Below are 61,014 nucleotides of genomic sequence, written 5' to 3' on the forward strand. Positions count from 1 at the left end.
CAGGGTCAGCCAGTTAGTGATATCAAAATACATCCTTAACACTGCTTGGAAAGGACTCCTCCAAAATACCAATTTTTTTTTTTTTTTTAAGGTGAGGAATGATTTAAAAATGGGATCAAGACCCTGGTGATGAACCTAGATGAATCTGCTGGTCATGATTCAGTAGTTGCAGCCCTTTGCTTAGCAGGCCCTTCCCTGGACATCTCACACTGGGTGTGTGTTCTCCCTCCAGTGGAGCTGGAGCTCCCAAAGCTCCCTTTTAGATCTCACTTTCCCAATGGCCCTGTGATATAGGGAGTTGGGGTGCTGTTGTGCCTGTTTTTTACACTGCTACAGCAGCAGAAGCCAAGTTATTTTCTAATCCACTACAAAAGATGCTTGCTTACTGATATCTATTCTGAAATCTAATGTGCTTTTCACCTAATGTGGGTACAGAGAGGTAGAGTGACTTTTCAAGCAGCTTTGGGAGCATTGGCAAGCCAGCTCTGTCTGACTGTAGGTTCTAGGCTGTATTTTCTCTCTCTGAATGGTGAGATCTGGCCTATTTTGCCCCCTCAGGAGGTAGAGGCTGGAGTACAGTGAAGAAACATACAGATGTGGGAAATAAAGAAGTTTGTGGCAGAAGGTGGTCTGGATGTGAGGCAGGACTATGGGATCAAGTTTCCAGGCAATGAGATGGAGATATAGAGAACAGATAATCTCTAAAGGGAGGCTCTGTTGCTCAAGATCAGACTACAGTGGACCTAAAGGGGCAGGATGTGTCACCCTAATTAGGTCTCTTGGCCTGTTAATTATCATAAAAACCTGCTTAGGAGTGAGATGAGAATCCACTCTGGTGTCTTGGTGGGTATTTGACTGGGAGAATGCTCAATTAGAATACTTGAAGACTGCTTATAGGGTAAAGGCTGGTCCTTCTGACTCTTGTGTAGGGTCAGGGACTCAGTCGTGCTGTGTTAGTAGAAGAAATGAAGCTTAGGAAGCATCACAGAAAAATTAAAGAGGCGAATCAAGATCAGGAACGTGATTTTTCCTTGGTTTTTCAGAGAAAGGTCAGGGCAGACAGAGCCCGCCCCCCCTCCCCCGCTTTTGACTAGGGTGGGGATACAACCACCAGTCTGTGCTTATTAGCATGAACTGTTGGTGCTATGGTGACTCAAAAAAGCTGGGTTGCTTGTCTCAAGTGCAGAGTGCTGTTGTCCCCCCAGCCCAGCAGGAACACACAGCCATTCCCCCTTTTCTAAGAATGTACAAGGGTACAGAAGGCCTGTGGGGCTCTCAGTCTATAACAAGGCCTAACTCGCCTACGAATTCATCGAGAATGGCCTGGATTTTTTTTTTTTTTTTTAATTCCACCAAAGTGTGGCAGTAGGGCCCAGGTCTCAAGGGGGTGGAAAAGAGGCCAGTGCTTTCCAGAACTTGGTGTTTTATAGTAGAGCTCCTTCACTTCTTATGGGTCAAAAATCATGGGGTAGCAGGGCCTTGTACTCTCTCTCCATTGTGAGCCCCAATTGAAAGAACTAGTATGCTTTGATGGCGCTTATTTCCCACCAGTCACTGTATTTAGGGATTAAATTTAATGGTCTCCTTTGGTGCCGCTGTACCTACCTCCTGACAGCTGGATATATGTACTTTGTGGCACTACTAATAAGGAGCCCCGTTGAGATTGTCTCCCACCTGCCTGTTAGCTCAGTGTTTGGCCACCTGTTTTGCACATTGAGCCCAGGCTGAGACCCCGGATCTCTGGGCACTGGTCCTGGCTCAGCAAGACCAAGGTTGCCTGTACTACTTCTGATACACAGCTTCTTACCTTTCCTGAGGTTATCCTTCTTTCCCCAGCCCTTAAGCCCTAGCAGGAGAGCAGGTCTCCTAAGCAGGACACAACCAGATGAAAGCCCATGGACAGAGGTGGTTGTTCATTCTGGGATGGCGTTTTTTAAAGACTAGGGGTGAAGTGGTTTATGCCAAGATAGTCTCTTGATTCGGGCAGAGGGGCGGAACTACAGTAAAAAGTCCCCAGGGCAGAGATAGGACCTACAGTAAATTGGAAAGGTATAAAACTGATGGAATGATTTTATTTATTTGTTTGTTGTAATTGGACACAATACCCCTAAAGTACCCTGGTCACTTGGTTTGTTGTACACAGAGAACACTGCCTAGCCTCTGGCTCTGAGTCCGTAGTTTTTGAACTGAATCACTGGTTCACCCTATTGCTTTTCAGAACCAGAAGAGAGCTCACTTGAGCAGATTCTGGCCCTTGTGTTCCCCAGCTGGTAGAGCCATATGATGGCTAAAGGACTGTCTGTCCTGCTCCTGGTGAGGTTAAGCAGTTTGCCTAAGGCTTTTATCAGTCCAGCTTCTGAGGCCATCTTAATGCATGAGTGATTGTGTGCAGGGCATTTGGCACAGGGTCTAGCAGACCTATGCTCCCGTTCCACAGCAGTTCTGGGTTTTGCTAGAACTTGCCTTTTAGACAACGAGGCTGGCCCCCGGGGGAGACTTGATCAAGCCAGTCCAGGGATAAGAACCCTTGTGTCCTGGAGGGCATGCTGCGGGTTCCAAGTTGGGAGCATCCACTGCATAGGGTGTCTGCCCTCTCCCTGTTGTTACTCAGGCATATAGATATGGTCAGTTTCTTAAAACATTGACTAGGCTCCACCCTCACCATGCCTCAGATTCCTGCCTAGAGTACATAGTGACTTGACAAACTGGGAGGGCTGGTTCGGGGCACATCAAGTGGTCATCATGTGTGTTTTCCACTTCTTCCACTTAAAATGGTGAGGATTAGCTGTCTCACTGAACTGTTATATGTGCCTAAGAAATGTTCTCAGCTCCCTCTCACTCCACCTCCAGCTTCTACAGCACGGCATCTGTACCTCCGGGGTGGTGCTGGGGTTGGCTCCATGACCAAGATCTATGGGGGACGTCAAAGAAATGGTGTCATGCCCAGCCACTTCAGCAGAGGCTCTAAGAGTGTGGCCCGCCGCGTCCTCCAAGCCCTGGAGGGACTGAAGATGGTAGAGAAGGACCAAGATGGGTAAGCAGAAAGGGAACCTGGGGGCCAGGTTATCAGTACCATAGGTCACATACACTGAAGCTGTCGGGTGCCTCCCACCTGCTCCTCTCACGGCCAGGCAGGGCATTCAACAGAAAAGCAAAACAGTGAGGGGGCCTCACCCCGACCTCTCTGGCTGACTTCCTCAGGCTCCAGGAAGGTAATTTAGCGACTGTCCGCTTTCATTAGCCTGCTCGTTAACTTTTCTGAATTGATTTTTCGGGGCTTTTGATCTAATGCTTGCACAAACAACACCCAGTCAGCTCCCGGGAGAGCTCGTGCTCCTACCCCCAGCTCCTTGGAATGCAACTGACTAGGGCCTGGGTGGGACTTGGCTGGAGCTGGTATGTGGTCCCTCTGCCAGGTACCTTCTTGGGAAGCCTGGCTTGTGGCCAAGAGGAGGGGGCTGAGAGCCTGTACTCAACAGGGAATGACTAAGATTCTTTTCTCCTTCAGGGGCCGCAAGCTGACACCTCAGGGACAGAGAGATCTGGACAGAATCGCTGGACAGGTAAGATGTGACTTTGTTCAGGGTGGGACCCTCAGTCACTCCCCCAGTTTCCAGAACCTGTTGTAGATGTGACTTATTTCCTTCCCTGAAGGGCATACCTCAGGAAGGGGCTGCCCAGGGGCAGAAAAAAGATCATTTCTGCTTAAGTTGATCAAAAATTTGGGTGTTGGGGTAGAGGGAGCCCAGGCCAAGGTGGTGTTTGGCCTCTATAGGGCACATCTGCCCCCACACACTGGTGGTTCCATTTCCCATATCTTGTGCTTACTTGGCAACAGGTGGGTTCAGCATGCTGGGTCAGGCCCCAGATCCTGGGTGGATGACACTCGGACAAAGTCCCTTCACCCCTATAATCTCCCTGTCATGGAATGACCCACTCTCACCAGCCTAAACTGGGGGTGAGGATTCCACAGGCTGCAGTACAGCAGGAGCCCCAGGTCCTAAGGGGTCCTGGCATGAGCTCTGTGTTGGTTCCTAATCATTGGCTCAGGCCTCCTAGAAGCCTTGAAATGTGTAGTCACTTAGTCAGGTGTCACAAAAGAATGAAAGGTGTCCGCCCTCTGGGAGTTGGAAGAGAGCCTGGTGCAAACATCTGTGCTGATGGTTAGCATTCCCCTCATGGGGCAGTGGGCAGAATTGGACTCATCCATTTGCTTGAGTCCCTGTAAAATGGGAAGATGACCTCAGTTATGAAGATTAAACGAGTACATTTGGCATCTAGAATTTAGTGTGCTTATTACTGCAGCCAGTGGAGTGCACAGTAGAGACCCCACCACTCATCTGAATTCTTAATCTTTTCCCACAGGTGGCAGCTGCCAACAAGAAGCATTAGAACAAAAGGATGCTGGGTTAATAAATTGCCTCATTCGTAATTCTGGTCTGGGTCTCTTGATTGACTGAAAGCACATTCCTAGGGACCAGGGGTCTCTGAATGGTTATGTTGAACAGTAGCTGGCAGAGCACTAGGCCAGTCTTCCCACTTCAAACACCTCCCTAACTGAACATTTTCCTGCAGTGAGTGAGGGGACTGTATCCCTCCCCCATGTCCTGTGTTTGCAATTCTCTGGAACAAGAAAACAAAGGGTGACTGGTTAAGCAGTGACAAATCTGATGCTGGGTTGCAGAGGTGACATCTGTTAGAATAGGGATGGTCCTAGAGCCCATGTGTCTTTCCTGGGAGGAAGTGAAGAGAGACCTGCAGAACTGGTGCTATTCTGCTGGGGGCTTTGCTGAGGACAGAACCCTTAGTAATTAGCCTCTGCACTATATTCCCAGCCCCTCCAGGGTCTCACCAAGTTACTTGGGTTGCATTCCTGCAGTTGCTGGGGTTACAGGTGCACACTGCTGCCCAAAGTGATTTTCCAGACTGGTACCTATTTATGGGCCTGCATGGGCAGGGTGGGCCTACTTGAGCCTCTGCTTTTCGTTTTAGGGTAGTGGCCTTGGGCCTATCCCCCTAACAAATCCAACCCTAGAGCCTTGGGAAGGAAGTGTTGATGGAGCCAACTACTAGAGCTTTGCACAGGGCTGGACCCATGAAGTTTACACCTGAAGAAATCCCTGTTACTTAGGTCCCTAGTGGGGCAATTAGGACCACCTGGTACCCAGCCCCCAAAATACTTAACCCAGATCCATTTGAAAGCAAAACCTGGAGTGGAGGGAGAGTTTTGACAGATGGGCAAGTTTTAAGTTGCAGCTATAGGCTGGGGATGTAGCTTAATGGTGGAGGATTTGCCTAGCATGAGCAAGATAGTTCCATCCCCAACACTGGGAGGGAAGAATCCATCTCTGCTCCAAATTTTGTGCACGTAACCCCATGCAATCCTCACTCCCGCTTACCCCTAAGGGATTCAGCAAGATAATCACATAAAGCATTTCTGGTAGACAATTGGCATTGCATTTAAGATGGACAACCTACAGCTCCCGCACCATGTGGGAGATGAAGCTGCCACCCCTCCCAGTTTGGAGGTTGTCAGTGCTGAAAGATTGGTACTGAATAAACAGTATGTACCACCAGTCACTTCAGAATATTTTGTACACCCAAGTGCTATGTACTGGAGGCAGGAAAAGTCACAGATAGGTAATTTGTGAGATGTCCCTATGGCTAGAGGGTGACAGAGCCATTTGAACCCAAACTACCAGCCCCGTCCTGCTACAGCACTATCAAAAAAAAAAAAAAAAAGCTGAGAAAATGAAGTACAAGAGTTTACACTCCCTGGCATGACCCCAGACCAATCAACATCCAGTTCTGGAATCTTGTTTTTTGTTTTTGTCCACCAAGGATGAAAACACTTCCCAGAGCTAATATAAGGACCCAATGCCAAGCATCTGGTCTGCATAGGGTGGGGCACCAGAAAGAGGTGCTAAGTAAACTGGACCATGTGCCTGAAATCCTGCAGCTTTGCCTATCCAACCGCTAGGGGGCAGCCAATGGCCTGGAAACAGCTTCTGAAAGACGCTGAAAAATGTGAATTCCTAGGGCTTCCAGCTCTGGACCCATGATTTTTCCTGGGAAGGCCTTAAAAGGAGGGACTGAGGCACAGAGGGGCTGACAACCTGCTATTCAGTGACGGCAGGGGTCCAACAGAACATCTGGGCCTCTGGAAGGAAGAGGGCAGGTCTCTAGAAACAGAGAAAAGAACTAACCTTGTCCTAGGAGCTGCCTTCATAATATTTGTGCACTTTCACAAACAGGAATTGTACCCATATTATAAGAGAAGACACTGAGGCTCAGATGACCAGTGAGTTGGCAGAACTGAGATGCAAGTCCCAGAATCCTGGATTCTGGAAGCCCATGCTCTTCTGTGGGTGACAGTTGCATTTTTAAAAAAATTATTAAATATGGGCTGGGGTTATGGCTCAATGGTAGAGCGCCTGCCTAGCATGTGTGAGGCACTGGGTTCGATTCTCAGCACTGCATATAAATGAATAAAATAAAGATCTATCAACAACTAAAAAATATATTTAAAAAAATTAAATACTTCAGGCATGCAAAGGAGTATCCATAACAACATAATAGCCACCCACACACCTACCACCCAGCTTAAGAGACAACACAAGGGGGTCTGGCAGTACAGGTCAGTGGTAGAGCACATGTCATGTGTACACAGGGCCCTGGGTTCACTCCCAGCACCACAGAAACAAACCAAAAATGAAACACAAGGAATAAGACCCAAACTGGCCAAGTCCTCTGTGTGCTCCAACCCCGTCCTCCTCTCTTCCCTGAGAAGTAACCCCTCTCAGAACCGGGCATTTGTCACCTTATGTGGGACTAAACCACCATTACAGGCTTGTATCCTAAAGTAGTACCCGGTGTTGTTTTGCCTTTTGAAAACAAGTCAACTGCATCGCACTAGATTTTTTTCTCATCCTCGAATTATTTGAGTGGCAGCCTATCGACGCTTCCCCTATTCTGTGGTATTTGGTTGGTTGACTGTCACCACCCGTGAATCCACTCTCCTGTAAATGACTTTTTGGATTGCTTCTAGATTTTTGCTAATAAAAATCTCCCTGCCATGATCTTTTCTCTTTTCAGCACTGGAGATTGAATCTGGGGTACTCTACCACTGACCACTGAGCTCCATCCGCAGCTCCCCACTTTTTTTTTTGGACAGGATCTTGCAAAGTTGCCCAGGCTGGCTTCCAACTTGTGATCCTCCTACCTTAGCCTCCAAAGTTGTGGGGATTACAAGTATGCATCACTGCACCCAGCATGAATTTTCTCTCTCTCTCTCTCTCTCTCTCTCTCTCTCTGTGTGTGTGTGTGTGTGTGTGTGTGTGTGTGTATGTGTGTACATGGGTCTCCTAATTGTTCACAGGTATCTCAACAACTCCCCCCTTCCCTACTCAAACCTCATTTCCCTGGCCAAGCATGATAGGCTCAAAAAAACCTGGGACAAAAAGGTGCCTTTGAATCCCTCAAGGTCACTCCTAGAGTGTATGACAACGGGAAAGTGATAACCTCCCTTCTCAGGACCTCAGTTTCCTCCTCTGTAAAGTGGCGAATGACCTATGTTGTCCCATGTGGGAAGACCCATGTAAAAGAACTCCAGTAAGAAAGCGAGGTGCTAAGCAACCGGTAAGACCCTGTCTCTAAATAAAACACAAAATAGGGCTGGGACGTGACTCAGTGACCGAGTGTCCCTGAATTCAATCCTGGTATTCCCCCGCCCCCCCCCCCCAAAAAAAAAGAACTCTAGTAAAGTGCTCATATGGTTCTAACTCCTGGGTGCTGAGCACAGCGTCTCATGTCACAATGTCAAGGAGATCCTCTGCTCCTCAACTTGTGGATTTACAGATGCCAAGGCCAAGGCTGGAGGTGCAATTTGGTGATAGAGCTCTTGCGTAGAATGAGCGAGGCCCTGGGTTTGATCTCTAGTACTGAAAAAAAAATAGCCAAGACTCAGAAGAGGGAAAATCCTCGTTCCCAACCCCGAGAAGTACGGAAACAAGCTCAGAGGGGAACAAGTTTTGCCCAAGGTCAAGGAGCAGACAGAAGCGGAGTTCAGAACCACCACACAGACTGCCAGCAGCCAGCACTCTGAACTCTGGCTCCCTCAAGCTTCTGTCCCCAGACCTCCCAGTGCTGAGCCAGGCCTGAACCAGTCTCTGCCCCCACCCAGCAGCCACGCCTCAGGGGAACTGCGGCCAGTGCAGGTGCAGAAAGTAGTTTCTCCCTGCTCTGGGGCAGCTGCTACCAGCCTGAAGCAAAGGGGCAGGGGCTGCCCCCAGGCCGGCAGTCAAGAGGCCTAGCAGCGAAGACCAGTGGAGCCCATCTCCGCGGCAGGGTAGGGCAGGAAGTGGGGCGGGGTTTGAAGTGGAATCTGGTACCCCAAACTGCTGCAGCACGAATCACCTACCAGTTGGGAGAAGATGCTTGGGGGTCTAGGAGTCCTTCCAGCTCTGCCTGCCACCATCTGCGGCCTCTTCTTGCTGTCCGCAGCCTGCCTAGGTATGTGGCCAAAGGGCAGGTGCTGTGTGAAGGGGTGAAGGAGGCCAGCGGGCGGGAGGACAGGCGCAGGTAGTGGGGGCAGGGAGGGGGCCGGTGGAGGGGGAGCTGGGGAAGACCCCTGCAGAAATCTCAGCTATTGGTTTGACCAATCGAAGCTGGGCCACGGTAAGGCTGGAGCCGCCATGGAAGGCTGGAGGAGGCTCGGGAAGTGGACTGGGCATCCACAGTCCCATGGAGGGAGGGAGGACCTAGAAGGCCCCCTCCCCCTGCTTGTCCCCACAAGTCAAAATGAGGAACTAAGGTGGCTCTTGATTGAACACCATAGTTGCAGGCAGGAAGGGGACTTGGGGGCGGCACTAAGAGCCAAAGGGGAGCAAACATTTTCTCCTCTACCCTAAATGAAAGTTGCCCTCTGTGTAGGCAGCCCCTTCTCAGTGAGGGGGGGCGGGGGGAGGGCAAGTGGGGTGGGAGGAGGGGAGGGCATGCCTCATCTCTAGTCCCTCCTTCCTCCCCTCCCCCACCCAAGGCCAGCTGGCAAGGGCTGTGAGAACACTGACTGAGGAGTTCAGAGAGGAAGGTCACTCTCCCCAGTGACCCTAGGAACAGGACTGGAGCTCACATCTGAGTCTGAAGCCTGTGACCATGAGGTTGCTCAGCCTCCTTCCCCAACTCATCTGTCTTCCCCACTTCCCACCTTCCTCCTCCTACCTCCAGATGATGGGGAGCTGGCCGAGTGGAGCGAACTGGGGAGTCTGAGAGCTGGGACTTCCGGAGGAGGCCAGAGTAGACACTACCGTGGCCACTGGGCCACCCCTGCCTCCCTCTGGGACACTTTTGTCTCCACCCTGGGATGCCCGCCTCCCAATCCTGGGCCCAGGGGAAGGGATAAACCCTCCCAGGCCCCCTAGGTTGACACTTTCAAGTTACAGAGAATTGGGGACAGGTCCAGGCTCACAAGCCAAGGCAGGCCTAGACTGTTTGCTGGGTGCCAGGCAGGGACAGGCCTAGGGAACTGGGAGTCTGAGCCCCAGAGCCACTGGAACAGCCCCAACCTTGCTGATGCTGGGCAACCCCCTTCGCTCCTCGGCCTCAGCCGCCCCCCACCACACATTCAGTAGAAGCCAGGACTACGGGTTCTGCCATGGGGTTACCCTGGGTGAAGTGCTGGGCGCAGGGCTGGCCTGAGGCTGCGGGTGGGAACATGCACCAGAAGGACTTGGGCTGCGCTGCTGTCTGCACTGACTCTGGGAGGAGCTGTCTAGGCAGGGACACTTTAGTCCTAGGAAATCAAACACTCAAAAGTCAGAATTTGAAGAGGCCAAAGCACAAAGTGGGTGAGCAGGGAGGGGCCGTGCTCCAGGGGCACTGGGGCTTCCCGGGGGCCTGCATCCCCACCCCTAGTCCCTGACTCAACCCACCTCTCTGCAGGCCCTGGATGCCAGGCCCTGTGGGTGCATGGGGGCCCACCATCTGTGACAGTGAGGATGGGGGACGAGGCCCGACTCCAGTGCAAGAACAATGCCACCAGGCCCAATGTCACCTGGTGGCTCCTCATCCAGGGTAACCACTCCTATCCGCCCCAGTTCCTGGGCTCAGGCCAAGGCTCCAAGGGCGAGTGGACCATTCCAAAAGTGAACAAGAGCCACAGGGGCTTGTACCAGTGCCGAGTGGAAGATAATGGAAAATCAATGTCTTCCTGCGGTACCTACCTGCGTATTCGAGGTGAGTAGCCTCGCCCTGTCCCCCACCACCTGGCTAGGACACCACTTTCCTCATCTGTGAAGTGGGGATAGAGCCAGTGCCTTTGTCATGGGCTTGGAACTGGATGAACACAGTGACTGATGTTTGCACCTGCGGTTCTGGGGCTCAGGGGTTCTGGGCCTGGCCGGGGGAGGGAGAGGACCAGGAAGGAACTGGGGGACAGGAGGTGCCAAGGCTCTAAGCAGCAACCCCTCCTCACAGAGCCACCCCCCAGACCCTTCCTGGACATGGGAGAGGGCACCAAGAACCGCATCATCACAGCCGAGGGCATCATCCTGCTGTTCTGTGCTGTGGTGCCGGGGACACTGCTGTTGTTCAGGGTGAGACCCCCAGGGTTCCGTCCCCCAAAGCTTGGGAGAATGAAAACATGCACCTCTCTGGGGAGATGGGGGTTAAATGAACTAACACAACAAGAGCATTTTAAGTGGTGTGGGCTAGAGGGTCCTTCTCATTGTTCCCCTTTCACTGTGTCCCCACTGTTCCTCCTTAGACAGATGCTCACTCACCCAGGGTCTCTCATCCTCCTGCCTGCACCCAGAAGTGCAGTCCCCTGCAGATGTAGCCCACAGCAAGGTACACAGGACTTGTGTCCTCACTCAGTCCTTGCCACTTCGTCTCTGCAGGCCACAGCACAACTATTATTATTCACTGTTATTGTTGTGGTTGTCAATCCTGAAGAATAATAATGCAGTGGAGACAGTCAAAAGGACACTAGCTTTGAACCCAGAGAGACCTGTCACATAGCTTATACATGGCCTTGGGCATGTCCCATACCCTTTCTGGAAAAATACCATTGGCATCCAGGAGGGTCTGAAAAAGTCTTCACCATCTCCTCCTACTCACTCCTCCTACCACCCACTCAAACCCCACAGAAGCGCTGGCAGAATGAAAGGTTTGGGGTGGACACCCAGGATGACTACGAAGATGAAAATCTTTATGAAGTAAGTGGACGGTGGGGACAGGGCAGGAATACGTATGTTGGGGGTCCTGCCAACATATCCCTGCAAGGGGTCCCTCCCTGGGGTTGACTGAAGGCAGGGATCCCAGGTGTCAGGGTACTGATGTCCCTGGCCTCATGGTGTCCCTCCAGGGCCTGAACATCGATGACTGCTCCATGTATGAGGACATCTCCAGGGGCCTCCAGGGTACCTACCAGGACGTGGGCAGCCTCCACATCGGAGATGTCCAACTGGAGAAGCCGTGACTCCTCCCTCTACACAGGAACCCTGCTAGACCTATCCTGCCTGCTACGAGCAGCCAACTCCAGCTTCTCTCCTGGAATGTTCTCTCCTCTTTCCTGGGAGCTTCCTGAGTCATCTTCCCCCTCCGAGTGTCCCACTCTTCCCTGGAGACTGCCCTCCCCACTAACCCAGCCCTCCCCTGTTGCCTTTCCCAGGCTCCCTCCCTAGCGGGTAATGAGCCCTTAATCGCTGCCTCTAGGGGAGCTGATTACAACAGCCTCGTTAGTGTCACCCCCTCCTCCCGGATCTGTCATGGCCACTTAGTGATAATAAATCCTTCCCAACTGCAGATCTTGGCAGGAGTCATGGATCTCACGAGGATGCACCCCCTCCTTCCTTGGGACCCAGGAGTCCAGGCCTAAGCCCCCTTCTCCTTCAGACCCAGTGTTCTGGGCCCAAGCCATGCCCTGCCCACTCCCTACACCTGGACCAGGTAGCCTGACCTGGCCACCCCCCTACCCCCAGAACAGGAAGTCTCCTGGCAAAGCCCCCACCCCAACAGAAGGACTGGTTTGGCCCCCTGTAGTGCCTCAGCCCTCCCTCTGTCCCCAAGCAAAGGGGGTAAATGGAAGGGGTATCATGGCCACCAAATTTTTTTTATTGCCTTTTTAAGCTCTGGAAAGAGTGGACTATACTGTGGGGCTTGTTCTGAAGGGAGGACATGGAAGAAACCCAGGGGGAAGTGATAGGCTGTGAAACCGAGTCACTGAAGTAAGGAGAGAGGCAGAGAGGTACAGAGGCAGTCAGGAGAGCCAGCGAGGGAAGAAGGGATGATTCGGACCCCGGGAATCCAAGGCACAGGCATAAGGAGGGGGCAAGAGAGACAGCAAGGAAGAGACAGAAGGAAAGACGGTCCACCGCAAACTGGACACGGAGAGGCTGGCCAGGGAGACTGTCAGAGAAAGCAAAGAAAATTGGGGGTAGGACACAGCGATGCAGAAAGATGAGAGAGGGGGAGAAGGGCTATAAGGGGAAGAGGGACAGAGGAGGAACAGTAGGGTCAATCAACAGGCCAGGGAGGGAAAGACCCCACAGGAGAGGGAGTGAGCGACTGGGACCAGGGGACAGGGACACAGAAGGCAGGACGCTCAGAGGGGCGAAGAAAGAGGAAGAGCAAGGGCACACGGAGACTGAGAGCAGGGGAGGCTGCCCTTGCCCCGGCGCGGGCCTCATCCCGGCCCCCGCCCGTGGGCGCGGCGAGGCGGGACCCGGCAGGAGGTGCGAGGACCGGGGAGTCCGCCGGCTGCGCGCGGACAGACAGACAGAGCCGGGAGGGCCGGGCGGGGCCGGGCGGAGCCGGTGCCGGGGGGGAAAGGAGGAGCCGGGCGGGCTGCGAGAAGGGGAAGGAAGCGGAGGTGCCGGGCGGGCGCGGGGCGCGGGCAGGAAGCGGGGAGGGGCAGCGGGGCGGGGGCCTCCGGAAAAACGCCCCAACTTCCTGCCCCGCCAGAGCCAGGAAGCAGGAGCCGGGACGCAGGGCCCGGGATCGCCGAGCCCGACCTCGGGCGCCCCGCCGGTCACCTCCCTGCGCGGACACCAGGTACACCGTCGCTGGCCCCGCCCGGCCTCCTCCCCTTGGCTGCCGGGGGAAGTGGGGCGGAGGAGGGAGGGGGCTGGGGCGCTCCGGCAGCGGAGGGGCCTCCTCCGAGCCCCCCGGAACCAGCGGCCGCCCTCCTGGGGCCTCAGTTTTTCCATCTGTCAAAGGGGACAAAGAGCGCACGAAGACTTGTCAAGTGCCCACTGGGTGGGGATGAAAGCCGTGAGCTGGGCTCAAGGCTCCCAACTGTTCAGGACCTAGGATCACACCCACTGTACCGGTGGGGAAACTGAGGCCCAGGGAACCGAACTGACTCGTGCCAGCGACACACTCTGTGAGACAGTGTGCAGTTGGGATTTGAATTCTAAGTTGCTTCCCGCTAAGCGCCGTCCTCCATCCCTGCACGCTCTAGGGCCACCTAAAAAGAAAAACAACAACAATAACGCCGCGGGCCGCTGTGAAGCTGAGAGTTGCAGAGCGCGTTTGAAAGCGTTTTCGGGAAGCTCCTCTTTGGGCCGTTAATTATACCCTGGGAGATGGGAGTAGGGGAAAGAGCTGGAAACTTCCCGCATTGTACAGATGGGAAGATTGAGACTTGGAAACAGTAATTGCATTTTCAGTGTTACCCTGATGTCAAAAGGAAAAGTATGCTCAAATCCAAGGTTTTAGCTCTCCAGCTCCCGCGGAAGGAGGTGGTGGGATTGCGGAGGGAATTGATGTATGAGCGTTGGGAATTCATCAAGTTCTCGTGCTGGGGAGGCAAATAAAGCGGGGACCCCCTGTGCAAGGTCGGGAGATTTAGGGACCAAGTGAGTCGGTAAATCTGGGATTGAGTTCTGGCCAGGAGTTGGAACCACCCTTACCTCCGGCCAGGGGGCGGGACCCGAGAGAGTGACAGGGGCAGTCGAGATACGGAAACGCCGGCCCTCCAAGGCAGGCCAGAGCGGCCCTGTCTGGCCAGCGTGGCGCAGCGGAAAGCTAGAGCGGCCGGCGGAGGAGTAGAGTCGCTGGGGCAGGAGCCTGATAGGAGCCTGGCTAGAGCGGTCGGCGGGAGGAGTGGAGGTGGGCGTAAAGTGGACTCTGGGGCGGCTAGAGCGACTCGGCGGCAGGGGTGGGGGAACCCGAAGTCCGCGCGCGGAGGCTTCGGTTTCGGCGGCTGCAGTGACTTCTTTTCCAACCCAAGCAGGTGAGGGACGCGGCTCCTGGTGGGCGTCAGGCTCTGTGCTTTCGACCCGGCATCCCCGGCTGTGTATACTTCTGAGTCCCTGTAGAATTTATGGCCCATGTAAACCCGCCACGTCCCATGTAAGATTTGGGGCTCAGGAAGACCCGCCACGTCCATATAGGTTACAAGATCTTACAGACCCTCCAGGTTCCACCTGGCCTCCCTTGAGGAGAGCCGGACTCTTGTAAACATGGGGTTCTGATAGGTCAATAACATCCCCTAGAATCCGGGGCCAAATAGATGCTGGGTCCCGAGGATCCATCACACACCCCTATAAGAATTCTTTAAGTCTCCATAAGTCTCGGAGACTGTCTGCTTTCCCTATGGAATCATAATCCATATGATCTCCAGATTCTTTAGATATGTCAATAGAATCTGGGGCTGAATAAATTCTAAGGGCCCCTTTGAGGTTCTTCAAGGCTCCCAAGGATTCTTGGAGAACCTAGATCATCTGCTCAATATCTTATATACCCTGAGCCCTGCCGAGAACCCAGGGGTCCATGTGTGCCACTTTCCTCTAGAATCCCCACCCCATGAACCTCCTCAACCAGTACTGATGACCAAAGCCTCCTGCACACAGTGCTCCCTCTGCTGGATCCCAGGCCTTGTCAATCTTCTGTAGATCACATTTTCCCTTGGACAGCTTCACCTATAATTCCCCAGCTTCTATGGGGACCCCCTCCCCTCCTATGCCCTAAACATTGAGCCCTCCCTCTCACCCCACTCCCAGTCCTGAGCCCCAGGTCAGGTCCAACCTGCACTCCTGCCCAGGCTGCAGCAGCTACATACCCCTGACTTTCCCAGGCATCTAAGAAAACTTAATGTGTATTAGCTTTGGTTCAGATTTTAGTTTCCTAAGGGTGTGATGGGGGATCCTCATGCTCTGAAGGACCACCGTCTATTAAATTCATCTACTCTGGAGTCAGACTGCCTGGTTCTGAATCTTGGCTCTGTCGTTTATGAGCTGTGCCTCAGTTTCCTCCTCTGTAAAATGGGGACGAGAATAATAGTGGTCAAAAAAATTAAATCAGAATATTGCTGGCCTCATGAGGTTATGGAGAGGATTCAGTGAGTAAGCATCGGTAATGCAGTGTGCTGTAATGGGCACTTACTAAGAGCACCATAAGTGTTAGCTATTGTTTCATATTATTATGATGAGGAATAAGGAGGTAATGCTTGTCAAGTGCATGACTTTAGGCCTGGCACTGAACATTGCTCAGATAATATGCCTTCCCTCCTTTGCTGCTTTTTTTTTTTTTTTTTTTCCACTGTGGATTTGGAACTCAGGGCCTCATTCATGCTAGGCAAGTGCCCTACCCCTTGAGCTACATCCTTTGTGACCTTCTTTGGGACCTTCTTTCCCTAGTTGAACTTCTCACCACTGAGTGAGATAAGCATGGATTCTGTATGAAATTGCAGGTGGTGGCCTAGTAAAGGCATCCCTGTGTCTCATGGGAATGCGACTAGCATAAGGTGCTTACTTTTGTGGGGTTTAACTGAATTAATACATGAGCAGTCCTTAGAGCAGTACCCAATATAAGTGCTAGGTGAGTTTAGCTCTCATGATAAATAATTACTGTTATTTTTCTGCCTTGGTTTGCAAATTTATTTATGTGAACATTTAACTGCTCAAATCTTGAAATTACCTAAGCTTGAATGGTAGACACACTTTTTATAAAAATGATGCCTGCTTGGGTAGACCCTAAAGGTGGTATTTGGACACCACCAAAAGCATCATTATTTAGTCATTGTAGCAAAATCTCAGCTACCATTTTATCAGGTGCCATGGAAGAGGGAAAAGGGTGGGTCTTGGGCAAGGGTGGGTCTCAGGTGGCTAGGATAATAAATAGCTTTGGGGTGTAAGAAGCTGCACCCCCACTCCCCCTGACATAGCTCCTTTGGCATTGTTCAAACTGTTTAGGGACACAGATCTTTGGAAGACTCAAGGAGAAGGGGACACAAATATGGGAGAGACATTGAGAGATGGAGAGAGATGAGACAGCAACTTGGGGCTTCAGAAACTGGCTGTGGAAGGACAGGCACACGGAGGGAGAGAGGCCAGGGAGAGAGGCCGGGAGGAGGAGGGTGGACAGGCAGAGACCAGGCAGGAGGAGACAGGACTGGAAGAGGAGAAAGAGCCCAGGAAGCAGAAGGAAGGACAGAGATGGGAGACAGATCCCAGGGAGACACAGTCAGGCCGAGCCCCGCAAGATAATGTAGAGGGAGACTCACACCTTGGGGGTGGGCTGTCAAGGGCCCCCTCCCTCGTTTTCTGGGACCAAATGCTGGGAAAAATAGTTGGTTCCTGAAAGAAAGAAGAACCTCTAGGTTGGGGACTCTGGGTCCCTGAGAAAGGAAGGTTCAGAGTTTTGTTTTCTTGTGTGGAGAGAGTTGGGGGTTGGGGGTTGCCATTGTGACTTCCTGTCACAGGAAGTGGGGCTGGTGGGTTCACAGGCAACATCCTGGCCTAGGCCTGTCACAGATCAGAGAAGAGCCCCCCACACCCCAGTCCTCTCCTTCCTACCTCCCCTCAACCTTCCCTTTAACTCCATTTGCCCAAAGGCCCTGCCTCCTTGGGGAGCCAACCCCCAGGCCTCTGGTCCCTCCTCTTTTAGGGACCAGTTTGCCAGCTCACACCCACAGTCCTTTTGTGGACCCAGGCTCCTAGGCCTCCAGCCTGTGCCCCCCCTCTGGTCCTTGGGCTCCCTGCCCCCTGGCTAGCCTCTGAAGAGCTCTTTGTCGCCACACAGAGGCCCCATTGAGCCGCCGAGGCCGGGATGGGGGGAGGCTGTTTACTCACCTTCACACCTGGGCCAGGAATCTCTGAGTAACCGCCCTGGGCCGCCTCTTCCCACCCCTAACCACAGCCCCTCCTCTCCCTGCCCCACAGAGCCTTGGAGATGGAAGACGTCGCCCGAGGGGTGGTGAGTGAAGAGAGCCTGGGAGGGTGTGGGGACTGGGGGGCTGCCATGTGGGAGCCCTGTGGGCTAAGCCGTGCCTCCCCTTCCACAGGCTCCAGGGCCCCCGCGGCCTGGCCTGGTGCCCGTCAGCATCATCGGGGCTGAGGATGAGGATTTCGAGAATGAGCTGGAGGCTGTGAGTGGGAGATGGAGTGGAAAATCTCCATCCCATCCTTAGTCGGTATCCCTTCCACCATAGGGCCGGTTCCCCCATCCTGGGCTGTGCCATCTGCCCTTCTCTTATTCTTCCTCTTCCTGATACCACTTTCCTCACCTCCCTGCGCCATCAGTGCCCCCATTCAGCACAGACTTCTTACTCTGGCCCCAATTTATCACTGCCCCCACCATGGAGTCCCATTCCTTCTCTCCTAATTTCAGTTCTTGTCACTCACCAATAGAACATCAAATCTCATTCATTCTCCACCCTTCTGCCCCTACTGTCACCATTCTGATGGAGACACATCTCTACCGCCAACTTCCTAGCATCTTCCTCCCCAGCTAGGATCCATTGAGAGGTGCCATGGACCTGGTGGGGCCACCAAGGCCTCTTCACCTCTCCCCATGGCACTTAGCGACCTTCTCTCCCATCCCCAGAGCTCAGAGGAGCAAAACAGCCAGTTCCAGAGCCTGGAGCAGGTGAAGAGGCGCCCGGCCCACCTCATGGCCTTCCTACAGCATGTGGCCCTGCAGTTTGAGCCAGGACCTCTGGTGAGGACACAACTGCAGAGGGAGGGGGGAGTGAGGTTGGGCAAGCCATGCCTGTCGGTGAGCTAGACCAGTGCAGGTGAGCCAGGAGGGCCTGGGAACCAGCCCCAGAGCGCACAGCACAGAATCTAGAACTAGCACCACAGCTGAGAGTTAGAACGCACACTGTGTGGTCTGGACTAGACTGGGGGGCCCCATAGAAACCTCAGTGGGCCATGAGCGCTGGCCTGGAGTGTACCTATGGCAGGCCGTGCATAGAGCCACAGAGAACCCTGTAGCCTGGCAGAGACCACGTCCTGCTGCTTGTCTTCCGGGACTGGAGCGGGGTCCCCCATCAGTGACAGCACCCTTCCCATGGCTGTTGAAGGAGGACCGAACTAGGCCTCTGCAGGTGTTACCAGTTACCATCGGGATTGGTACCTGGGAGAAAGCTGTTAGCCATCCCAGCCCAGATGACACTGCAGCCCCTGATCCTGAAATGAGGAAGCCACCACAAGTGCCCACTATATGGACAGGGCATAATCGTTAACCCAGAAACCTCTTGCGCCAGGCCGAAGATACCTGGGATTTGTGGATCCAGGACCATGCTTTCCAGTCTAGAAAACTCAGGAGGTGATTTTTGAAGGAAAAGCCACAGCACTGGCCAGTGGGAGTCTGTAGACAATGTCTCATGCCATGAAGACCAGAGCAGCCCAGTAGAGGCCGCCAGCTGGGAAACAGCCCCAGGCACACACGGTGTGGAAACACAGATGCTTCCTCCAGAAAACTGGGAGACAAAGAAATAGCAAGGAGGAAACCCTTTGGGGTGTAGAAGGAAGGGGACATCAAAGGCAAAGCCTGGGTGTTCTGATGCCAAAGCTTTAGAAACTGGCAGAAAATTGGGAAATTGCTAGTATCGTCCCTGTCTGCTTTCTCCAGAAAGTGGCGGCCCTTCCCCTAATGCTGTGGCCCTCCAACAGAGGTCCAGCCTAAGTCCTGGGGTTCTAGAACACAAGGATCCCTCCTAGACCTAAGCACAGGGATGGTGCCAACTGCCATATGTTTATGGATGTGGAAACTGAGAGCGAGAGAGGGCCAGGCTTGCCTGGAGTGACCGCAGATGGCCTCTGGCATTTTGAAATTTGTCCTCTTGTAGCCCTTCTCAGGCTGTACTTTAGGGGTGGAGGTAAGGAGAGTGGATGTAGATTCGTTGAAGTTGTTCAAAGAGTCTGCCCACAGTGGAGTAAGTCCTTAGCACACTTAAGGCCACGTCACTTGCCAGTTGAGAACTCCCCCGGGAGCCAGGATAGGTTGGACTCCCTGCTGCACTGCCAGAGTCATTCAACCCAGGGCTGGCACCCAGGCAACCTCAGGAGATGCTGAGTGAGCCCAACTCCTCTACCCATTTATTTATGAAGCCTTTGCTGTGCACAGGGCCATAGGAATCAGAACCCACCTACCACTGCTGTGTCCACAGACAGACTCTCAAGTTGCTCACAATAACTTCTAGACAATGGGGAGCAGTAGAGGCAGTCAGGCTTTCTGCACTGAGATCCCAGCTTTGCCACTTACTAGCTGTGTGACCTTGAGTAGGCGTCATAAACTCAGTTTTCCCATCTATGAAATGGGCGTAATAAATGCCAGGATCTGTAATGCACACTTAATCTCAGCTACTTGGGGCAGAGGCTAAGGCAGGAGGATTGCAAGTTGGAAACTAGTCTGGATAACCTGGTGAGACTCTGTCTCAAAATAAAATTATAAAAAAGTATTGGGAATATAACTCAGTGGTAGAGTATGTGCCTAGCATGCAAGAGTCCCTAGTTCAATCTTCAGTACTTCTAAAAAAAGGCAAAACAAAAAAATGGGGGTAATGATGATCCCTGTGATTGAACAGATAAATTCATGCACAACAAAGACTTAGAACCACCTCTGGTATACACTGAGCCCTCGGTATGACTAGAAGTAGTGGAGAAGAGACAGAACCACAAAGAATCATATGGGATAAAAAATTAGGAAGTACTCATGCTGATCACCCCCAGAGAGGCTAAGGGAGGCAAGGGTTTGGGGGGTAGAAATAGAGATCAGGGAGTGCTTCCCCAGGAGGTAGCATTAGAGCCCTTCAGTCGTTGGGTGCCTGGGGGCGGGGAAGCCCCTTAGGCTATCCAAAGTGGGGGTGTGGTTGGGCCTGGGAGGGAAGAAGTCACACTGTGTGCCCTCCCCAGCTCTGCTGCCTGCATGCCGACATGCAGGGCTCCCTGGGCCCCAAGGAGACCAAGAAGGCCTTCCTCGACTTCTGCCACAGCTTCTTAGATAAGACCGCGGTGAGAGTCACCTTCAAGCCACCCATCCCCACCCACTTGGCTCTGGAGAGCCTCCATGCACCTCCCTACCTCCACCCACTAAGGCAGCTTAAAGGGCAGCCTGGCCTGGGGTGACCGCCCCCTGCCCCCTCAGGCCCTCCCCAGCATCCTCCCTCGCACTCTTGTTCCTACCAGGCCTCCGGGGCTGCACCCCCTTCGCTCCCAGAGCTCCCCCTCACGCCAGTCTCTCCCCTGAGCAGGTCCTACGGGTGCCAGCCCCTTCCAGCGTCACCTTTGAACTTGGTAAGGAGAGAAGGAAGGTTTTAGGGTTGAGGGAGGGTCTGTGGCAGGGACAGTGCCTCCCAGGACACCTGGGGGGAGAGGTCACATTCATTCAACCCTTGATAGTGGCAGCCCAGGGAAGCTTGGCTGTCTGCAGGTGGGTGGGGACTGTGGTCTGAGGGAGTGGGGAGCCCTGGTCAGAGACTTGGCCCCCAGCCTGTGTGTGTCCCTACAGACCGCACACGGCCTGACCTCCTCTCTGAGGATGTCCAGCGGAGGTTCATGCAGGAGGTGGTGCAGAACCAGCAGGCAACCGTGGGCAGGCAGCTGGAGGACTTCCGCTCCAAGCGGCTCATGGGCATGACGCCCTGGGAGCAGGAGCTAGCCCAGCTGGAGGCCTGGGTTGGGCGGGACCGAGCCAGCTACGAGGCCCGCGAACGGCATGTGGCCGAACGACTGCTGACCCACCTGGAGGAGATGCAGTGAGTGGGCCGGTGGGCTGCGCGCTCCTCAGCCCCCTCAGGGGGCTCCCCTCAGCCCTAGGGCTTGTTTCCTAGCAGGTGGGCTGCTCCCCTCTCTGGCCTTTTCATTCATCCTGGCTCTGGATCTTCCCTTCTTGGCTTTGGGTCCCTTTGCAGTTTCTGGGTCTTGTCCATGCTCTTGTGCTCAGCCCTGTCTAGGCAACTCCCATCCGCCTGGAAGAGAGCCTCCCTTCTCCCCGGCCGTGCTTCAGCAGCTGCCCTTCTTACTCCAGAGAGCAAGAGCAGCCTGGAGGTGTGTGCTGGTTGGCAGGGATCCCAGGCTCCACCACTCTGCCACAACACTGTTCTCTTCTCCCTACAGGCATACCATCTCTAACGACGAAGAAAAGAGGTAATGGGGTGGGGGGATGGCAGAGAGAGGCGATTGGTCCCCCTGGCTTGCGGGAGGGGGCTGAGGCCTGGGTCCCAGTCCTGCAAGAGCAGCATCCCTGGCCCTGTCCTGTTGAGCCCTCCCCTCCTTCCTCAGAGACTCAGGAAGTGGCTGTGGGGATGGGAGGCAAGGCCACGCCTCTGCCCTGGCACAGTAGTGTGCACTTGTCTGTTTGGGTTTGGGGCCCTCACTGTCCCCTCCCCACAGTGCTGCTGTGGTGACTGCCATCAGCCTGTACATGCGCCACCTTGGGGTGCGGACCAAGAGCGGGGACAAGAAGTCAGGGAGGAACTTCTTCCGGAAAAAGGTGCTGATGCCAAACTTGGCCCTTTCACTTCCAAAGATGCCCTGGGGGACCCTCAAGACCCTGACACCTGGGATCTTATTCTGCCTTCTTGCATCTTGGAAATGCTGACCTCTGCCCCCCAACCTCCTGCAGATGATGGGGAACAAGCGGTCAGATGAGCCTCCTAAGACCAAGAAAGGACTGAGCAGTATCCTGGATGCTGCTCGCTGGAACCGGGGAGAGCCCCAGGGTAAGGTGGCCCTGGCCTCAGCCCCACCCTGTCCCCTCCAGGCTACCCCCACCTCACTGTCCCATTCTCTTGTTTCAGCTCCAGATTTTCGACACCTCAAAAGCGAGGTTGATGGTAATGGACCTATAGCCAGATCATCCATCCTGGGTCTCAGGGAGGAGGGCTGGGGCCTGGACTGCTGGTATCAGGGAGGAGGGCTGGGTCTGGAGAAGGAGACGGTGGATAGGGAGGACTCTTGGTCCTTGAACAGGGAGGAAGGTCTCCCTGTAAAAGGGAGAAGGGGCAGAGCTGTCCTGGGTCCCCTGCAGTTGTGGCTTGGCGGTGCTGCCCTCATTTCCTTCTTTCTCCCTGTGTCTCCCCAGCTGAAAAGCTAGGCCCTACAGACCGGAAGGGAGCCCTGGGAATGCCTTCTCGGGACCGGAATGTTGGGACTTCTGGACAGGACACCCCTGGAGTCCCTCTGCACCCTTTGTCTGGAGACAGCCCAGACCGGGAACCAGGTGAGTTTCCTGGGCTGAGGCAGGGCCTGCTCAGATGAAGGCCTCGGTCCCTGGGGAGGCCTCCCCTTTGCTCTGGGCATCTGCTCTCCCTGCTTCTAGGCCCAGTGTTGTGTCTGCCCCTCTTTGGACGAGCATTTCCATTATTCTCAGGCCGTGTCTCCCAGGACCAGTCTGAGTCCAGGCAGTCCACCTCAGAGCACCACTCCATCCCCCATCAGCCTTGAGGCCAGCTGCCCCAGTAACTTCATTTTTCATGTTCCTCAGGGCTGTGTGGCCCTCAGCACCTTGGATCCTGAGGTGGCTGTTTGGCCTGGCCTCGATGAGGTCCCCTCTCTGCAATTTACCTGTGCTGTGCTGTCTGGCTCGTCCCCTTGCTGAACCCCAGTTCACTCACCTCCACGTGGGGTCTCCCTCTGCCTACAAGGGCTGGGAGGAGGAATGGAGGCAGAGGCCCTGCTATCTCTAGTTCCCTCCTGCCTCGGGGACTGCAGTCTGGCTGGGTGGATGTGTGCAGGGGGCCCCCTAGTCCCGAGGCATCACCACCCACTTGTCCCCTGCCGTGTGCTCAGCGTTCTTAACGTCTGTCTCTCCTTGAGGCACCTTGCTATGGCACGTGTCTGCCAGGCACTGGGTGCCTTAGCCCCCACCCCCTTCCACAGCAGGGGAGACTGAGCCCCTAGAGGGAGAGTCTTGCCACCCCAGGGCCTTCTAGCCAGCTTAGCTCCCTCCTCCACTCTGCAGGTGTGGATGCCCCCCTGGACCTGGGGGACCCACCCCCACAGGGCACAGTGAATTTGGAGCCCCCGGCGCCCCCAGAGAGCACAGAGGAGAGTGCTGAGACGGAGAGGTGCCTGACTGGGTCCGGGAGGGCTGGCAGGGCAGGGTCAGCTTACTGGGGTGGGGGAGGGGGCTGCTGCCGTTTGCACCTGCCTCTCCTGAGCTAGCTCCGAGCTGCACCCCTTTTTCTGCTTTCTCTGTGTCTTCCTCCACTCCCTCCATTTTCCTTTCTTCCCTCTTTCCTCCCCTCCTTCCTCTCCTTCCTTGTTTGCTGTGGTTCTCCTCTTTCTCCTCTTCTCTTTCGTTCTTTCCTCTCCTCCCTCTGGCCAGGTTTCTCCCTCCTTCTTTCTCTTCCTCTCCCACCCCTTTCATTTCCATCCCTTTCTCTCCTCATCTCTAGGCCCCTGCCAGCCTCGCTTCTGCTCCTGGTGCCCTTCATCCCCTCTTTGTGCTCCATGCTCCATGCTCAGTGCCCTGGGGGCCCTGTCCCCCTCACAGTTGGGGGGCAGGCTCTGCCCCCTGCCTGTCCTTGTGCTGCTGCTTTGGGGCCCCTTGGTGGGTGTGAGGAGGAGGGTTGGGTCCATCTGGTCCCCCTCTGACCCTGTGCCCCTCTCTCCCCAGAAGGTGGAAGAGGTGGGTGCCTGGGCCCTGGTGGGGGAGGGCTAACCCCTCCCCCATGTCTCCCAGCCCCTGTCCCCTCCCCTCGGCCACCCTCTCCCCTTCAGCCCCTGTGAGGGGTGGGTGGGAGCATCACCTTCCCAGTTGAAGAGCTAAGTATTGAAATCTTCCTCTCTCCCCTTCTGTCCCCATTCCCCTGCTTCAGGGAAGGGGGGGTCAGTCCTTGTGCCACACTGGGTCCCCCTTGCCCCGTCAAATTTCAGTACTCCTCACCACCCTCCATGCCCTGGCACCTCAGATCCCACTACTTCTAACTCTCCCCTCTCTTCTGTTGCATGTTTGATCCCTCTCCTGTTCTCTCCTTGTCCCTGTCCTGTCCCTGTCCTGATCTCCCCTGTCCCTGTCCCCTCTATCCTTGTCCTGTGCTCCTCTGTTCCTGTCCTGGTCTCTCCCTGTCCCTGTCCTGGTCTCCCCTGCCCTAGTCTCCCCTATCCTGTCCTGGTCTCCTCTGTCCCTGTCCTGGTCTCTCCTTGTCCCTGTCCTGGTCTCTCCTTGTCCCTGTCCTGGTCTCCCCTGTCCTGTCCTGGTCTCCCCTGTCCTGGTCCCTCCTGTCCTGTCTTGGTCCTCTGTCCCTGTCCTGATCTCTCCCTGTCTCTGTTCTTGTCCTGGTCTGTCCTCGTCTCTGTCCTGGCCTCTGCCTGACTCTGTCCTTGACCTCGGGGTCCAGGCTGTCAGGGCGTCTGGGGCGCTCAGAGAGCCTGCGGGTGAGCGACCGCCGCCGGCCTTCCCGGGGCAGCCTCGGGGCTAAGGGCCGGGGTGGGGGCCGCTCCCGGAGCGACGTGGACATGGACCCCAGCTCCGCCACGGCCGTGCTTGGCCCTGCCCGACGAGCCACGTACGTCTCTCTCCCCATCCACTGAGGCAGCCCGGAGAGTCAGGGAGGGGGTTGTTGCCAGTCACAGTGGGCAGCAGATGCTGAGGTCACTGGAAGCCAGCTATGATCGCAGACCTTGGAGGAGTGGGTGGGGCATTTCTGTCTGGAGTTTTGGGGACTGCTGTGCAGCATGGACCACCCTGGGGGCACAGGGAAGTTGAACACTAAGGAGTCAAAGACTCCTTCCTGGGGTGCCTCAGGCTGGGACTTATAAGGCCTCTGCCCACAGCCCTGAGCCTGGAGATGAGGGGGAGCCAGGGCGGTCAGGAGTAGAGCTGGAACCAGAAGAGCCTCCTGGCTGGCGGGAGCTTGTCCCTCCGGACATCCTCCTCAACCTGCCCAAAAGCCAGGTGAAGCGGCAGGAGGTCATCAGCGGTGAGTGCCATCCCTGACCGTCCTCCGGTGGCAGAGACATGTGGCATGTCCGTCTTAGTTTCATTTACCATCTGGAGTGCTGGGGAGCAGCTCGTTGCTAGCACAGGTCAGCGGGTTACATGAATCACAGAGCAGCCACTTGATGGAACTTGAATGCAGCTATCGAAGCTATGTTTTCAGGGAATTTGGGGCTTGGGGCTTGAGGTGTAGCTCATGGCAGCACTTGCTCAGCGTGTGTGAGGCCTGGCTTTATCCCCAGCACTGCTAAAATAAAGTACCAGAAACAGTATATAAAATTGCATTTCCAGTGTAAGCCTTTGTTTCCTTATTTGTGAAACACGGGCTCTAACACTTCCTCCTTCAGGATTGTCGTGAAGACGATATGAGCTGGTGAGCGTTCTGTGTAGTGCGGGGCACAGGGGGTGAGCATTTTAATGGGATTATTGTTATTAGTACAATCTTAATGGCTTAAGGGAAAAAGGTTCCCACAGGGAAAAGTTTGGGGAAATGATCGATGTATTAACAGGGCTTGCTTCTGGATGGGGAGATGTGGGTGAATCTTTTGGTCTTGATTTGTTTGTGCATGTGCTTTCTGATGGTGTGTGGGAAGGAGGCAAAAGTAAAAAACATTTGGAAGCTTGTTTGAAAGTTTATTTACAAGTTACTTAATAGTAGGAAAGATGCTCATTCAGAGTTTTTAGGGCACAGGTTGGGGGTATGCTCGGTGGTAGGGTGCTTCTTAGCATGCAGTCTTGGGTTCATTCCACTGCATGGCAAAAATCAAAACCCTGAAGAATTTTTCAGATACAAAGTGAATACTTTTGGGGTCACAAGCCCTTCTAAGATGATAAAAATGTAGACAGTACTATGTGATAGAAATCTCTGACATGATGGGAAATGTGCTTTATCTACATGTCCAACATGGGAAGACCAGCCACATATATGTCTTGAAATGTGGTAGATGCAACTGAGAACTGGATTCTTGTGTTTCATTTGCATTTTAATTAATTTAAATGTAAACAGATGTATGAGGCTAGTGGCTACCCCACTGGCCAGCATAGTAATTTCTCTCACCAGAAAAATATGCATAACACACAAAATAGTGCATTTAGTTTCAGCAGACTTCAGGGGGCCCTGGAATTTGTGCAGGCACCCTCTGGGGGAATCACTGGATCTGAGTTACCAACGATAGGGAACCATCGTACCAGAAACTGCGGCTGAGAAAATGGCTGGACGGTTGGACAGTATACACAGCTGCAGGCTTGCTGGTGTGGGTGCATACAACTCATCCTGGTTTGCCTAGGACTTTCTGAGTTTTGTTGTGTTTTTTCAATGCTGAGGATTGAACCCAGGGCCTCAGGCATACTAGGCCAGCACTTGACCACTGAGCTACAGCCCCCACTTGACTTCCCCAGTTTTATTACTGAAAGCCCCATGACCAGCAAATTGGGACCACTGCTCACTCTGGCTGGGAGAAGGGAAAGGCACTGTGGGTCAAGGAGTCCTCCTTGACTGTTTAAGGGGGCAGATGACCCTACCTAGAGAGTGTGTCCCCTACACCAACTCCTCGGGAACATTCCTTACTCGCTCTGGCTCGGGCCTCCCCTGCTCTTTCTCCCAGCCCCCTCTGAAGCCATCCCCCAGAGTTCACACTCTCCTGCTTTGGGGTCCCCCCTGCAGAGCTTCTGGTGACAGAGGCAGCCCACGTGCGCATGCTGCGGGTGTTGCATGACCTCTTCTACCAGCCCATGGCCGATGGGGGCTTCTTCCCGCTGGAGGAACTGCAGAACATCTTCCCCAGCCTGGATGAGCTCATCGAGGTGCACTGTGAGTGTCAGGCCATAGCCCCCGCACCCCACCTGTCTTCCTCCTTGGAGGCTTCTGTAGACCCGGAATTCAGCCTGTTCTCCTTGAGCCCCACCATGGACAGCCTCTGTGCTACTACTGGGGGCCACCTGTCTGGGGCCCCCAGACCTCATACCTCAGGGGAGCAGACATTCTGTCTAAGCTCACAGAGGGTGGGAGACAGGCTCACTGACCCCAAGGGTCAGACATAGACACCTGTGGCTGCCTCCCACCTCAGTACTACAGACAACCTTCTAGGCCCTAACGGAGCACCTGCTTTCCTCACTGCTCCCACAGCCCTGTTCCTCGATCGCCTGATGAAACGGAGACAGGAAAGTGGCTACCTCATTGAAGAGATTGGCGACGTGCTGTTGGCCAGGGTGAGAATGCCCTGCCCAGTCCCTCGTCCCAGCTAGGGGTCTGGTCCCCAGGCCTGTCCTACTTTAGACTCCCATCCCTGCTTGAGATCCTATTTTGCCCATCCCCCCTGAGACCTTCCCTGGCCTGAATCTCGCTGTAGTTTGATGGTGCCGAGGGCTCCTGGTTCCAGAAAATCTCCTCCCGCTTCTGCAGCCGCCAGTCATTTGCCTTAGAGCAGCTCAAGGCCAAACAGCGCAAGGAGCCCCGATTCTGTACCTTCGTGCAGGTGAAGTGGGACCTGGACTCCAGGTCCCAGGGGAGGATGGGGCTGTTGTCCCAACCCTGGGATGAGCCAAACCACAGGCCACCCAGCGCTGATTCCCCACAGGATGCTGAGAGCCGCCCACGGTGCCGCCGCCTGCAACTGAAGGACATGATCCCCACCGAGATGCAGCGGCTGACCAAGTACCCCCTGCTCCTGCAGAGCATCGGGCAGAACACAGGTGCCAGGGGGCCCACGCCTCTGGGTCCTAACTTCCCTTCTCCAGCAGTGGCTGCTGAGCCGGGGGCTTCCAGGGTTGGGGTTCACTGCAGCCAGTCTGTCCCTTGCCCACAGAAGAGCCTACGGAACGAGAGAAAGTGGAGCTGGCAGCTGAGTGCTGCCGGGAGATTCTGCACCATGTCAACCAAGCTGTGCGTGACATGGAGGACTTGCTGGTGAGCCCTGGCCTGGCCCCAGCAAGAATGGGGTGTGGTATATGTGTGGGGGCTGGGACTACCTTCACTTTGTCCAAAGGTCAGACCAGACTGTCCCTCATGACTCGCCCTCGGGTCCATGGAGGTCAGGCCTGGCTCAGCTTGTCCCTCATTTTTGGCCTTGCCTCTCAGCTCCTTGGGGTCACTGAGGGTCAGCCCCTGAACTTATCCCCATTTCATTCTTCATTTCTGCCTCAGAGGCTCAAAGATTACCAACGGCGCCTGGACTTGTCCCACCTGCGGCAGAGCAGCGACCCCATGCTGAGCGAGTTCAAGGTGGGCACTGCCTGTCTGCCCCTCCCCGTGGCTCAGCCAGGGCTGCTGCCCCGGGGATACTCTGACACACAGCCCACCCTGCCCGTCTGTTCATGTACCCAGTGCGCCGCTGCCCCCACCTCATTTCCAACCAGGCACCTGTGTCGACCCCTGCGTTTGACCCTGTGGCTATCCTAGTGGCCACTCTCCTCTCCCCTCCCCAATTTCCCTAACCAACCTTCACTCTCTCTCCTGCCCCAAGAACCTGGACATCACCAAGAAGAAGCTGGTGCACGAGGGTCCACTGACGTGGCGGGTGACCAAGGACAAAGCTGTGGGTGAGTGCCAGGTGGCAGTGGGGTGGGGTTAGTAAACAGGGTGGAGGGGTCGGGGTGAGCATCTGCTGGACTCGCCCCACAGAGGTCCACGTGCTGCTGCTGGACGACCTACTACTACTGCTCCAGCGCCAGGACGAGAGGCTGCTGCTCAAGTCGCACAGCCGGACGCTCACGCCCACGCCTGACGGCAAGACCATGCTGCGGCCTGTGCTGCGGCTCACCTCCGCCATGACCCGCGAGGTGGCCACCGGTGAGTGCAGCAGTGGTGTATGCTCAGGGCTGGTCCCCATGGGGTGGGCCATGGACCCTCTAGAGGGCCAGGGAGACCACTCTGATCTTTGTAGCGGTCAAGAAGAGGCCTGCTGGGGCCCAGTGGCAGAGCACTTGCCTAGCACATGTGAGGCACTGGTTTCACTCCTTAGCACCACATAAAGTAAATAAATAAAAAGGTATTGGCTGGCTGAGGCAGAGATAAGCAGGCCAGGTAGGGGCATATTAAAATAGAGGGGAATTGCCCCCAGTGCCTGGCCTGCCCTGATCGGTATTTTTTTTTCCCCTGGTACTAGAGATTAAACCCAGGGGCACTTTGCCACTGAGTCACAAAATACTTTTTATTTAGAGACAGGGTCTCACTAAGTTGCTTAGGGCCTCATGAAGTTGCTGAAGCTGGCCTTGGACAGTTCTTCTGCTTTAGCCTCCTGAGTTGCTGGGATCGCAGGCGTGTACGCTCGCTCTGATCAGCATTTTGACAAGACACTGTGGCTGACTGCATGGGAACTGTAGGGAGCCCAGGGAGGAGGAATTTGTAAATATACTGCTAAGAAGTTGCACTGGGGTCCTGGACGGTGGGAGTGGCAGGATTGTGGGGTGGCTGGAGAGCTTCTGTAGGCGGAGTGGCCAGGGACCGGCCACAGCATCAGATCAGGGGCTAGGGACAGTGGACAGCGAAGGGATAGGGTGGGGGTAGCCCTGGGTATCTGCAGGACAGTGAGGGTGCATTGCAGCACAGGGCTTCCCAGCCTCCAACCTGTGCTGAGGGAGGGGTGCACACGGGGACCCTGGCCCTGAGCACTGTCTCCTATCTCTTCCCGCCCCCTACAGATCACAAAGCCTTCTACGTCATTTTTACTTGGGACCAAGAGGCCCAAATATATGAGCTGGTGGCACAGACCGTGTCAGAGCGGAAGAAGTGAGAGGGGGGCCTCTGGGTTCAGTGTGGGAATGGGGGGCATCGCACAGGGTCTAGGGGCACTGACTGTCCTGGACTTTGGCCTGTCTCCCCAGCTGGTGTGCCCTCATTACTGAGACTGCTGGATCCCTGAAGGTCCCCGCCCCTGCCTCCCGCCCTAAACCCCGACCCAGCCCAAGCAGGTGAGGAGGGCCATAGAGGGAGCTGGAGGGACAGAATGGCTTCCCTTGCAGCCCCAGAACCCAGGCCCAAGCCCTGACTCAGCGAGTGTGAGCATGAGCGTTCGAGTGTGCATATGTGTGTACCAGTCCTGCCACGACCCGGCTATGTCCTGTTTCCAGGCCTCTCTGTCTCCTGGCCTCGACCTCTCTCTCTGTCTCCATCTCCAGACCTCCCCATCTTCAGCTTTCTGTTCCCTGCCCCTGCTGCCCCCCAGGAACAGGGGTGTGGGGTCACACAGTACTTCCTCCCCACAGCATCCGGGAACCCCTGCTCAGCAGCTCTGAGAATGGCAACTGCAGCCGAGAGATGCCTCCAGCTGACGGTGAGTCCGGGGGCTTCATGGGTAATGGGAGGTGTCCAGGGGAGGCTGACCGGGTCTGACACCCTCCCTTCCCCCATCCAGCCCGGACTGAGAGAATCTTCAGTGACCTCCTGCCCTTCTGCCGACCAGGCCCTGAGGGCCAGCTTGCTGCCACAGCCCTTCAGAAAGGTAGCCCAGCCCTGCCCTTTCCAGGGTGGCCTCCAGCCAGCCGAATAGCACCTCTGTTGGAACTAGAAAAAGTCTTCCCCCTTTCAGATTTCTTCCATGTCCAGCAGCTAGAAAACAAAAGCACCAACCCACCCAACCTGCACCACCATCCTGGGTGGCCCCCTCGTCCTCCTGAGGCCACCATCCTCACTTGACCCTGAATTCAGCTGCTCCCTCCCCAGCGCCCTCCTACCCCATTCCAGCCCCAACCTCCAGCCTCACCTCTGTTCCCTCTTGAATCTCCAGCCCCATCGGTTTAGCCCAGCAGGCCCTTGGCCTGTGCCCGCCCCACCCACCTGAGGCCCAGCCCAGAGCCCCTGCCCCTCATGACTCTGTCCCCTGTGCCCCCACACCCCGGCCCCGCTCCAGTGCTGTCCCTGAAGCAGCTCCTGTTTCCTGCGGAGGAAGACAACGGGGCTGGGCCTCCTCGGAACGGGGATGAGGTGCCAGGTGGCAGCCCTCTGGGCCCAGCGCAGACCCAGGAAATTCAAGAGAACCTGCTCAGCCTGGAAGAGGCCATAAAGCAGCTCGAGGTACGTCGGGTGAGGGGGAACCTGGGTGCGCTCGGGAAGGAAGGGCACCCCTTCACCGACGACCCTTCTTCAGGAATTGGAGGAGGAACTGTGCCGCCTGCGACCTCTCCTGTCTCAGCTCGGGGGGCATACTGTCCCCCAGCCTGGCTGCACCTGAGGCCCCTGCCCAGGCAGGTGAGCCGGGGAGCCGGGAGCCGGGGTGCTACCCTGAGAGGGGCTAGAGCGGCATGGGGTCCCTGCAGCCCTGGTGTCTCCTCTCCCTTCCCTGCGCCTTCGCCTCCCACCCCCCTCCATCTCCCTGCTTCCCCCAGTTTACTTCTCTGTTTGTTCAGCCCTTTTTCTCTCCTTTGCTTTTGTCCATCTCGCGCTGTCTCCCTCCATTCTCTCCCTATTTCCCTTCTCCTCCAACCCCCAGGCCTTTCGCAAGAAGGAGAGAATGGGGGAGAGGACGTGAGGGGGCCCACCCCACAGCTGCTGCAGCGTCTCACACCCCCAAGGGCCTGAGGAGAGGGAGCGGGCTGCCAGCCATGCCTGGGAGGGGCCCGGCTGGGGTCCCTGTCTCCCCACCGGCCTCGGCCTTCTCTCCCTCCTGCCTTGTCGGGGGACTCAGGGCTTCATTCTGGGGGCACCACCATGACCCCCACCACTTCCCAGGCCATCTCAGTATTGCCTGTGGGGGCCACCCCCCCATTCCCCACCCCTAAGTGCCTTTGCTCTGTTTTTATATCCTGAATTGGAGGTTTATTTTTTAATATATATTATCTAAGGAGACAGCTGTGCGTGTGAGGGGCGGGCAGAGCCCAGTGTGGCAGTGTCTGGGCCCCTCCGTGACTGCCGACCTCGACTTCTGGGTCTGACCCACCACATCGCCCACTGTGGCTCTTGCTGCCCTTGAGTCGTTCATTCAGTCCTTCTCATTAACAATTCACACACACACACACACACACACACACACACACACACGATATGAGGGAGGCCCCAGCCCCCAGTCATCCAGAATGCTGGGCACCCCACATCTCCCTCTGTTCTTTTATTTTTGTAGTAAACTCTGTAGGTGGCTGTGGAGGTCATGGGGAGCTGGTGGGGAGGGGGCCCCTCCTGGGTAGGGGCTGGGGGCGGGGTTATTGCTCTGAGCTCCCTGTCCCCAGGGGGGCCTGTATGAGGGTATCAGGATGGGGGCCGGCACAGGGGGTTGGAGACACGGCCACACAAACACACAGGTCACAGCACAGGGGTGGGCAGGGGAGGCTGGGCGCCGTATTGCACTTTGGGAGTGGGGCCAGGCGGGGACCCCCCTCAAACTGGAGCCTGGGGAGGAGGCTGGAGGCCATTTTCTTCCCTCCCCCTCCATGGAGGGGAAGGCGAGACCCCCACTCTGGGGTTGGGGAGGGAGACTGGGCTCTGGGAGGGTGCCGGGGCCTGGTCCTAGGCCTTGGCTGACATCGAGGGCAGACCAGATGGCAGAGGCTTCAGGGTTGGCTGTCCTGGTCCCCACCTCGGCAGAATCCATCACCCCACGCTGGCTCAGCTGCCGGTCCCCCCTTTGCCTGCCTTGGCTTTGGGAGGCACCTGGAGGCCCTCATCGCCCTCGCTGTCAGAGCTGCAGCCGCTGACATCAGTAATCTCCAGTTCTGAGTCACTGTCTTCCTTTCTGCCCAGCGTGGTCTCTGGACCCCCCGCTCCTGGCAGTGCCAGGCGAGGGGCTGCCACCAGGCCTGAGGGGCGTTCAGGACCCGGGCCCTCCCCAGTCGCAGCCAGCAGGGGTGCAGCCGTGGGGCCTCCCCCTGCTCCTGTGGAAGGCAGGTGGCCCAGGGAACTGGCCAGGGAGTTGGGGTAGAAGTGTGGGGGATAGAGAGAAGGGGAGAGCTTGGGGAAGGGGCCTGTGAGGTATGGGTTAAAGTTCCAGGGGTACTCAGGGAAGGCGCGGCCGTAGGGACCCAGCAGGCCGGGGGGCTTGGAATAGCCAGTGGTACCTGGGGGGCACAGGGGATGGGTCAGGCTGGGCCACTCCCCCTGGGGGCGGCCTGCATGGGAGTTGGTAAAGGGTGCCACTTCCCGCCACATCCATCCCGTTCTCCCCTTTGTCCTCCCACTTGGCTCCACAGGGCTTCCTCCCTCTCCACCTCCTCCCTTCTCGCACTGTCTCCCATCCCTTTAGTACCCCTGAAGCCCTTCTCCCACCTTGTCCTCTATCTCGTCACCGCCTCCCCCGCCTCCTCCCTCCAGCCCCTCTCCTGGTCTTTGCTCCTCTTCTCTCAAACATGCGCAGATCTTCCCCCAGGACCCCGAGGCTCTTACCAGAGCCCAGGAACGGGAAAGGGCTGTCCAGCCGCAGTTTGTCCGTCTCTGGGGTAAACAGGGGTGTCCGAGCCCCCGGCTCTCCCAGGCGTGGGGCAGAGAACAGGGTCTGCAGGGCCTGGAGGGGGAGGTGGCACCACTCAGACTGTCCCCTCCCAGGGGTTTCATGGCAGAGGGGGGCACCAGACATCCCCATTCCAGTTCTGGGATCCCATTATCCAAACTCACCTCTGGGGTGAGGGGAGGAGCATCTGGCCCAGGGCCCCCTGCAAAGGGACCAGGGGTCAACAAGAGTGGGGAGCCAGTGGCAGCAGCTGCTACATCCAGCAGTGGGTAATTGACTAGCACGACTTTGCTGAAGTTGAACTTGTAGGTGAACCTCTTGCCTTTGGTCTTGTGGAGGATGCGCTTGTTGTAGTAGTAACTGTGGGGAGAGGAGGGGGCCTTTAGGGCTTCCTAGCACAGGCTCTGTGCCCGCAGAGTGGGGAAACTGAGGCTCACAGAAGTCCCCTAACCAAGGTCATGGGGCAAGGAAGGGTGAGGCAGAGCTGGGATCCTGTCCTGCATGGCTCCAGGGTCCAGAGCTGGGGGTCCTTGCTGCCCTTCTACTCACAAAGAATTTTGGGATCCAACAGGATTTGGCCCCAGGATGTGAAGGGAAAGCCCCCAGGGGGTGGGGACCTGAGGGAAAGTGAGGGGAGAAGCTGGTGAGATAGGAATCAGGCCCACAGCCCCTCCTCACCGCAGGGCCCGGCTCAGCTTGTCATAATTCATGTGGGGTTTGCACTTGCGGATGCCCCAGAGCCGGGCCACTTCATCAGGGTCCTTGATGACGAACTCCCCGTAGTCCCCCTGCCAGGCGATGACACCCTGGTACTCCTCCTTCTGCAGCAGCTCCAGGATAAAGTGCCACAGCTGGATCTGCCTCGAGCCAGGGGATGACTCCGGCTTGTAGGCCCAATCCGGGAAGGCAAACCCTGGAGACGGGAGGCAGGGAGTGGCCTGGATGGGGATGCCAAGTCAGAAGCTCCAGGCTGAACTGAGCAACCAGAGAGGCCACCAGTGCTGCTCTGACGCCAAAGGAACAGCCACCCAGCCTCAGGCACCTCCAGACCTGCCCCGCTGGTGTGTCCAGTCCCCCAGCTGCCTAAAGGGGGAGGGCCCTGAGTGGTCCTCCCAGCCTGCTCCTCTACCTGGGCACAGCTACCCAGGTTCAGCAGGGGAAGGGGTGAGGATGTGAGGGAACCATTTCCTGCCTCGTGATCAGGGAGGTGTAGCGGGGAAGGACATCTTCCACAGTGGTAGCCATTCTCCCCACTGCCCCAGGAGGCCTCTGGCATCTCGGGCACCCTGAAACGCACCCAGCTCTTGCTGTCTTCTGTAGCCTAGTCCCTTGCCCTCTGCTCCTCCCCCACTCCCCGAGGCTCCCGGCACACTCTGGCTAAGCCTTGGCACATCTGTCTCTGCACCTACCTGTGTGTGTGTACTCTTCATGTCCCCACCCACCCACTGTGTCCATGCTCAGGTCTTGCATGTCCACTTGTGTGATCTTGTGTGCCCGTGTGTTCCCGCACTTGCAGCATATCGCATACACTACACCAGGGAAGGTGGACACGCCAGTGTGCCACACTCCTGCCGAGGACCACCCATGCAGGCACACCAGACACGGCTACCCGAGACAAGGCTGCGTCATGCCAACAACCCAGCACTGCACACCCCACCTGTCACAACACAGTTACACATCTCAGGTGCCTCAGAACTGGGACCCCTTGAACAACTGTGTTACATAGGAACCCAAAGGCCCCAATGACAAAAGCAGTGATGGAGATGGATCAAGACATCCGGGGCCTCAGATGCACAGCCTGACAGGTGGACACAGCCACACTGCGTAGCAGAGCAGCCTCCAAACCCACACCCACAGGACCCACCTGTCAGCACCTGCCACAGCTCACTCGGAGCCACGGGTCTCACACTCAGGGGTTGGGTCCCATTCCACATACACCCAGAAACTGGGTGCAAAGAGAGGTTCTTGCCCACCCCTAAATCTCACCTCCCAACCAGAAGGTCCTAAGCCCTGAGTCCAGCTTCTGTGCCAACTCCTATGCCGTATTCTCTGTCCCTTTCCTCTCTGCTCAGAGACCCCAGACCCAGGAGAGGAGGAGCAGGCTGGGGAGGGAGGGCAATGGCCTGTGGGTTGGGGCAGGAAGCTGCAAACTGCGAGACCCAGATCCCCTCTCCACTTGCTATGTGGCCACTGGGCAGACCCTTGCTCTCTCGCTGTCTTAAGGTTCTAGGGGCAGGGAGCAGGAGGAGCAGGGCCCCATCGGGCTGCCTGCTGTGTTGAAATGGGGGCTGAGACTCCCCTGCTGGAAGGCCAGGCACTTTTCTCCCCAAGGGGAGAATTTTATCCAATTCCTTTTGGGGCCTTCCAATTCCTTTGTCACCTTTGATGACAGGCTCAGTCAAGACTAAAGCCCTAGCCCATTCCACAACCAGAGCACATCCTACCCGGGAAGCAATATAACCCAAGATGACAATGCAAAACCCAACCCCGAAGACCACCTGCCCTGTACCCGCGACCTCCAATGCACCACCAAGACATGACACATGGCTAGAGGATCCCACCTCAGTGGTCAAAGGCACATGCACTGACAGGCAACCCCAGGATCCAGTCACACACTCACCTCTGGGCTAAAAATGAGACGCAGCCAGAACATAGACCCAGGGGCACATCCACCCACACAGCCCCAAATGTATCAAGACGTCCCTAGAATGCCACAGAGCACACCACAGACCCCAGGAAATGGGCAAAGCCTCTTCACCCCACTGAGGCAGAGGCACACTCAACTCGGCGGGTCAGCAGACACCCCCCTCACACACAAGCCTAAAATGTCCACCTGCCTGCCAGTTCAGAGACAGAGGTGGCCTCCGCCATGTGCGTACAAGCAGGGACCCAAGCTCACACAAAGACAGGAGATGCGTGCAGACACTTGCCTAGTGTGACCACTTTCTCCAGAAACACTGAAGTGTGACAAAGGGACACACTCCAAATGAGACCTCAAACAACCAGACAGCCTCAGTCTCCCTCTCTCACAGGTACACACTGCCATCTGGGGGGCTGTGACTTGGGCTCAAATGCAGGTCCGAGCCCGCCTCGCTGTCCACATCCTCAGATCTGAGCATCCACTTCTGGGCAAGCCATCCTGTCTCCCTGGGCTCTGGATGGCTAAGCCATGCCCTCTGCCCATCTATCCTAGTCCCTCTACTCCAGCCCCCAGCCTGCTGTCTGCCACACAGGTAGGTGTAGGCTGAGATGTGCGTGGCAGAGACGCCAGGACCTCGTCCCTCTCCCGTCCCATGCTTCCCCTGCCCTCCAGAAGACCCCCACGTCCCATAGGCAGATGGCAGGGAAAGCTGGCTGCGAAGTTTATAGCCAAGTTTTTCATAAGGGGTTTTATTCAGGGGACTCCGATGGAAACCAGGGGAGACAGACTCACAGATAGAGGAGGGGGAGACAGAAGGGGGTGTGGCCCCGCGGAGGCCTGAGGGCTGAGGGGTGGGGTGGGAGAAGTCCGGGCCAGTTACCAGGGGTCCAGAGAGCCGGCAGGGCAGGCGGGGCGAAGAGAAGGTCGGAGACGCAGCTACAGTCCATGGCGGAGCTGACCCTGCAGAGTCTGGGACAGACACGGGACAGGATGGAGGACAGTGGGAGAGACAGACAGGGGTCAGCAGCGGGGTGCTGCCAGGGCTCTCCCTCTCCCAGGTCCCCAGCATCTGCCAGGTGCCCGCCTCCTCTGCCCCCCAGTTCCTCCATTCCTGCTCCCTCCCACAGGTCCCTCTGTCCCTAGTCCCCCTCCGGCCTGGACCACAGACCTTCCCTGCCAGCCTCTCCTTCCTCAGCCTCCCGCTCACTCCTTGCCTAGCTCTCGCCAGCCGCTCAGCCTCCTCCCTCCGCGCCTCTCACTCACTCTGTCTTGGCTCTCGCCGCCCGCCAGCCCGCCCGCCCTCAGCCCGCCTGTGCAGTCTCTGCTGCCGTCCCTGTCACCGTCTCTCGCCTGACCTCTGGGGCTGTTCCCTGCGTTTGGGGGGCTCCTCTCCCTCTGTGTCTCTCCAGCTACCCCAGATATATCTTGCTCCAAAACTTGCCCTGCCTGGCTGATCTGGGCCAGCTGTCCCCCACTCTGTCACCCCAGAGCCGGCAGAGCTGGGCACCTGCTGGCCCAGCCCCTGCCCTCCCTGCACAGGGTGCCCCGGGGAGTCCCAAGACCCCCTTGCTTCAAACCTGCTGCTCATCCAAGATTCTTGCCACTTGGATCTGCCTCCCCTCAGCCCCCCAAAGACACCCCTTCCCGCTGAGTCTCCCCATCAGGCCCCTCCTCCTCGGCCCCATCCCCTCAGACACCCCCTTCAGATGCCTCATGCCCTAAGATGCTCCATCCCCTCCTCTTTCCCTCACACCTTCCCCTTCAGCCAGTGCCCCTCGCGACCCACCCCACATCCACAACCATCTGCTCCCCACACACCCTGCACACACCACCCCCTCAGGCAGGACACATCCTGCACTTTCAGGAGCCCCACCCACCCTCAGACCCACCTCTGGTCTTCCTTTCCCTCCTTAGACACCCTCTCTGATACCGCACCCCTGGATACCCGACAGGCCACCCCTCACAGGTACCCACGGCTCCCAGGCAGCCCGTGCCCTCAGGAGCCCCTCAGACCCCAGACACTTCCCCCACGAGCGGCCCCTCACCCCTTGGACACTGAGCAAGATGTTTCCGATAACCCATGTCCCCAGAGGCCCCAATCCTGACCCCTGAGCTCCACCACCCCCTCACCTGCCTCCTGGGTCTCCCCGGCCTGAGGCCCCTCTGCACCCCGTCCTGCAGCCCCTCTCCTGACTTCCTCTGCCTCCCACAGCTCATCCCGGTCTCCTCCCGCGGCCTCCCTCCCCACACCCCTCCTCCATCTCCCCTCCACCTGGAGTCCTCCCTGTCGCCCTGGCCACCTCCCTTGGTCCCCACCACTCTCCCCTGTCCCTCTCTTCTTGGTTCCTTGCTGCCCCGCTCGTCCTCTCTTTCCCCGTCTCTCCCTGCGCCCTCTTCTCGTCCCCTCTATCTCCCTGGTCCGCGTCCATCTCTGTCTCTGAGAGACCTCACACCTCCCTCCCTCCCTCCCTCCCTCCCTCCGCCATCCGACCCTCGCCCTCTCCCCTCAGCCCCCACCGCCCGCTCCCGTCTCTCTGGACGCCCCTCTCCCGCACCCTCCCTGCCCACCTCGCCCCACTCGCTCCCGCCTCTCTGGGCCCCCCTCCTCCCCCGCCCCACCCCCCATTGGCCCCTCTCATTTCCGTGTTGGTTTTGATTTCTCTTCCCGACGCTTTCAACTCCCCGCCGCCTCCTCCGGACACGTTATAACGAGGAGCCGTGGGATCGGCGCTCCGGGCCCTGCTCCCACGCTCCCCCGCCCGCCCGCCGTCTCTCCTCGTCTCTGCCTTCCCCAGGTCTCTGCTGCCACGTCCCCCTGTCTCTGGGCCCGCCCCCGGCCCCATGTCAGGCCCCTGGGGACCTCGACCCCTGACCCCTCGGCTGGTCCCCTTCCCTGCCCGCCTGCCCAGCCTGCTGTTTCTGCCCAGTCTGGTATCTCTGGGTCTCCACATCTCTGTCTGTCTGTCTGTCCTCGAGTCTCTGGGTCTCCACACCTCTCTGCCTCTCTGCCTCTCTGTCTCCCTGTCTCCGTCTCCACTTCTTCCAAAGTCCAGGTCTCCACGTCTCTGTCTCTGCCCCCTAGTCTCTGTCTCCACACTCCATCTCCATGTCTCTGTCTCCACGTCTCCATCTCTACGTCTCTGTTTCGTCCCGGTGTCCCTCTCTTGGGGCCCCTTTGATCTCGCCCTGCCCCTGGCGCCCCCCTGGCCCCATTGATCGCTGATCGACCCATGGAGGGAGCAGGGCCTGCGGCCCGGGGCTGTAGAGCAGGCAGGGGCCGGGTAGGGCAGCTGGACAGATGGACAGGCGGCCCCAGCCCTGGTGGCTGTAGAGGGGGAGCAGCCAGCAGCCCCAACCCCGCCCCTCCCCGCCGGCCGGCATGGTGCGGATGGGGACTCCGGGCGAGCTTTAATTTTTAATTTTATTTTGCTTCCTCCACCCCCCCTCGCCCCCATCTCTACTGCCCGCAGCCATGGCACCGAGTGTGTGCGTGTGTGAGGCAGCCGTGTGCAGCGGGGCTGGGCGGGCAGAGGCTGCTCCCTCCTCTCCTGCCAAGCACAACTGCACAGCCCACACCTACCCAGGCACACACGCCACCTCACACAGGACACAACACACACACACACACACACACCAACAGAGTGGCACACGCCACACAGACACACGTCCCCCCCACTGTCACACAACACAATCACAGAGATTCCCACATCAACAAAGTCAGGCACATTGTCACACCCCAACAACTCACATCATTTAGGTGCACGTCACACACACCAACACAGTCATACACAATCACACACACATCAGCATAGTCACATTTACACAGAAACAGACACAGTTTTACACAGATACATACATGACACACATCAGTTCAATCCCACCCAGAAATAAAGGCACACAATCACAAATCCCAGATGGACACACTAACAAACATGTAATCACACATCTAGGCTCACACTCACATACAGAAACTCACAATCACACAATTACACTGAGATAAGGTCACACAGAATCAGAGACACAGGAGACACATAGCAGCACAGCCAAGCCAGTGACACAAAAGCACAGTCACAGGCCAGCACCAGAGACCCTGGCCACACATGCACACACTTGGTCAATCATGGAGACACACACACACCACAGTAGACAGCCACAGCCAGACAGCAACCTTGGTGGCCTCAGTTCATTCACAGACACAGTCACACAGATACAGTCACAACCACACACACACACACACACACACACACACACACACACAGATCACAGTTCATGACCAGCACAGCAGGGAGCTTGTGCTGCAGTCCCAATCACACTCAGCCCACAGGACAGGCTGGCTTGGGGAGGTGTGCTCAGAGGTAACCTACCCCAGGCTCCCTGCCTCCCCTGCTGCCACCTGTCCATCTGTCTGTCCATTCATCATCTGTGGACTTTTCAAGCATATTTTTGCACACCCTGCACGCTCATGTGTGTTTGTGTAAAATGTGCACTGTCTCAGACTTGCTTCTGTCTCTTGCAGCACCTCTCCGGGTGTCGGTGTCTGTCTGTCTGTCTCTCACTGAGGGTCTTTGTCTCTCTGATGCCTCTGTCTCTAAATGTCTCCATCTTCGAGAGAGTCTCTGCTTCTCTCATGTCTCTGGGCGCCTGTCTGTCCCTCTGTCTCCAGGCAGCTCTGTCCGCCTCTCCTCCTGCCTCCTCGCCCCCATCACCCCAGCCCCCTGGGCTGGGGTTTAACCAGTTGTTTTGATTTCTCTAAGCTGTGCTGGCCGCCTCGGGAGCTGCCTCGGGCCTCGCACCCCCCCCAGCCCCTTCATCCCTCACCCAGGCCCCCCCATCCCCACCTCCCCTTAACACAATCTGCACAAGTGGAATGAAAATTGATTTTTTTTTTAAATTTCATATCTTCTCCAGGGCTCTGTCTAAAGAGGAGAGGGACGCGGCCCAAGACCCTTCTCCCACCACTGCCCCTGCCTGCACACACACACACACCAGTGCACACACACACACCAGCCCCCCCCCCCCACATGCCCGGACTGCACCCACGGCCACACATCCAGACAATCTGGGGACACACCCTCCCATGCCACGCACCCATGTAGGCCACATCTGGGCACACAGCAGAGACTCACAGGACGCCCCACAGCACCCACACGCCATGCAACCCCCTGGCTGTGGGGCCAGGCCCCGGCCCGCTGTCTGCACAAGTACAAGCCCACGCACGCTGCCCACCAAGCACATGGCCCCACTCCCTGCTGTCACACACCAAGTGCCTGTACCCACACACACTGTCCCTTCAGGTTATGGCCTTGTCCATGTGCACACAGCCAGGCTCAGGGACCATCCCACCACAGGCACCAGGAGACCCCTTGGCTGTCCTGGCGAGGAAGGGGTCAGGACAGGGGCTTTCCTGCCAGTATCTGCCACCCTCACCCCAGATGTCACCCCCGTCCCCACCCCGCCAACATCAACCAAATGCTCTGGCCTTGCCCTGGTGGGTGTGATTCTGTGGCTGGGGTACACACACCACACACACACACCTACACCACATCCCACACACACACATACAACACCACACACTACATTGCATGTCACATACACACCACGTTCATACTGCACAACACAGTCACCAAATCACACGCATACCACACAACACACATGTCACAAACACCACATATACCACATGCCACACACACCACACTCATACCACAGACACCATGCCACACCGACGCCATGCCACACACACACACACCACACACATCTCACACAAGCACATACCACACACATACAACACACACCACATGCACTTACACACACCTTGCTACTTCTCTCAGTGCTGCACATGTAATCCTCACGTGGACACACAAAACACAGGAAGCACAGTCCCCACCACACACAGCCCACACAACACACAAAGAACCAAATACACGTCAGTGCTCACATGTGATCAGAGAAACAGCCCACACGTGGAACTGGACATTCATGCAAGTTGCACACACGTGTGCCACTGACAGCCTCACGTGAATCACAGGTACACACTGCCGTCGCCGTTCCTCAGGGTGGTCAGGGTGGTCGTGCACACTCACACCAGGAGCCAAGACTCCACCAGCCTGCTCCATTCAGCTCCCCCAAGTGACCACATGTGCATGTACACACACACACACACACACACACATACACCTGAACCCAGACTCAGACACAGGCTGAGAGGCACAGCAAGCCCTTAGCACAAGCGCCCTGCCACACAAGCTCCCACAGCCAGTGTCTGAGGTTTGGGCTCTGGCCACCTCCCATGGCTCCTTCTGGCTGTGTGTCCCCAGCTGGGCTCCTGGGTGGGGCCCCTCGGCTTGTGCTTACATGGTCCTTCTCCTGGACTTCTCGCCTCCTTGCCCTGGGACAGGGGAGCTGTCACTCAGTCACTCAGCACACCCTGCATGGCCACACGACTGGACACACCAGACACAGCACAACTCTGGACTTCTTGACAGTTGCACTAGACACGCACACCTGAGCGCCACTCACGTCCCACAAACACACTCATGGCCTCACACACCCATACGTAGCCCCTTGTGTCCGGGGACATGCACGTCATGTTTACACGCACTGCGACACAAGTCACACAGAGGCACATGTGGGAACACCTGCCAAGGCTGCACTGAGCAGGACAGACAGAGGGTCGGGAGCAGGGCTTTCTGTTCAGGAGGAAGTGGGCCTGACCAGGTCTGGGGTGGCTGGGAGGCAGAGGCCAGGGACACAGAGACTCGGTGGATGTGGAGGGCAGGGATGGACACCCACCCCCTCCCTCCTCTGTCCCCCTCTCACTGGGTGTCTCTGTCTGGGACCATGTTTGTCTCTCTGGGTCTCTGTCTCTCTTCTTAAGTCTCAGTCTCTGCACGGACGTCCCTGGGGCTGCAGCCAGTGCTTGGAACGGTGTCAGTGGGGGTGGTGGGGAGGGAGCGTCCCCGGGGAGGTGGGAGCCGCAGTGCCACGCACCCCGCCTACCAAACAGCTCTGGGGGAGGGGAAAGGGAGGCGCAACCAGCCCTGCGCCCCAGCTCGCTGCTCCCCGCCCACGGCCCCTCCCTGCAGACACCCAGAGAGATGAAGGTGGTGGGGAGGGGGGCTGGAGGGGGAGGGCAGAGAGAGGAACACAGGAGGGGAGGGTGGGGGGGATGGAGAACAGAGAGGGGAAGGGGAAGCATGCAGAGAGGGAGGAGATGCAGGGGCAGGCATGAAGCGAGACAGAGACCCTAGACCAGAGAAAGTGGGAGTCCCCAAAGAGAAGAGGAAGGAGAGCAAGAGACAGACAGACATGGACAGAAGGAAGAGACAAAGACAGAGGGGAGATCTGAATCAGAGACATCCAGAAAGAGGGAGTGAGTGGAGAAAGGCAGAGACAAAGTAAATTAGAGAGCTGGAGGTCGTGGGGGACCCCGGGTCAGGGAGGAGGCAGGAGGGGGCAGAGATGCGGAAAATTGAGGGATTAGGGCAGAGGCAAGAGGGGATGAGAGAGGCCAGGCGGCCAGCGGGGAGCCAGGAGGCACAGTGCAGTGCAGATTCGCAGCCTCCTGGGATGGTCGCCCACCTCACTCTGCTCCAGTCTGGGGGTCGATGTCCCCTGGGAGCCAGATGTACCCCAACTCCCAAACTGGCTCCACCCTCCTCCTCACCTCTCTCCATCTGATCCACCCCGTCGTCCCCAGCTCCAACCTGGACCTCTTCAACCCCAGCCTCTTCCCAGCTCTGTCCCCACAGACCCTGCCCCAGTTTCTTGGCTAGACCTGTTGGTCTCCAGTGCAGACAGAGTGACAGGCTTGTGGGGAAAGGCTGTCTGTCATCTGTGGTGCTGGAGGGCCGAGGGTTAGGAACAGGCTGAAGAGAGTGTCCTTCTAGACGGGTCGCCAGGGGCCAGGGGCTCAGTGTGCCCTGCACCGAGTCTGTGCTGAGGCAGTAAGGTCTGGGCATGGGGGGGGGGAGGTGAGTCAAAGGACCCAAAGCCAGAAATCAAGGAAGGGCAGAGGGACAGGGGGCAGAGGGAGGAAGAATCAGGGACACAGAAGAGAGTTAAAGGGACTAGACACAAGAACACCAGAGGGACAGGGAGATGGGGAGAAGTGGGTGACTGAGGTCAAGGAGAGAAATGGAGGCAAAGTCCCAGGAGGGCGAATGAGTGGAACCGGAGAGAGAGATCCAGAGGCGCGGAGAGTCGGCCATGCCTGGGTGAGGTGAGGGGCGGGGCCGGCTAGGTCTGGGTGCCTGGCTGCTGGGGATCCCAGGAGGGCAGGGTCCGGCCGGGATGGGGGAGGCTCGGGGCTCCAGGGGCATCAGGCGCGGTGCTAATTCAGCGCCATCGATCAGACGGGATGAGAGCAATAAATTATTGTGACAAGATGCAATCCTGGCCCGCGCACTGCCGCCGAGGCGGATCGATCCCTGTCCCCAGCCCCACACCGGGTCCCATGCCCGGGCCTCGCTGGCTGGGACGCCTCTGCCCACCTCTCCCCCGCATTCTCCCCTCCACACACTCACTCCAGCTGGTGGCCAGGCCAGAAGGCAGGAAGAGAGTACCAGAAGGGGACCTGTGGTGAGAAGCCCAGCCCCTGTCTGATCCAGACCCTCACTTTCCTCAGTACCTCCTCCTGACCACCATCTGTGAGGTAGGAACTGCTGTGATGCCCATTTCACAGATGTGGAAACTGAGGCTCACACAGGGAAAGCAACTTTATCAAAGTCCCACATCCGTGAGTGGCAAAGCCTAGACTTGAATGCTGGTCATGTGACGTCAAGCCCCTCAATCTCTCCACTATCAGAGGAGAGAGAAACAGATAGAGCCCCCTAAAGAACGAGGAGAGAGAGAAAGAGAGAGTGGAGGACACAGAGTCAGAGGACTACACAGAGGTATGGAGAGATAGAGATACATGGAGAAAGACAAATGGAGGAATATAGAGAACAAAGGGACAGAGTGACCAAGAAACAGAGACAGAGCTACATACAGGGCGGGTGGGGGCTTGGACTCAGAGAGAGGCCAAGGCAACAGGGCAGGGAAATGGGCAGAAGGAGGCAAAGGTGGACACAGAAAGGAAATGAAAGGGAGATGTTGGAAAAGGAGCAGGCAGAAGGGTTGTTCCGGATGCCAATGGGTGTCTGGGCCAGCAGGTGTGTGCTGGGGCGGGGAGTGGGGTGAGGATGCGGGAACCTTGACCTCTGGAGTCAAGGTCAGTGGGAGCCAAGAGTGTGGGCAAAGGGGCTCACCTGAGGGTAGGCATGGAGGGGGCACGGGTGAGGCTGGAAAGACGAGGAAACAGTATTGCCAAGGCAACCAGGTAGACAGGTGTGTCTGTGGAGGAAGGAGGTCACCTGACGGGCAGGTGTAGGAGGCAGGACACTTGCTAGAAGGGCAGTCTCTGAAGTCAGATGGCTTCTATTTGACTCAGTTCTATAGTTTTCAGGATCTAGGGCCTCAAAGAAATTATTTCTGGGCTCAGTTTTTTTCTGTAAAATGGGGATAAGAGTCAAGAAACTGCCTCCTAAGGGGCCCCATGATGAATGAAGACAATGGATGTCATGGAGACTTTAGTAATCAGTGGCTGCCATCATCATCATCATCATCATCATCATCTCATCATCATCATCATCATCATCATCATCATCATCATCCTGGCCATCGCTATCCCTGGGGGGGGGCAGGTGAGATGAAATAGGTGAGAACAAGCATAAGTGCTGCTCAAAGCCTGGTACCTGGTGGACCAGCAGCAGTACCTGGAGACTTAGAAATGCAGACCTGCCGGCTCCTCCAACCCGGTGTGAGCCCAGGAATCTGCCAGGTGTCGGATGCAGCCCTCTGCTCACACATTGGCTCCCACTGACCAATGTCTGATGGATAAAGACTTAAGGGTGCAGAGAGCGAGGTGCACGGACAGCAGGGCTGTGTGTCCAACCAATGCTTCCGGCCCTGCTGACGTGCCAAGAAACACAGCATAATGGTCTCTCAGGAGGCAGCTGTTTGGAGATGTGTGCCGTGAAAAGGGACAGACGTCTTTGGGATGGGGCAGCTGGAGAAGGCAGAAGGGACCTGAAGGTTGGTCCCTGAAGGTGTGGACACGGGTCCTACGGGCAGGTAGTGAAGACGAAAATGAGGTGTGCAGGGGGTTCGTGATGCTCACCATGTTTGGCAGGGGATGAGGGCTGCTAGATGAGGGGGAGGAAAAGGAGAGGCATGGGACCAGAGTGGGCAGCCACGTGTGTGTCGTGGGTTAGGGTGTAGATGTCCCCTTTGGGGACAGGTTGGGGAGACCAGGAATGTGGCAGAGACCCAGTGGAAGAGATGGATAGCAGAGATCAGCGTGGGTAGGTGCTGGAGAGATTGGGGGGCTTGAAGTCACAGGACCCGCATTCAAGGTGCTGGAGCAGGTGATCCTTGAGGTGAACAGGTGAGGAATAGGCAGATGTAGGGAGGGGCTGGTGTGACTTGCACAGCAGGGGAAGAGGAAGTGAGAAACGTAAAACATTAGAAATGGATAAGTGGTACCAAAGGAACAGGAGTGAGGAACCAGGTATTCAGGTGAGGCCGATACCCATGGCCAAGGACAGATTCTCTCCACAAAAGCAAGTAAGTGTGAAGGGCTGTATGTTATGAGAGACTGGGAGAGGCAGAGGTAGGGGACACAGAAGGAGTTGGGGTGCAGGTAAGCAGCAAGTGTGCAGGTGGGACAGTTGTAGCTTCTAGGGGGAGGCCCTGTGGCAGGGCACAGGCCTGAGGAAGGAGTGTATGTGTGACAGCTGGGACCCCTGTGCCTGAGCGTGGCTTTGGGAACTAGGAGATAGGTGGGAATCATGCCTATGTAGTCTGAGACCACAAGTGGCAAAGACAGGCAAGGGGACTAAGATGGCAGTAGGTGTTGGTGTAAAGTGATGGGGGGCAGGGCGTGAGGGTGTGAGGTACTGGCAGGAGTGGTGTGGAAGGCACATGTGCTTCTCAGCCACAGGTAACACCTGTAGGGCAAGGTGTGCTGGAAGGACAGGTGTGAGGGTGCTTGAGGAGGGTGGGCAGGGGGACACAGGTTAGGAGGCTGCACATGTGACTGTTCTGTGTAAAGGAAGGTGTGTGTGCCCACACGTGTGTGTGTGTGTGTGTTTGTGTGTGTGAACAGGTGCAGCTTGAGGGGAGGCAGAGGTAAAAATATGAATGGATGAGAAACAGCTTTAGGGGACAGGAGGGATGGTGCCAGTGCAGGTATGAAGGGGACATAGTGACATGAAAAATGACACAGTGCAGGGATTCAGGAGGAAGGGCAGATTTTGGAAAATACATGTTACCTGGAGGGGCAGGTAAGAGGGGATATGAATTAATTGAGAGACATTATGTTACAAGCATCTCTGGTGCAGGTTTGAGGGGGACAAATCTTACCTGGCAGGGCAGGTGAGAGGACACGGGTGTTACCTACAGAAGTAGGTGAGTGGAACAGGTGTGGAGGACAGGTGTTACCTGCGGAGGGCAGGTGGACGGAGGAGACTAATGCTATTTGAAAGTCCAGATGCGGGAAAATGAAGAGCAATATGAATGTGACAGGTGTGTTGATAGGTGTGGGTAAAAGGTGTTACCTGAGGCTACAGGTATGTGCAGCGCGACTCTGCCCGGTTGTTTGCTGCCTCAGTTTCTCTTGCTCCCCTCTCCTCCCGGACCTGGGAGCCAGTTGCGGCTCTCAGGTGCCTCCTATGGCTCCAGCCCTGGGCAGGGCACGCAGTAAGCTCTGGGCTTGCCGAGGCCCAGCCTGCGGGGCAGCCAGGGCTCCTGAGGCTGCTTGGCGATGCGGAGCGCGTCTGGGCCTCGGCGGGCCGGCCGGGCGGGGGGAGCGGGCGGGGGGGCCGTTTAGCCGTGATAGATCCGCGCGCCGCTTGTCTCTTAATCTCCGGAGCGACCGATCGATTCGCTATTTCCCTTTGTTGCCAGAAAATTCGATCCTGGGCCTGGAATTAGGTCCCCGGCTTAATCTGAGCGGAAACCAGCGAGGGGGAGACAGAGACAGAGATGCTGAGGGAGACAGAGACAGAGATAGTAAGAGACAGAAAGGCAGAGATGGAAAGACAGAGAGATGATGAGGGAGAGAGAGAGATAACAGGAGAGACAGGCACAGAGATTTGGGGAGAGATAGTCTAAGAGTTGAACCCAAAGAGGTAAAGATGCTGAGAGAGACAGAGACAGAGAAACACATCCTGGGAGAGTTCAGAGGTAGACAGAGAGACAATAAGGAGAGACCCAGCCAGAGAAGAGATGGCAGATGTGGCCCAGCAGGACACTGTGACTGTGATGGAAGGAGCGGTGGATTGAAGGAGCCTTCCAGAGAGGCCCCCAGCAAAGGTCAGGCCCCTGTACTCCCTGCTCAAACTGCGAAGACCCCAGGATTGCCCCAAATGTCCTTCCCATAGACCCTGTGTCCCCCACGCCCAATATCCAGACCCCAAGTATCCATATCCAAAACTGGAGCCCCTCAGCCTCGAACTCCAGCCCCCAATTCACACCTCCCGATGGATCCCCTAAATGCAAACCCTGACGCTGACCCCTAGCGGGACACATGCACACCCCCAGCCCTAACCTCTAGCCCCAAAGAGTCAGCTCCCAATTTCAAATATTTAGGTCCTCCCTTGGAATCACCAGGTCCCAAATAGTCAAGCCCTCAACGGTGACCCCTAAGTCCCCCTCTGACTCTAGCGTCAAATACCCAGACTCCTCAGTCCCAAATATACAGACCCACCCTCGGGCCCGCCCACTAGCCCCTACTCCCCAACATTCAGACCCCAGTCTCTCCCTACCCCATCTCAGTCGCTCTCACGCACTCCTCCTTCCCGCGCCCCAATTGTCGCACCCCCGTCCTGAGGCCGCACCTTCTGCACTCTCCCCCACCTCCCCAGAGTTAGGCGCAGTGCGCCCGGCTGGCGACCCCCTCCGCCGGCCCCGCCTCGGGCTGCCCTGCCCGACTCCGGGGTCTCTGGGGAGCACCTCCCGCGCCCCGGCCCCCGCCTCGGGCAGGAATCCCCGCCCCCTCCCCGCCCCTGCGCCGTCCCGCGGCGCTCACTCACTTTCCGGGGCTTGCGCATCCGCTCCGTCCGGGGAGAAGTGTTCAAAGTTCGGATCCCGCAGCCATCGCCCCGCGGCGTCCTGGGGAGGGGACACCCGGGCGGGGGCGGCGTGGGGGAGATGCCCGGAGCCCGGGGGAGACTGAGAGGAGGACAGGGAGTCACTGAGACACCATAACCGAGAGAGACCCCGAGACAAGGAGGCAGAACAGGGACGAGCAGAGACGGGGAGGTGCACAGAGAGACGCCGCCACCGAAACGCGCAAAGAGAGGGAGACGCGGGGAGCTGGGAACCCGGCGGGGCCCGCGCGGGGCGAGGGCGGCCCTGCCTCCGCGCCTCCTCCTCCACCTCCTGCGCCGCCTCCTCCTCCTCTTCCTCCTCCTCCTCCTCCTCGCTCCTCCGCGGCGCGCCGCGCGCCTCCCGCCCTCGCGGCCGCCCGGCCCCGCTCGGCGCGCAGATATATGGAGGCGGCGGCGGCGGCGGGCGGTGCGGGGGAGGGGGCGGGAGCGCGATCGATGGAATATAATTTTCCTCAAACTCGGAAAATAAAGTTCAGAGCTGATCAAATTTGAAAACAGATGTCGAATCGCGACTCTAAATAAGGTTCGATCCCGGGACTGAGCGAGTGGGGGTGGGGGGCGGGGAGGCCGGGAGACCCCCTCCTCTCCCTTTGCTTCTCCCTCCCTCGCCCCCGCCCCACCCCTGCCGAGGAGGACGCGCGGACAAACGGACAGGCCCCAGGCTGAGGTAGCAGCTATGTGGCCAGGATCCCTGCTGGACACGCAAAGCTGGACTCAACCTGGAACAGGGAACCGCAGACACACAGCCTGCACAGCAGACGCACAGGTCGTAGGGAGCATGGATTCAGTGACACAGTGCGGCCACACACACAGGACACCGCCTAGTGAGCGCACTGGGCTCCCCGAATTAGACAGGCACAGACACACATATACACAGACCTGCCCTCTGTCCAGGCCATGCACAGGGGCATGCTAATAAAGAATTCGAAAACAACCTATGCATCAAGACACTGCTGAGCACAGAGACCATTCACACCCAGGACACACAGCCTGCCCACACATATCTACCTCAACTCACAACCACTCCCTGATCCACTGACCCACCAACTGGATGCATGGACACAGATCCACAGTGACATACACCTTCCCACCCCGGCCCTGGCCACACACACCACTGACACACCCCACACCGACTGTCACAGAACCCAGGGCGTGCACACTGATAAGCCCTTCATATGCCCACTGGTCCCAGGCACTCACACTCATTCCTATGGTGACAGGGAAGGGCCTAGCGCAGCTGGATCTGCTCCCCTTAAAATAACAAGTCAATATCGACTGGCCTTTGGACCCTGAGAGCTGTCCCCCTCCACCTACCTCCTTGCCCAACCTAACCTTGCCCCTCACTATCCACCACCCCACTCTCTCCTTTGCCCCTTTCCCCTCACACTTCCTCCCCATCTCCCATTCCATCTCCCTCCCTCACTTTGCTCTCCCATTTCCAGCCAGGTCAAGCTCCACCCACCAAGCTTCAGTGCCACTTCCTCCAGAGTAGGGCCTTTCTCCCTGGGGCAGCCCCTGCAGCTACCTGCCTCAGGAGGGGCAAGTCTGTCTCTGCAAGACAGCAGTCCTGGAGTAGTGGATATGCCCTGGCCAGGACGGTTGTGCGGGATCTCACCAACCCCACAGAGCCCAGGCGCTGGCACTGGGTGCTGAGCAGCTAGAATAGAACTTGCAGAACAGGGGGCATCCACTCACCGCCTACCTAGACATCTCTGAGCCTCAGTTTCCTCATCTGCAAAATGGAGCAGCAATGAGAAGTACATTGTAGAGTTGCAGGGAGGCTAAAACAGCACACCGTGTGTGGAGCAGTTGGTACCAAGCACAAGCAAGCACACCTTTGCTGGGACATTGCTACTTCAAAATAACCACATTAGAGACACTGCAATTCTGCTGGAAAATAAGAATCTGGACACTGGCCTCTGCCTTTTCTCATTAGACTGGTTGGGACACTCTAGGAGCCAGCAGGAAGCCCCCACACCGGGCGTCTGTATGTTGGCCACACTTTAGACCCCCAGGGACAGCCCTGATCCTGGGTGTCTGTTCCAGCTCCTGGACTGTAAGCAGCCCCTTTAGACAGCTCACCAGCTAGATGGCGTAGAGATATCCCCCAGCACCTTCCCAGGGCATGGCTCTGAATGTCACAGAAGAGCTTCTAGAATGCTCTCTGTGGGGTAAGACAGAGACACCTTTGCGGGGAGAGATAGCCTCTCGGGGTAGCTGTGACTCCTCTGTCTACACCCTTCAGAAAAGCTAGACCCCATCAGGGCAGCCAGAGCACCAGCTGGACTGTATTTTATGATCACGAACTGCGCTCTGGGAAGACGCATGTGAAAAGAGAACACTGTCTGACTGTAGATAACACCCTTCTGTAAGACAGAACACCCTCTGGGAAGACAGTTTATTACAGTGTACATACACCCTTCCAGAAAGCAGAACACCTTTGGAATATTAGCAACACCCTACACAGCGGAGACCATCAGTCAAGAGCTCAGCACTCTGTGCCTAAGGCTTTACCCCCGGAGAGGTCAACTCCCCACTCCTGGGGGAGCTGGAAACAGAATGGAACACCTTCAAGCAGCTTACCACCCCACATCTGGGGTACCCCTAAGGAGCGCTCTGACTTATTAACCTGTACTTTGTGCATGTGTGACCAACACCTGGGGGTGTGACCAGTGCCCATCTGATTGTTCTGAACACCCTTGGTTGCCTCTCACACGGGCCGGATTTCTGTAGCACCTTCCACGTGGTGCACCTTTGGGCAATTTACATTCCCTCTTTGAATCTCCTCGGGCCAAGAGGATGCAGGAAAAGGCAGATATTGGAGTGTATCCTGCCTTGTAATGCACATAGTAGGTGCTCAGTAAAGTAAGAGCTCTTGCTGGGCAGCATTCTTGGGAGGGATTGCAGGCTCACTCGTTAGCAGTGTTGCCAACACTCACTTGACTGAAGGAAGCGGCTCACAGGAGGGGGATCATTAAGCTGTACTTAACATCCCCAGGGAGGCTGCAGGAGCAGAAAACTGTAGTTAATACCCCGCGGAGAGAGGACGCCCTCAGGGCATTTAATGCCCCCTAAGAGAGAAAGAGAGAGAGAGCAAGAGAGGAAGGAGACACCCTCACCAGCCTGCAACACCCAAGGGACTGAATTCATTACCCACGCAGGAGGGAACAGGAGGGTCTGTAATATCCATTTGAATCCAAACCCCCAGGGAGAGGGAGGACCCCTCCGTGAGGGCTGCCAGCCTCCCCAAGAGAATCTTTAATACCTGGGAAGATGCCTCCAGGAGTAGCGAAAGGCGCGAAAGAGACAGAGGGTGAGGCTAGGAAGGGGTGAGGTGACCTCCCACCCCAGGACCCCCTGCCTAACCCCATCCCCCTACAGCTGCAGGAACCACACAGGCACAGGGTGGGGGCGGGGCCGCCCGTGGGCACTGCCTGGCATCCCTGGCTGGCACTGGCCTGGACGCCATGCGGGATTTAACCCACAACAGCCTAGGAGGTTGGTGGCATTATTAGCGTCCAATGGGGAAACCAAGGCACAGAAGTCACTTTTTCACTGTGACACAGCTAGTTGGTGTTGGAAGTGGGTGGACTGGTGCAGGGTCTGTGTCCTTAAGTACCCAGGTACACCACCTGCTGTGCACACCTGACCCACCCCACCCCGGAGCTTCCTGCCACAGGCTCCCGACGTGAACCAGCTCTGCATTTCCTGCACTGACTGAAACCACCTCCAGCCTCGACCTCCCCAGGACACAGTCCACCCCACCCCAGGACAGGGTCCACTCCACCCCGCGCTCTCGGGCAGAGTCTGACCTCAGGGAGTTCCCCGAGGTCAGGGCCTGTGTCTGATTCTTCTCAGTCCCCACCAAGGGCAAGGCCTGGCCCACGGGGCCTGGGGGGGGGGAGCAGGGAGGGAGGAGGAGGGTGCTAGAGAGCAAGGGCAGGAGGGAGGAGAGGAGGGAGCTCTGGAGTCCTGGGGTGGGGTGAGGGGTGGGCCAAGCTGGACCGTGGATGTTGGGGGGACTTGAGGGAAGGGGGGAGTGGGATCTGCTGGGGGTGGGGCAGCTGCAGAGGCATCCCCCTCACCCCCCTCACCCCCCCCATCCGGGCCCAAGAGACTGGCTGAGAGGCCCCTGGAAGATGGGGGGGGGCTGAGGGGGCAGTTCCTTGGAGGAAGACAGACAGACAGCCACTGGGGCAGAGGGAAGCCTGGAGTGTGCCTGGGGGGCATCTCCAGGGGAAGGATGGGTGAGGGTGTCAGGGAGATGAGACAGATGGGGAGGGGGTCCCAAAGGAAGGACAGACGGACAGGACTGGGGGTTGAGGCAGGGAGGACAGACAGATGGCAGGGGCGAGTGGCCTTGGGTGAGGGAGGACAGACAGGGCATCCCGGGAATTGGTGGACAGATGGACGGAGGGTCGCAGCTCCGCGGCCCACGGGGCCGGGGCAGGCCGGGGCGCGCGGTGGCAGCGGCTCGGGAGGCGGAGGCTGAGCGAGCGGCCGTGTTTGTGGAGCTGTCGGCTGCGGTGGAATTATGAAAAATAGCAGGCATCGGAGCCGGCCTTCAGCTTCGATTAGGGGAGATGGGACATGACAGGTGCGATCAATACGCAGCCGTTCTATAAAGTGTCAAGTAATGAATCAATTTCGACTAAATTTTCCATTTTTCAGAGGCCGTTCTCCGAGAGAAGAATATCCTCTTTTGTAAAGATATTATTATCGATTTCGGCGGCAATTTGACATCAGGGGTAGTTAATTCCACTCAGAATAAAATTGAAAACACTTGAGAGAGAAAAGAGAGAGGCGAAGAGTGAGACAGAGAGGGAGAGAGGGGGAGGGAGGGAGGGGCTGGGAGGGAAAGAGATGGATGGACAGAGAGACAGAGACAGGGAGATAGAGAGGGTCCCCGAGAGCGGGGCAGGGATGGGGAGGGAGGGGGAGAGGGAGGCAGAAACTTGGAGGCAGCGAAGCCTGGAGTTACAGGGAGACAGAGACATTCAGAGATGCAGAGATAGAGACAAGAGATAAGACAGACAGACAGAGACCTCGGATTCTGTGCAGCACAGCGATAAATGAGTGTCTCAGAGAGAAAAACCGGGATGTGAGCGACTTGCCACAGAGGTGCAAAGAAATGGACAAAGACAAATTCAGAGAAGGAGACAGATGGAGAGGAGGCAGGAGACACAGACTTTCCGAGAGACAGGAGAGCGAGAGGCTAAGAAGGAGAAACTGAGGGGGCGCTGGGAGGACACTGAGGGGTGCCTGAGCCCCACAAGAGAGAAAGGCCAGAGGAAAGGGGTGGGGACAGAGAGAGGGCTAAGAGAGGGAGGGAGGAGGCCCCAGGGCCCCAGGGGAAGGGCAGAGGCCCAGGGGTCAGAGCTGAGGACAAATGCAGAGTTGGGGGTCCGGACAGACCCTCCTGCCCTGCCTGTTCTGTTCCCCCAAAGTCATGTGCTGTGTGTGTGTGTGTGTGTGTGTGTGTCTGTCTGTCTGTCTGTCTGTCAGCTTCTCTGCAGGGTAAGGGGTCTGTCTGATCCAGGGCTGCTGGACCCTGACTGGGCTGGTCGTCTGTGTATGTGTGTGTGTCCCCGTTCACACACGTGCACAAGTTGTGGGGCCCTGGCCTGGCAGCCCCATGGGCCTCAGCAGCAGCCAGTGGTGACAACATTTCTGGTTAGTGCCTGTCAGTCCCCCAGCTGAAATCTCCATTTATCCCTGAGCAGGTCACAGGCTGCCTGGGAAGAGGAGAGAGGGGGAGGGAGGCTCCAGAAGAGGACTCCTGGGTCTGAGGGAGGAGGACTGGGGCCTGGACCCTGGGTCTGAGGGAGGAGGGCTGGGGCCTGGAGGCGGCCTGAATGGCGTAGTCTGCACATAAGCAAAGGTGGTGGCAGGAAAGCCCCTCAAGCGCTCTCTGCCTCCCCAGCAGAAAAGCCTGTACCTGCTGCCCCCTAGCGGTCATGGAGATCAGGCCAGTCAAGGGACAAGGAGCCGGCAGGGTCAAGGAATCCCAGGAGGGAATTCAGAGGCACTGACCCAAGTTGGAGCAGATACCAGCAGCCCGGGATGGAGAGAGGAGAGGGATGGGGAGAAATGGACAGAGAGACAGGAAGACACAGGGACGGAGATGAACAGGGAACAGAGAAGTGGGGAAAAGAGGGTCAGACAGAAGATTGAGAGCCTGAGTGAAAAGGAAGAGAGACAGACAAGGCCATGGAGCCTGGACCGACATAAGGAGGGAGGGGAAATCTCGGGGCAGAGAGTAAGGGCAGTAGAGGTGGCTGACAGGGGCAGGGCCAGGGCGACTCAGAGCAGACAGTGTATGAGACAGAGACGGGAGTCACGTGGACAGGACAGTTAGGGTGACAGAGGGTTAAGGGATAGGTCTAGAAAAGAAGACAGAGAAAAACCTAGGAATCAGAGGACAGACAGGGATCTGGAGGTACAGGAGGACAGAGAAGGGCAGACATGGAGAGAGAGATGGACCAACCCAAAAAGAAAGGCAAGAGGTGGAGCCAGGCGGATACAGAGGGACAGGTAGAATAAGGCAGGTGGGCCGAGGGACACAGAGAAGCCAGGGCCAAAGCCAAGTGCACACCCAGAGATTAAGCAGGGAGCCATATGTAGGGTGAGGCCTGACCTGGATGGAGCAGGCTGGGCCTGGCAGAGCTCCAGGCTGAGGGGCTCCTGCGACAAGGCTTGGGAGAAGAGCTGGGGACAGGGCTCCTCGGGCTGGGGTCTCCGCTTACCACCCCCGCCCAATACCCCCCCCCCACCCGGCGGGCTGCCCGGCGGAGGCGACAGATTGAGCGATGAGACGCATTACGCACTTAATCCGCCTGATTGAATGTTTTGCTTTCGCCCAAATTGAAACATTAAACAACACGGGACGAGAAGAGGCGGCCGCAAATCACTCATGAAAGATTCATCTTCTCCCCGGCAGCCGCCACTGCCCGCCTCCGCTGCTGCCCGCCCCAGTCGGGAAGCCTGGGGTGGGGGTGGCGCTGGGGCAGCACCCCTGCCCACTGTGCTGAGCCCAGCCCTCACCCCCAGGGAAGTCCTGTCTTCTACCCACAGGTGGTCTCCAAGAAGGGCACCCCAGCTTCCTGGCCAGTCTGTGCAGCATGACCTTGGTGCTGTCCCTGCCTCCCTCTGGATGACGAGGCCTTGCGGCCCTCTCTGGGTCCACCTCTCTAAGCTCTTTGCCTGGACCAGTCTGAGACTTTGGGGGCATTGAAGGGACCCAACGTTGGGGGGTGAGGTCTGGGAGCCTCCTCCCTGTGCAGGGGGTCTTTTGGGGTTATGGAACCAGGAGTAGGGGTGGTACCTGGAGAGTGAGTCAGAGGGAGGTGACCACCATGTCAGGATGAGTGTGACTGGGGACAGGAAGTGTGCGTCCTCTGTGCTCAGCTCAGGGTGTCTGTCTGCATGGATGACTGTGCACTTCTGTCTGTCTTTCCATGCCTTTGTGAGTGTAACTTGCTTGGTGACTGCCTGTGTCTTTACCTCTGTGCCTTTGTGATCTTGTGTGACTGTAACTCTGGCCTGTGGGTATCTGTTTTTCTGCCTGTGTCTCACTGTCTTTCTTTTTTCTTTTTTTTTAGTGCTGGGGCTGGAACCCAGGGCCTTGTGCGTGCTAACAAGTGCTCTACCACTGAGCTACACCCCCAGTCCTTTTTTTTTCTTCTTGAGACAGGTTCCAAGTTGCCCTGGCTGGCCTCAAGCTTGCAGTCCTCCTGCCTCAGCCTCCTGATTAGCTGGGATTACTGGCGTGCGCTACCTCGCCTGCTTGAGTGTCAGTTCCTCTCTGTACATCTTGTATGTAGGTTTTTATGTGGTGTCTGTATCAATGAGACTTTCAGGGTGTGATCGTGTACAACTGCGCATGCCTGGGTCTGTCAGTCTGTCTGGGTTTATGTCTCTGCATTGCTTGCTTGGGTCTATTTAGAGGTCTCTTTAACTACCTTGTCAGAGTCTGTGCATCTGGCTGTCTCTGGGTCCCTGTGTGTGTGTGTCTCTGACTCTTCCTCTGTCTCTGGCTGAGGGGGGCATCTGCTGGTGCCAGAGAACGAGTCACCAGAAGGCCAGGGTAGGAAGAAGCTGGGGAGAGAGGAGGTGAGAAAGACAGAGAGAAAGACAGGACAGCAGTGACGCCTGAGAGCCTGGGAGCAGGGAGCAAGCGCGAGGCAGCTGGGGGGGGCATCGTGGGCGCCACGGCCGGAGCGGGTGATCAATATTCGATTTAGGTTTTAATTCCGGGGCTTTCGGAGCCTGTCAGCCCTGATGTATGAGCTCACACCGGGGCCGCCCAGCCAGCCACCCCACTGATGCCCATGGCCTAGTGGCCTGTCCTGGCCCCAGCTCCCTTGCCCTGCAGGCTGTGGGCTGTGGTAGAGGGGGAAGGGGATGGGCCACATGAACTTGAACTTGGAGGCTTACTCATCTAGTGTATCTGCAGCTGATGCTCCTGACTTCCCCAGGCCAACACTGGGAGGGAGACAGAAGGGGCCCCACAGGTGGAGTCCCATACCCTGCTGTGGACACTGGTCACCCACATCCAGACACATGCATGTCCATGCAGGTACCTCTGGGCTCACATTCCTATACACACACAAACCCCACACTACGCCAACATGTGTCCACATACACTGCTGGGCTTGTGTGTGTGTCTCAATACCCCAGATTCAATCACACATGTGCACACACAAATTGTGACACATATATCCTCTGACATGTGTCCACATACAAACTCTGACATACAGTCATGTGTCCACTCAAAACCCAGAGCACACACAAAGGCTCCATGTCAATGGGAGGTAAGAACAATGGCAAGAGAAGCCAGAGACAGTGACAGCATACCCGTAGAAAGACAGACATAGTGACAGAGACCTAAGAGACACAGACTGATAAAGAACAAAAGAGAAAACTCAAAAAGTAGGGGCGGAAGCAAAGACAGCAGCAGCGAGGGGAAGCTGGGAGGACACTGGGGCAGGGTGGTGGACAGGGATCAGCCCGCAGGGAGAGGGGGAGCCCTCCCTTCTCAGATGCTCCCCCAAACCCTGTCTCTCTCTCAGGAAGATGGATCCACCGCCCTCCCTGATGACAATGCTGTCTGCGCAAACTTTAATTAACACTTTGAGTTAATTAGTTCGAGATCATTTAGGAGTAAAATGTTTTTATTAGGGAGGCTGCGAGCCTGTTGATGGATGGGGCGCGATTCGCTCTTCCGCCTGCGGGGACAGCCGGTAAACAGAAATCAATCAGGGGCTCCCAACCCGGCTCCCCCGCCCCGCGCCCCGGACCAGCTCCCGGCCTGGGGCCCAGGAGTCCCGGCTCCGGCCTCCCCTTCCCCGCAGGACCAGCCCGCCTCCCTCGGACCCGGGGCCCAGGCCCCAGCCTCCTGCCCAGACCCCGAATTCTTGAGCCCAGCTTTGTCCCCCTCGCGCCACGACCCAGACCCCGACCCTGGGCTGCAGCCCGCTCCCACGCGCGTCCCGGGCTCTAGGGCCCAGGGCTGAGGACGACCCTGTCGGGGCTCCGGGTTGCCCGCGCTCCCTCGGGCTCTCAGAACTTTCTCTCGCCGTCCGCGGGCCTCGCCGGGTCGGGCCGCCCCTCCCGCCGGGTGACGGCTTCATCAGGTGTCCGCGGCGGGGGCGGGGCGGCCGCGGGCGCGGGGAGGCCGGGGCGGGGGCGGGGGTTCCGGGGCCGATAAATCTTCATCAGGCGGCGGCGGGGGGGCCATTAGGCGCTAATGGGAAGATGGAGGGGCCTGTCGGCCGCGCGGGCCGGGCCTCATTTGTCCTGCTTCCCGCTCCATTGGCCGCCGCCCCCGCCCCGCCCCTCCCCCGCCGCCACCGCGCGCCCCATTTCCGCTCCGAACCTTAGCGAGGGACTTGGTGGGGGGCACCTAAAGGGAAACCGGGGTGGGGGGAGTTGCAGGAAGGTGACTTGGAGAAGTTAGAACTGGTTGAGGGGCCGAGGGCGCGGAGAGGAAGGGCTGGGGGCGCCCAGACAGTTTAGAACGTAGGCGACTCTGAGAGAACGCAGGCGGAGGGGGCAGAAGCCGAGGAAAGTAAATAGAACTCCCTGGAGAAAAAGGAACTCGGAGGGGGCTACCGAAGGAGACGGAGGTTCTGGAATGAGGGTGGGGCCTGGAACACGGTGGGGGGCGCAGGATCGGGATTGGGAAGAGGGTCTGCTCGTCCGCCAGCCTCTGGGGTGGGGGCCGGGAAGGCGAGCCCGCAGCGTCCCTCGAGGCAGAGGCGCGGCCCCCGCCAGTCGCCGCCGCCGCTGGCTCCCGGACTCGCGCCCCCCGCGCGTCCACTCTGATTTCTCTGCCCATTTTTCTTCCTCTCCTGTCACTCCGGCGCTCGCCCTCCCGCCGCCGGCTGCCCCGCCGCGCTCCGCTTCCCGCGGGAACCTCCGCTGCAGCCAGCCCCCGGGGCCGCAGCCCTGCTCCCTGCCGCAGCGTCCCCGCCTCACCCGTGCGGACCCCCTCAATCCCCACCAGGATCACGAATTACAGATGTGTGATCCCCCAGAGTCACCCCCAAATTCCAGTTCCCCTGATGACCCCCAGGAGGAGCCTGGCCTTGGACAGTCCAGGAGCTAGAATCCTCCCACACCATACCCAGGCGCAAGTACTAGGTCTCAAGGACTTCTGGGTCCTAGTATCAGATTTTCCTAAAGGAATCATCTGTCTAGGTACCCACAGACCAGACATGTGTACCCCCACTGTCCCTCAGAAGTCCCGTGGATAGGAAAACCCGGGATCCTGTCAGATCAGGCCTGGGCTTCTAGTTGGGTCGACTGGAGTCACATGAATATCACCCAGACTCAGAAACCCCAAGGACTGTATCCCCAGCCTGCCCCAGGTACCCTCAGATGAAGATTCTGGACTCTGGTTCCATTCATCCCAAAACAAGGTCTCCAGGCCGAGACACCCATAGGATACCGGAAATGGTCTTTACTCAGCCATTTCAAAATAAGTACAAGTAACTTCATGAGTCACTCCTAACCTAGGCAGTAACCCCAAATTAGGCATCAGATGCCCCAAAGTTGGCACTGCAAAACTAGGTTCCTCATTGAACTCTAAAGGGACATCAAGACCTCAAGATAAATAGTCCATGTTCTGGACAGATGGGCCCCATCACCCCACTTAGTATGTGACCTCTGTTCTCAAACTAGAAAATGGGATTGAAACTCAGTCACCCTTAAACTGAGTGACCTCAAGCTTGACAACTGGATGTCCAGACAATTCAAAATTGGAATTGGGTCCCACCCAGCTTAAGTCTCCCCAAAACTAGACATCTGGCTCCCAGTCTGTTTCTACTAAACCAAGATCAGAAACCCCCCAGCAAGCCTCCCTCACACTAGTCATCTAGGTCTTTTTTTTTTTTTTTTTAATACTTTGGGGTTTTAAAAATTATAGTTGGACACAGTACCTTAAAAAAAATAAAATTATTTTTATGTGGTGCTGAGGATCGAACCCAGCACCCCACACATGCTAAGTGAGCACGCAACCACTGAGCCATTACCCCAGCCCCCATATCTGAGATTTTTTAAAATTTTATTTTTATTTTTTAGTTGTAGATGGACACAATCTTTATTTTATTTATTTATTTGGTGCTGGGGATTGAACCCAGGGCCTTGTGCTTGTAAGACAAGCACTCTACCAACTAAGATATAT

General features: G+C 56.9%; 4 protein-coding genes across 7 annotated transcripts in view; 3 read left to right on the plus strand and 1 right to left on the minus strand.

Moving 5' to 3' along the window:
* Rps19 (ribosomal protein S19) overlaps positions 1 to 4,432 on the plus strand; it is a 6,969-nt gene extending 2,537 nt beyond the window's left edge. The window contains exons 4-6 of the mRNA XM_027945901.2: positions 2,851 to 3,034; positions 3,509 to 3,563; positions 4,366 to 4,432. Coding sequence (XP_027801702.1) covers positions 2,851 to 3,034; positions 3,509 to 3,563; positions 4,366 to 4,392 — 266 coding nt within the window. The 3' untranslated portion in view covers positions 4,393 to 4,432. The remainder of the gene's footprint in view (positions 1 to 2,850; positions 3,035 to 3,508; positions 3,564 to 4,365) is intronic.
* Positions 4,433 to 8,361: 3,929 nt separating this feature from the next.
* Positions 8,362 to 11,802, plus strand: Cd79a (CD79a molecule). The gene is made up of 5 exons (XM_027945762.2): positions 8,362 to 8,511; positions 9,940 to 10,233; positions 10,474 to 10,592; positions 11,145 to 11,213; positions 11,363 to 11,802. Exons 1-5 carry the CDS (start codon positions 8,433 to 8,435, stop codon positions 11,474 to 11,476), a joined length of 675 nt encoding a protein of 224 aa, XP_027801563.1. The 5' UTR covers positions 8,362 to 8,432; the 3' UTR covers positions 11,477 to 11,802.
* Positions 11,803 to 12,960: 1,158 nt separating this feature from the next.
* Positions 12,961 to 31,948, plus strand: Arhgef1 (Rho guanine nucleotide exchange factor 1). Of its 4 annotated transcripts, none has more exons than XM_027945760.2 (30): positions 12,961 to 13,050; positions 17,163 to 17,196; positions 17,285 to 17,368; positions 17,827 to 17,940; positions 20,139 to 20,237; positions 20,477 to 20,519; positions 20,734 to 20,980; positions 21,342 to 21,371; positions 21,618 to 21,717; positions 21,850 to 21,946; positions 22,025 to 22,060; positions 22,309 to 22,446; positions 23,188 to 23,293; positions 24,569 to 24,736; positions 25,005 to 25,150; positions 26,831 to 26,977; positions 27,293 to 27,375; positions 27,516 to 27,641; positions 27,744 to 27,858; positions 27,972 to 28,072; positions 28,310 to 28,387; positions 28,629 to 28,704; positions 28,787 to 28,954; positions 29,806 to 29,893; positions 29,989 to 30,075; positions 30,370 to 30,437; positions 30,519 to 30,605; positions 31,014 to 31,177; positions 31,251 to 31,351; positions 31,593 to 31,948. In XM_027945760.2, the coding sequence occupies exons 2-29, from the start codon at positions 17,173 to 17,175 to the stop codon at positions 31,332 to 31,334; spliced, it is 2,904 nt and encodes a 967-aa protein (XP_027801561.1). In that variant the 5' UTR covers positions 12,961 to 13,050; positions 17,163 to 17,172; the 3' UTR covers positions 31,335 to 31,351; positions 31,593 to 31,948. The 4 variants fall into 4 exon arrangements, with proteins under 4 accessions (XP_027801561.1, XP_071460244.1, XP_071460243.1 ...); XM_071604141.1 differs by lacking the exon at positions 12,961 to 13,050 and adding an exon at positions 14,169 to 14,233; XM_071604143.1 differs by lacking the exon at positions 24,569 to 24,736.
* Positions 31,949 to 32,297: 349 nt separating this feature from the next.
* On the minus strand, positions 32,298 to 49,302 carry Erfl (ETS repressor factor like). Its single transcript, XM_027945757.3, has 6 exons — positions 49,251 to 49,302; positions 37,061 to 37,149; positions 34,218 to 34,452; positions 33,704 to 33,899; positions 33,476 to 33,593; positions 32,298 to 33,150 (listed from the first exon to the last, which is right to left on the minus strand). Exons 2-6 carry the CDS (start codon positions 37,125 to 37,127, stop codon positions 32,702 to 32,704), a joined length of 1,065 nt encoding a protein of 354 aa, XP_027801558.2. The 5' UTR covers positions 37,128 to 37,149; positions 49,251 to 49,302; the 3' UTR covers positions 32,298 to 32,701.
* Positions 49,303 to 61,014: the final 11,712 nt, after the last annotated feature.

Source organism: Marmota flaviventris, chromosome 18 (assembly GCF_047511675.1).
Source record: "Marmota flaviventris isolate mMarFla1 chromosome 18, mMarFla1.hap1, whole genome shotgun sequence".
NCBI lineage: Eukaryota > Metazoa > Chordata > Mammalia > Rodentia > Sciuridae > Marmota > Marmota flaviventris.

Excerpts from the sequence above, each read along its gene's own strand:
- Cd79a (XM_027945762.2), top strand. The coding sequence starts at position 8,433 with ATGCTTGGGGGTCTAGGAGTCCTTCCAGCTCTGCCTGCCACCATCTGC. Across the intron at positions 8,512-9,939 it reads GCTGTCCGCAGCCTGCCTAG|GCCCTGGATGCCAGGCCCTG; the intron begins GTATGTGGCCAA and ends ACCTCTCTGCAG. Across the intron at positions 10,593-11,144 it reads GGACACTGCTGTTGTTCAGG|AAGCGCTGGCAGAATGAAAG; the intron begins GTGAGACCCCCA and ends CAAACCCCACAG.
- Arhgef1 (XM_027945760.2), top strand. The coding sequence starts at position 17,173 with ATGGAAGACGTCGCCCGAGGGGTG. Across the intron at positions 23,294-24,568 it reads GAGAGTGCTGAGACGGAGAG|GCTGTCAGGGCGTCTGGGGC; the intron begins GTGCCTGACTGG and ends CTCGGGGTCCAG. Across the intron at positions 27,859-27,971 it reads GAGCATCGGGCAGAACACAG|AAGAGCCTACGGAACGAGAG; the intron begins GTGCCAGGGGGC and ends CCTTGCCCACAG.
- Erfl (XM_027945757.3), bottom strand. The coding sequence starts at position 37,127 with ATGGACTGTAGCTGCGTCTCCGACCTTCTCTTCGCCCCGCCTGCCCTG. Across the intron at positions 34,453-37,060 it reads GCCGGCTCTCTGGACCCCTG|GGTTTGCCTTCCCGGATTGG; the intron begins GTAACTGGCCCG and ends TCCCGTCTCCAG. Across the intron at positions 33,151-33,475 it reads TTTCCCGTTCCTGGGCTCTG|GTACCACTGGCTATTCCAAG; the intron begins GTAAGAGCCTCG and ends TGTGCCCCCCAG.